This window comes from Megalops cyprinoides, chromosome 20, assembly GCF_013368585.1.
Source record: "Megalops cyprinoides isolate fMegCyp1 chromosome 20, fMegCyp1.pri, whole genome shotgun sequence".
Lineage (NCBI taxonomy): Eukaryota > Metazoa > Chordata > Actinopteri > Elopiformes > Megalopidae > Megalops > Megalops cyprinoides.
Genome location: NC_050602.1, coordinates 277,130 through 341,908, shown reverse-complemented (window position 1 = coordinate 341,908; position 64,779 = coordinate 277,130). Strand labels below are relative to the sequence as shown.

General features: G+C 42.0%; 1 protein-coding gene across 1 annotated transcript; it reads right to left on the bottom strand.

Annotated features, from left to right (window-relative positions):
* Nucleotides 1-27,790: 27,790 nt before the first annotated feature.
* On the bottom strand, nucleotides 27,791-55,624 carry LOC118796016 (microtubule-associated serine/threonine-protein kinase 2-like). Its single transcript, XM_036554850.1, has 26 exons — nucleotides 55,499-55,624; nucleotides 53,660-53,691; nucleotides 51,736-51,827; nucleotides 50,617-50,692; nucleotides 49,325-49,403; nucleotides 47,189-47,343; nucleotides 43,828-43,903; nucleotides 42,301-42,504; nucleotides 41,828-41,929; nucleotides 37,017-37,149; nucleotides 36,794-36,846; nucleotides 36,555-36,646; nucleotides 36,192-36,400; nucleotides 35,898-36,036; nucleotides 35,254-35,386; nucleotides 34,815-34,980; nucleotides 34,197-34,298; nucleotides 33,900-34,022; nucleotides 33,686-33,792; nucleotides 33,246-33,444; nucleotides 31,745-31,882; nucleotides 31,422-31,627; nucleotides 29,579-29,701; nucleotides 29,191-29,327; nucleotides 28,400-28,551; nucleotides 27,791-28,026 (listed from the first exon to the last, which is right to left on the bottom strand). Exons 1-26 carry the CDS (start codon nucleotides 55,622-55,624, stop codon nucleotides 27,791-27,793), a joined length of 3,390 nt encoding a protein of 1,129 aa, XP_036410743.1.
* Nucleotides 55,625-64,779: the final 9,155 nt, after the last annotated feature.

The following is a 64,779-nucleotide window of genomic DNA, read 5'->3' as shown; positions in this document are numbered from 1 at the left end:
ACAGTAAAGTGGTTGCAAAGCTTCATTTCATACCTGTGATACAAATGCACAGGTTTTAAAACAATGAAACAATTTAACCCGTACACTCTGGATCCACAACGTTATGTCGCTTATTATCAAAATCAGGCAGGAGGCCTGTTGCATGGCTATGCGGGTAGCCCTACAATGTATGGTGTGGGGATCGGCAGTATTTTTTGAGGGCTTTTTCGAATGGCCATGCCTCTGTTAAAAAAAGGGTTCAGCATCGCTAAACTGCATCTTAAGAGTGCCGCTAAAAACATTGTTAGCGAAGTAGTCAATAATGTCCTGACACGGGCAAACAATGCCAGCAACCAGGATGGTTCCGGCATGTTACTTAACCTATTTAGACTTAGCAAGAGGAGACTTAGGGGTGATCTAACAGAGGTTTTTACATTAAAGGACTCAATAATGTTAACTATGATAGATTTTTTAGGGTGAGTCCAGTCTGTAGAACAAGGGGACATAAATGGAAACTAGTGAAAAGTAAGTTCTGCACTGTTGTAAGGAAGTACTATTTTACACAAAGAGTTATCAATACATGACATAGGTCGCCAGGTCATGTACTATTTACACAAAGAGTTATCAACACCTGACATAAGTTGCCAGGTCATGTAGTTGACGCAGAGACCCTTGCTGTGTTCAAGTTCAGACTTGATGCAGTTTTGGAATCTCTTTAATTGTAATGGCGAGCTTAGTTGGGCCGAATGGCCTGTTCTCGTCATAATATGTTGTTACGTTCCTATGTTGTTGTTGCCCAGCAGATTTGTGAAAAGACCACCCAATATGAGGTGTGACCCATGCACAAAGAAAAACAAAGGGGAGCATAATAAGCGGCCAGAGTCAAAAAGAAAGTCACGGGGTAAACAGCATAATTGTGCATCGGCTGTTAGAGATTTTAACACCATCTTCTAATCATGTCACTGATACACGACATGTCAGAAGAGTGCGTTACGTCAGAGTTGGACTTGTTCACAGTCCCCTTGACACTGATAGAAAAAACGCATATGTAGAAGTGCCACCAATTTCAGCAATATCTGACATGGCACCTTTGGAGTTTTTCATAGCAGGGAATGGTGAAGACTACACTGATCTGAACAACACACTACTGTGCATACGACTCAAAATCACAAGACCTAATGGGACAGACATTGGCGACAGCGCGCCTGTCCGTTTGATAAACTACCCCGGTGCGACTATTTTTTCTCAGGTTGATGTGTTGTTGGGGGACAGGTTGATCTCACAGAGTTCAAACGCATATCCGTATCGCAGCATCATAGAATGTTTAATCAACTACAATCGACACATTGGATTGGAACATGTAAATAGCTAATGTCAGCTAATTAACGTTAGCTATGCTTCCCCTATCATTCAGCCGATTGCATGCAATAGACCAAACGTTAAGTAACGTTAACATAAGTAAATTGCTGGGTTGTTAGACAAAGCCATCTATCAGTAAATCTTCAGGTGTCGCCGCCATTGTTCTGTCCACTGTGTCTTCAACTCAAACTTGTTGTCAGGACTCAGTTGTTTACAGTGTTGCCAACTACTTTCAATGGAAAGTAGCTAAAGCCTGCTCGAAAAGTTGCTAGATGACGTCATGCGCTAATTAGCATATTGGTGACGTCACCGCGTCGTATTTGCATTCTGCCTAGTGTCAGATGGTGTCAGCCCTTTACATCTGGTTGCTTCTCTCCTACTCTCTGTGCTCACATATACTGTATTTTAATACAGCCGAATTCCCAATAAAGCTGTTCTCATTTACATATTTTTCAGACAACAGGAAGAGTATGAAATAGTGACTGAAACACAGCCCATTAAGACTACATGTTAACCAGCAGTCACTTCCAAGCCATTTCCAAGCTGCTTTATAACTGCGATGTTGCTTGACAAAATCACCATACATATAATTTAAAGACAACGGCTGTGTTGTGATTTCGGCTATATTGTAAAACACATGTAAAATGATCACTCACAGAGAAAGTTAGAAGCGACAGCCTCTCGCTTGCGGGGCAGTACTGGTGACTCTCTTCTATGGAAAGTTGCTAAGGTTTGTCCAAGAAGTTGCTAGATCTAGATAAATATATATATATACATATATATATATATATTTTTTTTTTTTTTTTTAAGTCGCTAAAGGGGTCTGAAAAGTCGCTAAACCTAGCAACAAAGTCGCTAAATTGGCAACAGTATATGAAATAACAAGCCTCTGGCCAAACTGTCTGCCTGTCGTTCAGTCAACCAAGGTTCAAGGAGGTCGTGTGGGTGTGATCGCGTTGAAGGTGACCAATCATAAGAGGGCCAGTGCCTCCCTTAGTTTCCACCCCCAAATTGTCAAAACTTACGTCGATTCGTGCCAGCAGAATTCAGCTTCTCGAGAACAGAGTTAACCCGCACAAGCGTGTATGCTCTCCAGCGCTCCCCAAGCAGGAACTCTCTCGCGCCTGGTTGGCTGCTTTGTGCGTGAGAATGTTTTCTGCACTCGCGACTTTTGACATCAGTCTGATGCCATAGATATAGGCTGCATCTGAAAACTCAGTATGCACTAACTTTGGTTAAGAACGTACTACCCGACCGTAGGGCTGTGCGATATGACAAATATATCGTGTGACGATAGAAAAACGTCTATCGTTTCATATTATGCTCTATCATTTATTTCGTTGTGTCGCAAATCACACATTTTACGGCAGTATTTTTCGTCATCTGGACGACGGTTCGCGTTCTTCTACACGGCACGGATGCAGGCAGGAAATTTGCATGAAGGCAACACAAATAAACATGGAGGAGAGTGAATATGACAGAACTATAGTTGAAAAGTGTTTTCTATTTACCTTTTTATATTTTATACATTAATATTTTATATTTTGTTACATGCTTAACCCTTACGCACGTAACTTATTTTTATGCTATGGTAGTGCTTGTGTTACATTACATGGTTCGTTATGTTTCATTAGCGTTATTAAGCTTCTCATAGTTTTCAGTTAGCATTTGCTATTTTTTTAACGTTAAATCGCTGTTTCCTCAAAGCTAAAATTAGCTAGAATTTTTCCAGTCTAGTGTTTTAATCGCACCGGTTTTAGCATACACACTAAACGGCAAATCACACTAGTGTGACCGTAAGCGCGAAAGGGTTAAACATTTTAGAGAAATTTAGCGTAAACTTCTCTAAACATTTGTGCACTGAGTCTGACTAGTTAAACCTTAGAAATGGTCAAACCTGCAGCGGGACTCTAGCATTGAAACCCCAAGCTTAACAAAAACATTTTGTTCTTTAGATTGTTTATTTAGCTAGTTCACCGCACATAGCATGTAAGCATGACAAAGCACCTGCTCCCTGCTCACTCCTCTTTGATGCTTCTGCCACTTCGCCACCGTCCTCATCATCACCTGCACACTGCTTAAATAAATCTGTTATCTTAAAACACTTTGCAGCGTCAGGCAGCAAAACCTTTTTTGGCGCACCTTCTCTGCACCGCCGGCTGCGGGTTTTCTCTTTCTATCCATGTTAGATAGCCTACTTTTAACGAGTGCTAGATACTTTCAGTTGTGATGGCAACTGCTATCTGCTATTACGGATTGCACCAGCCGTGTCGCTGCAGCTAATATGAGCTATATAATGTCTGTATATAGGCTATATAATGACGGGGTTGGGAAAAAAGACCAGCCCTCACAAGACCGTTCCACCAGGAAAATTCCTGAATTTCCCGATAATTCAGCCAGGTAAATATCCGCGCTGGAATTATGGAAGGGAGTTGCGGTCAAACTTGATATTATGATTAATGTGCGTTAAAACATTAAAGCATTAAAGTTTCCAGATTAATCACGTACAAGCGTTAACGCATTAACGTTGACAGCCCTAGTTTGTATGCATGTTGTCACATGACGAGTGACGACTCTCTGCCGACCATCAACAGATGGCAGTGGGTGTAGCTCCATCCTTTTCAAACCGTACCACCGTGCTTGGTACCCCAACAAAAGGGTACCAAAAACCAGTATGGTACGCTTATTTTGCAACTTTTGATGATGGAAACACAAATAATTGCGTACCATACTGTACCGAACTGTACTGTACTGCTTGGTGGAAATGCACCATTAGCTTCAATTGTATTTTTTTAACATTCCAGAACAGTGCTCAGGTGCGTTTATACATTCCTGTTGATTATCCAACCTTTAGACTTCTTCTGATGAGATGGTATTTGGAAGCCTACAGTGTGTCTTCTGTGTCATAAGCACAACCCTGATCTTCAAGGGCAACAGTCTGTTTGATCACAACCAACCAACCAACCAACCAATCAATCAATCAATCAGTAAAGAAAGAAAGAAATAAAGAAAAAACATATTTAACAGATATATTTAAAATGTAATTTTAATGTTGAATTTATTTAATAACTAATATTTATTTATTTATTTACTTACTTACTTACTTACTTTTATTCATTTATTGTAGGAATACATGTAAATTAGTTTCAGCAGTTTTGACATTTCTTACCCGATCTTCAGATTTTGTGATGTCATCACTCTGTGGTGTTGTTGTTGCACCCTTTGACTCTGCTTGTTCATCCTGATGTTCCTTGGAACTTTCGTCAGCATTATCTTTGTCTTGTTCCTGTGAAGCAGTATGTTGTATTGAGAGAGTGTTTTTTGGAGGGGAGGCATGAAGGAATGTCTTGATAACACTTACTTTTACAAGGACCAAGTGTCCGACCATCCAACCTTGTAACATTAGTCTTTTCACTTGCCAACTCCACCACCTGGTTTGAATGATTCCTTCATTCCGTTATAGAAATGCCATCCCTCATTGCCTACCCGATGGAAGCTTACAAAATGGGCAGACCTGTTCTGATAAGTTAAACCAACAGGTGTGTACCTGGGGAGGGGACGTGTTATGAATCGGGTTGTCGCCATAACAGATTTTTTTATCACAATTATATTTGAGAAATTGTCACAATAACTGCTTTTATCACAATAATTGGCGCTGCAATAATTTTTTTTTTATTTTATTTATCCTTTATTTAACCAGGAAGGTCCCATTGAGATGTAGTATCTCTTCTGCCAGGGAGTCCTGGTCAAGATGGGCAGCAAAATAAGAAAAAAAAAAAAGGTTTCATATAAAGATATAAACAGAGACAGATAAACCATAAAAACATATCAAAAATACAACAAGCATACACAAAACATACAGGGATCATGGGCTAAGAAAAATCATAAAAAATAATGGCACATTTTGAAAGCAATGACATTGTTCTGTAAAAACTGATTTTAAAATATTTTTAAACATGTCGAGAGAGGGTAATGATTCCAGGTTAAGTATGCCTTGCAGCTCATTCCAAGCTTGTGGCACATGAAAGGAAAAGGCAGATTTACCCAGCTCTGTTAGGGTGGTTGGGACCATGAGGAGAATTTTCTCTGATGATCTAGTGTTATAGCTACTGTGGCAATATATCAGCAAACTAGATATGTACTACGGTAATTTACCCAGTAGAGCTTTTGCAATAAAAATTAACATATGGATTCTTCTCCTTAGACACAGTCCATTGAACCATTTCATATAAGTTACAATGATGTGTACGGGCGCTTGCACCAGTTACAAACTGCAAAGCAGCATGATAGACTACATCCAGTTTTTTCAAAAGAGATGAAGATGCATGCATATAAATTACATCACCACAGTCTAATACTGACAAAAGGTACTTTGAACTAGTCTTTTTCTAACAGTAAAAGTGAAATGAAATGGAGATCAAAACTGGAGATAACTGTCTCAGAACTATTATCAAAGTTTATTATTTTTTCTGTATTTCATCATCTAATGGTAGCCAAATACCTGTTCATATGGTTTTAACATTGACATATCAAATGGTATGATCAGTTATACTGTATGTACATTGCAATATTGTGTGAGTGTCTGTCTGTCTGTGTGCAGACAACCCTAGTTATGAAATGCATTTTATTCCAAGCTGTTTGAAATGAACTTTCTTTGAATACAGAACACAAAACGCACCTTTCCCCTAGGATGTCATCATTTTCTGGTAGTGCAGTTGGCTAAATGTTCTGGTTCCTCCTGGTGTTTTCCACAAACAAAAACCTCAGAACTAGAATTGCTGGCACGCCAATGGAGAAATACCGAGGCACAGTGTGTCTCTTTCTTTGACATGGTAGTCCTTTGTTGCTGCAGAAGCATCATTCAGTATGGTTAGTAACAGTACGTGGTGAAGATGCTCAAAAAATTTTGGACACATGACTTTATGGGTCTGTACTGCCGTAGAGTAGGATAAGCCCAGTCATCTAGGTTTTTCTGTAATCCAGCAAAATCATTGCACCTGAAAGAATTACACAACTTTTTATTGCACATGAAACACATGCACATATTACTTTTGGAGTTATTAACAAATATACCTACACAACTTCGATCACTGTTTTGTTTTTAGGAATCCTGGGAAAGGCACAGCCCTGTTCAGGACATCTGGTAACCTCCCTGACCAACTGCAGGGTGGTCAGGCGAGAAACCACAAAATGATGTTCAGTTCCAAAACAATTCCAGGCAGTTGTATCTTGAAACTGTGGGAAATTCTTAAGACAGGCTATTTTCCCCTGGCTCCAGCTTCTTCCCAAGAACTCTTGGTGGACCTCAAGCAAGGACTGCAACCATTCATTGTGAACAGATTCACCTTCCACCTGCTTCAATACCAGTGGATGTCTTGACATCACTAGATGTAGGATGTACAACAGGTTGTCAATAGTGCATGTATTTGTCACAGTAATTCGTTCACCATTGAGTATTCCTTCACCCGACCAAGGTGGGCTGGTGTTTTTCTCTTCTTGGTTTCTAAGCATCTTTGGTGGATTGTAATATTTGCTTTTTTTGGTTTTTGATTCTCTTTTCTTCCACGTCTCCTGCTGGCTCAATGACAGGTCTGTTGGATCTTCTATTACATCCTCATCCCCCTCACACACCACTGCCTGACGAGCACTGTGAACATCCGCTCCTTTGAAGCGCCCCAAAACAAATTCCTCCATGATTTGGACAAATTTTCCCGGTGGAGTTTGTCTTTTAGCACCACTTTTTTTGTGGAGGTAAAAAATGGAGAAAAAAAATTCAATCCTGAGATGAAGAACCAAAACACATTGTTGCAAAAGATAAGTGAAAGTATATTCCAGACAGGAGTAGGCCTACATGAAGACCCATTGAAAAATGTAAATGAGGAATACTTATAATGCCAATTAGGCCTAATATATGCCAACAAGAAGTTTGACATTATTACATTGGCTGTTTTTGTGGCCTAACCATTATTGTTAATCTTGTTCATTGAGCCAAGGTTGTAAATGTGCAGTTCTGAAGATAGCATTGCTCTCTGAGTTTGTTCAAGAAACAATAAAAATACCACAAACATACCACCATCTCAGGAATTTGTTGTGTGTAAATCTAAATTGCAATATTTTAGGGAAGATGTGCCACATAACCAAGGTGCTTTAGTGAGGTATAAGCTATATGGGCAAGATAGATCTCTTGTATACTGAAACATGAGACATGGCCTAATTCTGTTAAAAAAAGAAAGAAAAGAAAGACTTGTTCAAACAAAACGCCAAAAATCATGCATGTTTCAGTGAGTCACACCTCAGCTCATTCATTCATTCATTCAACCTATACATTTATTGATAATGATGTTGTCATTTATTTATTTCATTTATTCATTCATTTATTTATTTCATTTTTTAATGTCATTTATTCATTTTCAATGATGTCGAAATTACAATCATAATAAAACAAAACAACAACAAAGACAACTAAATGGTACACAATAGTGATGTTGAAAGTGAAGTTTAGAAAGGAATAATAAAAACATTAAATTAAAACAGTTTCAAATTGACATAAGAAGGTTTGTGATTACAGATCTGACTTGACCATATGAAAGGAGGGAGTTTTTTATAGTGTATTCAAGATTATTCCAGGAAGCAGGTGTAACACAAGGTGTAATGTAACACAAGAAGTGACTAAACAAAACCGCATGTTTCAGTTGTTACAAAGTCAGGAATTTTCGCAGTAATATTGTGAAAATCTTGAATTTGAGGTGGATTTTCTCCAAAATTCTACAGTAGATATGGACATGTTGGATATCAATGCAAAGGTGGGGAGGTCTTGTTTATGAATCACGTGAGACATTTAACGGGAACTCAAATTTGGCCTGTAGGGGGCAGTGTAAATTCAGAAATGTTAGCACTGATATGGTGAAATCTTGTTTTTTGAGGTGGATTTTCTCCAAAATTCTACAGTAGATATAGACATGTGGGATATCAATGGAAAGGTGGGGAGTTCTAGTTTGTTAATCAGGTGAGATATTTAATGGGAAAAAATTGGCCTGTAGGGGGCAGTGCAAAATCAGGAATTTTAGCAGTAACATTGTAAAGATTTTGATTTTTGAAAAGGATTTTCTCCAGATTTTTACATTGAATATGGACATATGGGACATCATTGGAAAGGTGGGGAGTCATAGTTTGTGAAGCAGGTAAGAAATCCAACGGGAAACTACATTTGGCCTGTAGGAGACTGTGTAAAATCTCGAATTTGAAATATAATGTCAAAATAGTTATAAGCTGGATTTCCTCCGAAATTCTACAGTGGGCATATGGGATGTAACTGGAAAGGCGGTGAGTAGTAATTTGTGAATCAGGTGAGCCTTTTAATGGGAACCATATTTGGCCCATGGGGGGCAGTGCAAGGTCAGGAACTGTCATGATAATGATTGAAAATGTAGGGTGTCCTATAGGGTAACATTCAGGGATTGCCCAATTGTAATCAGTATAAAAAATCAACGTATAACCCATCTGATAGGCCGCAATGAAAGTAGCTATGTGATGGGATTACTAATTGTGGGAATGGGTGTCTGTAAGCAGAGGGTTCTAGAACCAGATGAGTTGATAGGACTGAGGCAGTAGACATCCCACAGTGGAGAGGAGTAAGTCTGGAGAGGGAGTGGAAAAGGTAGAACATTAGTGAAAAAAGCTAGTTGCTTTAATTATGTTTGGTCATATTATATTACATTAATATTACATTAATATTAAACGGACATCTAAGCTGTCTTGGACAAGTATATTCAAACAGTAGGCTATAGGCTAAAGGAACAAATACAAAATAAAATAAAATAAATCTTGTTTGCTTTGTTTGAAGACTAAAAGTGAAAGTGGCAATACTCATAATTTACATATGGGGTATACACTTTATCAAAAATTTTCCACCATAGTCCATAATTCAGTATAATATATGCAATATTCCCTCCAGTGTTCAACGCAAGGAAAAGGAGATGGGTGTATTGGAAAAATGTGGAAAATTTTTGATTGTGTATACCTATGTAAATTATGAGTATTGCCACTTTCACCCCACAACCCCAGAGAGAAGCGGAGCGTGACGTGGTACGATTAGGCTTGTTACATGGTGGAAATAAGTTATTGCCAGCAAACATCATAAACATTGCCACCAGATGTTAGTTTTTGATTTTAACCACAGTTATTGACATATTAACTGAAGTTGTTGATATGTCACATTACATCACACTGCTTACGTTGTCTTTGCTGTATATGTGGAGGTCTGGAAGGTATAAGGAAACCAGACAATTTAATATGTTAGCCTTAAATAATATGTATTTTATTATACTTTGTATAGTGGAAAATATTGTATGCATTAAGCACTACTACTGAAAAGTAATATGATGTGATTCTATACCTAAGTAATGCTAGGGGGTTACCCTAGGTCATAAACATTGCATGTAGGCCATTGTAAGAGGGGGGTAATCTTGGGGGCTATTACAGGACAGTGGGTAACGTTGGAGAAGGAACACTGCCTTCAGCATTGGCCCTCCCTGGAAGTCACCCCAGAACCTTCGTGCACTATGTTGCTGTTCCATAGTCATGCCAACTTCTCCTATTGGTTCATGGTCTACGCTTATTGTATCTTCTCTCCCTTCACTTCTCCTATTGGTTTGTAGTCTACGCTTATTGTATCTTTTCTCCCTTCACTTCTCCTATTGGTTCATGGTCTAAGCTTATTGTATCTTTTCTCCCTTCACTTCTCCTATTGGTTTACGGTCTACGCTTATTGTATCTTCTCTCCCTTCACGTCTCCTATTGGTTTATGGTCTACGCTTATTGTATCTTTTTTCTCTGGTTTCATAGTCATGCCACTTTCTCCTATTGTTTTACAGTCATGCTTATTGTATCTTCTTCCTTTGACTCATGGTCATGCCACCTACTCTTATTGTATCTTCTCCCCCTGACATGCCCCTGCAGCATGTCAGCCTGTTTTTGCCTCCTTTTAACATATGCATCCCATTTCAGTTTTATATTTTCTTTTAGCAGTCATTACAGTCTGCAGCACCGCGGTCTGGCTAACTGAGTTACTTAACCTTTTTTATTATTTAAACGTGGGCCTGGAAATAATGGTAATATTCCAGGCATATATGCTGTGTATTATTCAATTATGTTTAAAAATCATATAGGTGTGGAGTGGAAATAATGGGAAATTTCAGAAGTGTTATGTTTAAAAATAATATACAATGAATGACTATGGCATTTATGGGACTTTCCAGGTGGGGTAAATGTAACAGCTTAAAAATTAAATAATGGTGTATTAAATGGAAAATGGGATGATCTTGAAGGAGGAGCCAGGGAGGAGTTGGAAATTATGGTCTGGGATAGGAGGAGTGAGAAAAGGCATAAAGGATGGATGCAGGCTGAGGGGAGGGCAGAGTGATTGGGGAGTGTTTGTGAATGTATACAAACTGCATATACACCTGTTGCTCCGCGGACCAACCTGGTTTAGTGTATGTGATTGATCACCATATGCAATAAACCAAACAACCATGATTACATCAGACTCTGTGAGGACTGATTATTTTCCGGAATGCATCAAAGTGTGGAGGGAGCCTCCAGTCCGATTGGCCTGGACTGGGAGAGGTTTTCTACCACACGGGTCAAAACGTTACTCTCACTCATGTCGGTGTCATCATGGAATGAATGCAACGGTGAAGCAACCTCTATTTATATGTCAAATGAGCGGCAATATAATGGAGGGAAATCATAGCGGTAGAATGGGAAAGAGATGAAGTTTTCATATCAAAGTGATAAAGATGATCTGTATTTCTTAAGATTATTGGTATAAGCACAGTGTTTATGTTGATGCAAAAGGTTGCCTGATTACGCAAATTCTTTATTCAAAATATGTTTAATGAACTCTCACTTTTATTTAACTTCGATCACTAGTCAAGCAACTGAATTGAAGGAATCAGGCCGTTAGCTAATTCATTTTTCCAATGCCATTAACTTCCTGGCACACTGTGCATACGGTCTCTCCGAAATCAAAAGTTAATTTTTTTTCAATGCACTCGAAGGCAAATTCTGGACCTTAAAAAACGGAAGGAGGAGTTTCGCAAACACATCTGAGATCACGGAGGTTCCCATAGGAATGAATGGACTTCCGGTTGACTCACATACGTCCACAGAGCTATATGGAAACAAGGTGTAAACTGAAAATTTGCACAAAGGTTCTAAATAAAAGGAGAAAAACAATCAAATGTGAGTAAGTACATTTTATTTGTTGAGTATATAATTCAAAATGTAATAAGAAATAGGCCTTTCCATGTGGTCATTTTATATAAACTATTCATTGAATTTACAGAAAGGTTCAAGGTCCTTTATTTGTCATTCGACATGTTAAAAACACGAAGAACGAAAACCGTTTCCCAGGACCAGCATTTAAAATAGATAATAATAAATAAATAAATAATCCAAACCTAAAATCATATAACTAAAACACATTGTTAAAAAAACGAGCAGCATTGGGATGTAGTGCAGAGGGCAACTTATGGCACTGAGTTCATGAGCCTCACAGAACTGAGGGAAGAAGCTGCACCTCAGCCTTGTTGTCTGAGCTCTGAGGATGCGCAGCCTTCTGCCTGAGGGGAGGAGGGTGAACAGTTCATGGGCTGGGTGGGTGGGGTCCATCATGATGTTTGTTGCTCTGGTTCTGCATCTGCTGTTGTAAATGTCCTCCAAAGAAGGGAGGCTGCTGTTGGTAATTTTTTGAGCAGATTTAACCACTTTTTGCCGCACCTTCTTGTCAGCCACATAGCAGTTGCCGTACCAGACAGTTATAGATGAAAAAGTGCTAAATCGTGATATGTATCGTTATCGAGATATGATTTTGGTCATATCCCGCAACCCTACCCGACTGTTACTGTAGTAAGTTCTATGAGTATGCGAGCGAGCAGTAATACGCTGGTTGCACAATCACTTCCGCGTTCTACTTATTACTGCTCGGTTGTTTGCGGTCCAACTTGGCGCCATTCTACACCCACTGTGTACAAAGAGCTACCAAACTTGAACATCACCAATGTTCATCGGATTTGCAGGACGACTAAAGCCCCAACCAGCAAATTAGACAAAGGATTTAAATTATATGCTGCGTCATATAAATACAGCTACGACGATAAGAAAACAACTATTAACTAACACTAGCTAACGTCAAATGCTAGCTTTCGCTGTACAAGTTCGCTAACATTAACTATGTTAGCAGTGTACCTATTAAAGCAGAGAGACATAGGGACTGTATAGCTAATATGCACACTTCAGTATGTGTTTATTTATCGCAAGTCATATCGTCATCGCAATATTGAACAATGTTATCGCACATCGCAGATTACACCATTACACCACTTGACACAGCAATGCTCGGAGTATTTCTTCTCCTGTTTTTGAAAATGTTCCGTCTTGAACATTATTGTGGTGGAGAATGTGAGGCCTTATGTGAGGCCTAAAGCACTAGTATGCACTAAAGCACTGTTATTAATGAAAGGCATTATATTAAGTACTACAATAATAAGCATTACATGATACTGTTGATTTACTACATAAGCACTACAATTAATAAGCATTTAATGATAGTATTGCTTTAAATGTGGTGGAGAATGTGAGGCCTAAAGCACTAGTATGCACTAAAGCACTGTTATTAATGAAAGGCATTATATTAAGTACTACAATAATAAGCATTACATGATATTGTTGATTTACTACATAAGCACTACAATTAATAAGCATTTAATGATAGTATTGCTTTAAATGTGGTGGAGAATGTGAGGCCTAAAGCACTAGTATGCACTAAAGCACTGTTATTAATGAAAGGCATTATATTAAGTACTACAATAATAAGCATTACATGATACTGTTGATTTACTACATAAGCACTACAATTAATAAGCATTTAATGATAGTATTGGTTAAAGTGCCGCTATTGGAAAAGCATTACGTACTGTATGATTATGGGTTTGGGTAAGGCCAAGGGTTATTCTAGGTTATAAGTATTTGAAAGCTATTGCAGGACAGTTGATGCCAGGATATGCAACCTTGAACAAGGAACACTGCCTCCAGCATTGCCCCTCCTTGGACATCACCCCAGAACCTTTGTGCACTATGTTGTTGTTTCATAGTCATGCCATCCTCTCCTATTGGTTCATAGACTACGCTTATTGTATCTTCTCTCCCTTCACTTCTATTGGTTCCTAGTCTACGCTTATTGTATCTTCTCTCCCTTCACGTCTATTGGTTCATAGTGTACGCATAATGTATCTTCTCTCCCTTCACTTCTATTGGTTCCTAGTCTACGCTTATTGTATCTTCTCTCCCTTCTCTTCTCCTATTGGTTCATAGTCTACGCTTATTGTATCTTCTCTCCCTTTACGTCTATTGGTTCATAGTCTACGCTTATTGTATCTTCTCTCCCTTCTCTTCTCCTATTGGTTTACGGTCTACGCTTATTGTATCTTTTTCCTCTGACTCATAGTCATGCCACCTTCGCTTATTGTATCTCCTCCCCTTGACATGCCCCTACAGCATGTCAGCCTGTTTTTGCCCCTTTTAACATATGCATCCCATTTTAATTTTATATTTTCTTTTATGAGTTATACAGCTAGAAAATAACAGCTGATTGCCTGCATTGGCCTAGCTGACATCTACTGACAAATGCTTGCAAACTGTGTGGATTTACTGCAATTTGTCATAGTTGCCCATCATAGTAGTGCTGAGCTAATGGCCCCCCTTTGCAGGGTTTAGTTCTTCGGGCCCATCTCCTGGGCCGTGTCCAGACAGGGCCTAGTTCTTACATTAACCCTTTGTTTTAAGGCCTAACCTCGTACCTTATGGCACATAGAAATCTGTGTGCCTTCTTACAGTCTGCAGCACCGCTGTCTGGCTAACTGAGTTATTTAACCCTTTTTATTATTTAAATGTGGGCCTGGAAATAATGGTGATATTCCAGGTATATATGCTTAAAAATAAAATGAACTCTGTATTATTTAATTATGTTTAAAAATCATATAGGTGTGGAGTGGAATTAATGGGAAATTTCAGACGTGTTATGCTTAAGAATAATATACAATTGATGACTATGGTGTTTATGGGATTTTCTAGGCAGGGTAAATGTAACAGTTTAAGAATTAAATAATGGTGTATCAAATGGAGGATGGGGTGATCTTGAAGGAGGAGCCTGGGAGGAGTTGGAAGTTGGGGTCTGAGATAGGAGGAGTGAGAAAAGGCATAAAGGATGGATGCAGGATGAGGGGAGGGCAAAATGCTTGGGGATATGCTTGCGAATGCTTTGTAACCTGTTGCTCCGCGGACCAACCCAGTTTGCTGTATATGACTGATCACCATATGCAATAAACCAAAAGCTTACATCAGACTCTGTAAGAACTCTTATTTCCAGAAGGCACCGAAGTGTGGAGGAAGGCCCTTGGTCCCTCTGGCCCAAACCCGGAGGATAGGCACCACATTATCTGTCGTACTTTCATTGTGAAATAGCCTAAACATTAACGCTATCAAGAGCTCTCTAGCTAGCTAGCTCCAAGTAAAAATATAGACCGGAAATAACCGAGCAGTATTATTTTGAATCGGAAGTACGTCACAAAGCCAAGCGCATGTAGCCCATTCGGACTTACTCTGCCGCCATCTTGCCTGTCCTTTGACCTCTGATGTTTACGTGTTTTAAAAATCAGTCTTTACTTAGCTGACAGTCAACCCGAGGTAAAACGAAAAGCTAACGTTACGTAACAAGCCAATTGATTTCTTTGCTTAACCAATTTGACCAGACCGCCATCTTCTTTCTCTTTTTCCCGAGGAATTCTTCTTCTTTGGTTATTTGGGCTCCAGTTGACTTATTGGATAGCGCAGTGTAGCACGTTTGCATACTTCGGATGTAGTAAGTCATCCGGGTACCGTTCGACTACTATTAAATGGCTGCTGAGTGTTCAGACACCCTACGGATTGTGACATACTGCTTTTTGCGTACTATATAGTATGGCAGTATGAGTATTCGGATGCAGCCAAAGAGAGCTGCATTTACAAACGCCAGTAAGGTGTTGGAGTTGCTGACACCAGTCCACAGCGATATATTCTTTCAAGAAAATTGATGTTAAATGGCGTTGATATTAAAATACGATTGACCCGATCAAAGAACGAATTCAGTCTGATGTGCAATGATGCCATAGCATACAAAATAAACATTCTTACAGCATCCTTATCTGTTAAAAAAAGTTTCTGTATCCCTCGCTGTAAGTTAGGTCACGCTCAGGCATTACTGACTGCGACGCCGAAATATCGATAGAGTGCATCTAAAAAAATTCCCCATACCGGCTAGTACGCTGTTTCTAACCAAGAAAATGTATTTTTAGGAACGCTGCCCAAATCTGTAGTGATAGGTATGGTTGACAATTATGCATTTACGGGTGCTTACAATAAGAACCCATTTGCCTTCAAACATGATTTAGAATTTCTAGCCGTCTACGTAGATGGTCAGCAATTTCCCGCTAAACCCATTCAACCCGACGATCAGACTGGGGCAGCTGTGCGTGAGTTTTACCAGCTAGCTCTTGCCTCTGGGAGACATCTAAAAAGTGCTTTAGCAATCGACAGAGAAGATTTTTTGACGGTTACACACTCTACGCATTGAACCTCACACCCGACGAAGAATGCAACCAGCATTTATCCCTAATTAAGTCTGGAAATTTAAGGTTGGAAACTCGTTTCAGACAACCATTGCCGCATACTATCAATTTGATAGTCTACGCCATATTTGATAGCATAATTGAAGTGTCCAACTAAGGTTATGGACAAAATCTCCGCAAATACGCATTTTCTTTGTGTGTTAGAGTGTGATCAGCTACCTGAAAGATCTGTACAAAAATTACCTTCATCAGTAATAATCAACACGCACAGTGCGGATCTTCCCGGCGAACTAGCTAGCAGCCTACATAAGTGAGGATAATGTCGGATGTTTTTTGAGTTTTGGAAACAAACCAGACCACAAACTGTTTCCGCCATTCATCTATACGTTTTTAAGAATTACGTGTACAAGACTGCAATTCTCAAAAAAAAAAAAAAAAACAGGTTTTCTGTTGACCACGTGTGGTGAACAGTTTTTTCCTCTATCACATGTCAAGAGGATTGGACTATGAAGATGTGATATCTACATATTGATAATTTGGTTGAAAATGATAACACGGTTTCGCTATTTGTGAAAACATTACAACCCAGGGTGTGCATTTCTAATATGTTTAACTGCGTTCAACATGTACAAATGGGGAAAATGTTCACAAACAAAAATTTAATGTACTAAGATGGTGGAAAATAAAACAAGACAAACAAATTATACGAGACAAAGTTTTTATTTATTAACATTTGTCAAAATATACAAAACGGCTATGTAGAGAACACATTTTTACAACATGGGTACATTTAAAAGTCGAACCATGCGGCAGTGTCCAAATGAGGTGATCTAAATATGGGTGTTTCAGGACTTTTTGTAGGTGTTGCGTAACCACATGATCCCGTGTTTTTAAATGAATTGATTTCATCTTTAACACGGCGGTTTGGAATTGTGGAAAGGGGTATGTTTAGAGTCGCAATAGCTCTCAGGAATTCGCGCCAACCTCGCGGTCTGCGTTTGACATTCACTGTTTGTGGCGCTGTAACACTTTTTTTCTAAATCAAATATGTGAGAGCCGGGGATGACGGAGCCGTTTAAAATAAATTCGCCTGATTCACTCCACGAAGCCACGTCTTTCGATTTAAACATGTTATCTAAAATGTATCGAGCATTATGTCTGTTTCTCGATGGCACGTTTTTCAACACTTCTTTAACCACATTATCTTGCTCGTCATCAACGACAGTATGAGTTCCTGGCGAAGCCTGAGCGCCATCCTTGTTTAAAGGTTCTGGCGGTAAGGATAGTGTTAAAGTATTGGTTTCAACATCCCCCTGCTTAACCAAGGAAACATATCTTTGCAATAAAACCGTGTACAGCTTAGCTTTCTCAGGTGGATCCAAATCATTTCTACTCGAAACACTCTTAGAGGCGTCCAAAAAGTTTGCCAGATCGTTTCAGTGTTTTCTGCCTGTCTCGTTTCCCGCCTGTTTTCCTGTTTGGATTTTGCTGGTTTTTGCCTTGCCTGTTCCTTGACTACGTTTTTGCCTGCCCTCCTGTCCTGATTGCCTGATCTGCCTGCCTTCAAGGTTTGACCCTGCCTGTTTCTGGTTTTGATCCTTGTTTTTCCCCTTGGACTGCCTACCTGGTATTTTGACCCTGCCTGTTTTTGGACTGCCGGCTTGTTTGACGATTCTGCTTATAAACGCCTGGAATTGGAGCACTTGTGGTCCGCGTCTGAGTCCGTGCCTGAGTCCTGACAGATCAATCTACAAATTCAAGGCCTATCCCACAGCTGAAGACTTTGCTTCTGTCGCTGCAGCACTGGTCAATAAGCATCCCCAACAGGTTGGTTGGGATGGAAAAATAGTCTCAAATTTAAAATGGGTAATTATAGAACTAAATTGAGAAAAGCTGGGTGTGTGGATGTGGTCAAGAATGGAGGGAAGTGGTTTCCCGAGGGACAAACAGCTGCAAAGAATATTAAAAACATTAAACACCAAGAAGATGTGAGGCAAATTATATTCCTAATATTCCATTGAGCATGGATGAGGACAGGCGGGAACTTATGAGAGAAGTACTAGTGGACAAAATGGGGAAAAAACATCTCAAGCAGAATGGACCAGACATTTCCCATATGCAGACAGGAAATTGCGCAGACAGAACCTGCTGTGCAGACAATGAGGGAGCGATGGCCAGCCCTTTTTACAGAGCATGAGGTAAGTATGATTGAAGCAATCCACATCACTTTTTTGTCTCAAGTGTATTTTTTTCACATTGTATTTTTGCTGTCTTTACGTGGTCACAGAGTTTAACAGAGTTGCCTGTAAACACCTGACAAGAGATTTCTTTGAAGCATTGGATCGTAATACCCCGCATCTATTGCAGATCTTCTCATCTCTACGTGCTCCTAAATACATTTCACAGTTCACACACATCTATTTTTAGTTGCAAATGCAAGTGAAACACTCGCACTGTCGAGCCCTAGTCCAGTGGAGAAGCATTACAACTCTATGAAGCTTGAATTCCTGGGTTTCAAGTGGGCAATGACAGACAAGTTTCGTGAGTGCCTTCCTTCATCTTTACTTCGCATGCCAGACTAGGAAGACTTTGGATGTCTCCATCTTCTAATCTACAGTCTGCTCTGATTTTTTTGGCCATCCATTGTTCAGGGCATGACACACTTCTTCAGATATCATAAAGCAAGATGGCAGACTCCACTGATGTGAAAATTTTCAGGAAGTCATATTTCCTGAAATATGTAAATTTGAAGAAAACAGTAGGGACGTCAATATACTTGACTTGTTTTAAACAAACAGATGACATTAAAAGAGCACTGGTGTTGCATGGCGCAACAAACAGCACATTGGTCTCATACATAGTGATGTGGTGAAGCTGTTTAAAGGATGTGGGTTGGAATCCCACCAGAGTGGTGATCTTGTCTGTCAGTGAGTTTAAAAAGTGCAAATATTTGCAGAAGGTTAAAATGTTTTCTTTCAACGTAGTAAAAAGTTAGATTGTAGAGATATTGCCAGCTATAAAGGTAATTTTCTTTGTTAGATGTTAATATTTCATCACCACCCCCCCTCTTCGGAGGACAACTTTATTTTTAATAAGGCAATACATTCGTAATAATATACTTATGGATAACCATAAAAGGGGGAGATTGTGTATAGCAAAACATACAGAATGTGAAATAAAGAAAACGCAAGAAAAATAAAGTGACGAGTAAGATGGGACGAGTAGGATGGGACAATAGCAAAGGACTGGGAAGACAGGACTAGATAAGACAGTTGACGAACATGAAGAGGCAAGTTATTAGAGATTGACTAAAGTAAGCTATGATTCACATCCGGTGGTCACGGTTTAGGGATGCTGAAAGAGGTTGTCAGATATATTCTGCAAGAGTGTAAGTGACATGTGTCTATGTGTATGTGTAATTGTGGTAACTGATAGGCAAAATAAGTAAATAAATTAAAGAAAGAAAAAGGGGGGGTGAACCGAGAATAGGAATGTTAGGGGGCAGGGGGTGAGGTGGGGTGGGGGGAGGGGGCGCCAGAAAAAGGGGAGCAGGGGGGTATGTGTCTGGAAATATACACGGCTTGTAGTTATGTTTGGATTGAATTTAGAAAAGTTAGAAATGGATACCAAATGTCTTCATATGTCTGATATTTGGTTCTTTTTGTGAGCATTACTTTTTTCCATTGAAATGTATTCTGAAATTAGATTAGTCCAGTGAGCGATGTGACAGGATTTCCTTGATTTCCAGTTTTGGAGGACTACTTTCTTAGCGACAGTTACAGAGAAATGAGCAACGGATTCCTGAGTTTTGATGGGATGTGAACTTTGGAGATATCACCAAGGAGACAGAGTGTTGAGGATGGTTGGATTCTGTTGCTCAGGATGGTGGAGAGTCTCAGAAACCGTGATCCAGAAAGACTGAACTGGTTGACAGAGCCAGATGGCGTGAAGATAGTTGTCTGTGCTACCTGAAGTGCACTGTGAACAGATATCTGTGTTGGCTACTCCCATTTTTAAATTTTTACTTTGAGTGATGTGAGTTCTGTGAATGACTTTATATTGTATGAGCTGCAGGTTTGTGTTAGTGGTCATGGAGAAGGTATTCTTACAGATTTGTTCCCAGAAATCAGGGTTGGGAGAGAGGGCTAGGTCAGCTTCCCACTTGGTTGTTGGTATTGTTATTAGATTATTATTATATGCCCTTGCATATGACTGTGTATGCTTTGAAACCTCTGAAAGCCAAAGAATTTCCACCAACTTCACAGGGAATATTGCTTGATGTTCGTAAGAAAAAATCCAAGCTGATGCACAACAATGCATGTCTGTGGTGCAATTATTTAGCACTTTCAGCTGTTAACCAAAATTTTGGTGGTGCGAGCTCATCTGTGGATGGTCCACTTTCACTTGGAGTTTGATGACTTAGTCACACTTCATTATCACCAGAGACACACCATTAAACAATGTACTTGTTCAGAACAACCAAATTCAGGCTTGAAAAAAGCTTCATCTGACTCTGTGCTTTACTGGAAGAAATTACACAGTCTATTTCTCAATTTTTGTGTGACGCAAGCTGTAATGGAACACTTTCAGATGGTGATGCATAGGAGGTCTACTTCACATTAAATGGAAAACTAACACATCAAAATCAATCTTACCTCCTGCGAGCTCACAATCAAATGTGAAAATCATCTTGGGACACTTTTCTTATCTTTGAAAAACTGAACATCAAGTTGACATAATGGCAGAAAGGCTGCTGTTTCTGAAACCATCTTGATTTCACATCGAAGTTCAACGGGTACTCATGACATACATTCCTTCTCTCTAACTATCTGTGATATTTTGGGTTCTTGATCTGATTTTTTAGAATAATCTTCATTCACCTGTCCCCTGCCGATCGACAGAAGAGGATCAGCGCCGGAGGCTGCCTGTACTGCGGGCAGCCAGGGTATTTCATGGCGACCTGCCCGGGTAAAAGCCAGCGCTCACCCGTAGCAAGGGGAGTACAGGTGAGCGTGACCCCTTTAAACCAGTCCCCTGAAATCCGCCCTCTTTTTTCGGCCACTCTGCTTATCAGGGGTCATCCCCACGCTGTCTCAGTATTAATCGATTCGGGGGCCGACGGGAGTTTCATTGATGCCGGCTTGGCAGCCCGATTGCAGCTGCCCCGTATCCCGCTGCACTCGCCGCTAGAAGCCCACGCCATCACCGGGGCCCCGCTTGTCTGCATCACCCCCCCCCCCGTGAGCTTCCTCATCTCCGGCAACCATCGCAAAGAGATCGTTTTGCATGTATTAGACACCCCACAAGCTTCCGTGGTCCTGGGTCATCCCTGGCTAGCTCGGCACAACCCCCACATTGACTGGCAGGGCAACAAGATTCTGGGCTGCAGCCGTTCTGCCATTCCCACTGTCTTCTCGATGCTCTGACTCCTGTGTCGCCAGACGCCCCTGCACCCGAGGAATTCCCAGGTCTGTCGGCAGTGCCACCGGAGTACCTGGACTTTAAGCCAGTCTTCAGTAAGTCCCATGCCACCTCGCTTCCTCCGCATTGCCCCTACGACTGTGTGATTGATCTCCTGCCCGGCTCCTCACCCCCGAGGGAGTGCCTGTACTCCCTGTCTCCACCGGAGAGGAAGGCCATGTATCGGTACATCCGGGAGTCCCTAGCTGCCGGGATCATCCGCCCGTCCTCCTCGCCTGCCGGGGCCGGTTTTTTCTTCGTCCGTAAGAAGGATGGCTCTCTCTGTCCCTGCATTGATTATCGGGGTCTCAACGCCATCACCGTCAAGAATTGCTACCCCCTACCGCTCCTGTCCACTGCTTTCAGGTCGCTGCAAGCGGCCACCGTCTTCACCAAATTCGACCTCCGCAGCGCCTACCACCTGGTCCGTATCCGTGAGGGAGACAAGGGAACAACACTCCATCTCCAAGGCCTTCAACACTCCATCCGGGCATGCCGTTCGGGTTAACGAATGCCCCAGCTGTGCTTCAGTCACTGGTAAACGATGTCCTCCGGGACATGCTGAACCGGTTTGTGTTCATTTACCTGGACGACATACTCGTCTTCTCCCACTCCCTGCCTGAACACGTTCAGCATGTCCGTTGGGTTCTCCAGCGCCTGCTGGAGAATCACCTGTATGTCAAAGCGGAGAAATGCGAATTCCATCGGAACACCATCTCTTTCCTGGGTTTCGTGATCACAGCAGGAAACATCCAAATAGAAAGTGCGAGCAGTAGAGGAGTGGCCTCGCCCCACTTCCCGTTGAGAGCTGCAGCGCTTCCTCAGCTTTGCCAATTTCTACCGCCGCTTCATTCGGAATTACAGCACGGTAGCGGCTCCCCTCACTGCTTTGACATCTGTCAACAGGGCATTTACCTGGTCCCCGGGAGCCGAGGAGCCATTCTGCAACCTGAAGGGCTGCTTCACCTCAGCGCCCATTCTGACCCAGCCCGATCCTGCCCAGCAGTTTGTCGTGGAGGTGGACGTCGGACATGGGAGTGGGGGCTGTCCTGTCACAACGCTCTGCTTCTGACAACAAGCTCCGTCCATGTGCGTACTTCTCTCACTGCCTCTCACCCACTGACCGTAATTATGACATCGGTGACCGGGAGCTACTAGCAGTTAAACTGGTGCTGGAGGAGTGGAGGCATTGGCTGGAGGGGGCGAAGACGCCGTTCCTGGTGTGGACTGATCATAAGAACTTGGAATACATCAGGTCGGCTAAGCGTCTGAACCCCAACAGGCCCGCTGGTCCCTGCTTTTTTCCCAGTTCGACTTCACTCTGTCCTACCGACCGGGAACCAAGAATGGGAAACCCGACGCCTTGTCTCTGCAGTTCGCGCCAGCAGACGAGATCCAGAATGTGTGGTCACAGCGGTGCAATGGGACGTCAAAACCATCGTCCACGCCGCTCTCCGGACCAAACCGGGCCCTAGCTCCTGTCCCCCTAATCGCCTCTTTGTTCCTCGTTCTGTCCGTTCCCAGGTCCTGCAATGGGGGCACTCGTCCAGACTCGCCTGCCATCCCAGCGCCCGACGTACGGCGGCGTTCATCAGTCGGCGGTTCTGGTGGCCCACCATTAAAGAGGACGTCTGCAGCTTCATTTCTGCCTGCTCGGTCTGCGCCCGGAACAAGACATCTAACCAGCCGCCCGCTGGCCTGCTGCAACCCCTGCCGGTTCTCCAACGACCCTGGTCCCACATTGCACTGGATTTCGTCACCGGTCTGCCCCCATCTGACGGTAACACCACCATCCTCACCATCATTGATCGGTTTTCCAAGTCCGTCCACTTCGTTCCACTCTCCACTTCCCTCTGCTAGAGAAACCACCCAACTGCTTATACACCAGGGGCCCCAGTTCACCTCTCACTTCTGGAGGGCTTTTTGCAGGCTGCTGGGCACCACGGTCAGTTTGTCGTCCGGGTTCCACCCCCAGTCCAGCGGCCAGGCTGAGCGGGCGAACCAGCAACTGGAGACTGTGCTGCGGTGTCTCACCTCGCAGGAGCCGTCGGCATGGAGCCAGCAACTGCCCTGGGTAGAATATGCCATCAACTCCCTGCCCTCATCGTCATCGGGACTGTCCCTTTTCCAGTGCTGTCTAGGTTACCAGCCCCCCCTGTTCCCAGCCCAGGAGGAGGAGGTCGGCGACCCCTCGGCAGCTGCTTTCATCCGGCGATGTCGCCGCACCTGGAGACGTGCACGGCTCGCCCTGCTTCGCTCCTCAGCTCAGGTAAAGCGGCTTGCCGATCGCCGCCGTTCCAAAGCCCCCCGCTATCGCCTGGGTCAGCGGGGATCTTCCCCTCAGGACGGATTCCCGCAAGCTCACTCCTCGCTTCATCGGGCCGCTCCTATTGCCAAAGTGATCGGTCCCGCGGCGGTCCGCTTTAAGCTACCACTCTCGCTCCACCGTATCCACCCCACCTTCCACTTCTCCAGGGTCAAGCCTGTTGTCCATAGCCCCCTCTGCCTGGCTCCGCGGGCTCCTCCACCTCCTCCGCTTCCTCGCCTGATCGACGGGACCCAGGCGTACACTGTCAGCCGTCTGCTGGGAGTTCGGCACCAGGGGTGGGGTTTCCAGTACCTGGTGGACTGAGAGGGCTACGGCCCCGAGGAGAGGTGTTGGGTCCCTGCCAGGGACATCCTGGATCCTGCCCTTATCAGGGACTTCCACCACTGGCATCCTGGCGCACCCGCAATGACGCCTGGGGGCGTCCGTAGAGGGGGGGGGTACTGTCAGTGCTCCACCTCCTTAGCTGTTGTGTTTTTGTTTTCCTTGTGTTCTAGCCCTGCCCCGCTCCCCGCCCGGTCTCCGCCCACCTGATTGCCTGCACACCTGCTTCCCATCCCCTCGTCAGCCCTGCCCTATATCTTCCCTGCTTGTCCCTGTCCTGTTGCTAGTTCATTACAGCGTGTTTTTCCTGTTTCGTCCCCGCTGTTTCTCCTGCCTGCTCGTTTTTTCTGGTTACCGATCCTGTCTACGCCCGACCTGGTTTTCTGCCTGCTGCTTTTGCCCTGTTTGCCTGATCGCCTGCTTGACTGGTTCCTGACTGCCTGACTCCATGATCGCCTTCCCCGGAATTGCCCTCGGACTGCCTGCCTGGTTTAGACCCTGCCTGTTATCGTTTTCGCTATGCTGTCGTCTTCCTTTAATAAAATCGCACGGAACCTGAAACTGGAGTCAATCTTAAAAATTATTTCATTGAAATCCAACAATGTAACACATCTCCTGTATCAGGGGAACTTAAACAATATTAATCATTCTGATAAATGTATTTTATCCTTATATGCAACATAAAGAACAATACAAAGAACAATAATATTTCATTTAATTATAGAACGATAATAAGAACAATAATATTTCATTTAATTATATTTCATTTTTAATGTAAAACTCCTAATCATTAACTAATCATTAACTTCTACTACCTATGTCCCTATGTCAGTCAGTAACTCTCACATTCAGATTCACAATTCTGACAAATATACACTAGCTGTCCAGGTGTGCAGTCCTTGTGTGCCCACTGCTTGCACAGGATGCATTGCAGCCATGTACCCTTGGGGCGGCTATTTCAGAGGGGCTCCACATGTAACAACCAACCCCAAAGAGAATGTGACAAGCAACCCCCAGTGGAGTTTTTGGCTAACAGCAAAGCTAACAACCACATTTTGTAGCGTAGCTAAGAAAAAAATATCTGCATTGTAGCTCTGCCTTCACACTTTTTAATGGTAATAACTGTTTTATTATAAACCCGATGTTTAAGAAATTAGAAGACATATACTGAAGACCTAGATATTTACATTTTGATATGAAAGACACTAAAAGTCCTCTCACCTCAATGTCAAATGTCTTGCTGCTTAGATGTCTTAGTAGGTGACCTTTGACCCAAATTCTGAACATTTTAATTTCAAAATTTTTTAACAGCGTCCTGTACAGATCGAGATCTAATGATTGTGACAACCAACCCATGTGACAACCAACCCCATTCTCCCTAATTAATTCCAATTAAATGAAATCAGACTCATACAGTACCTCTGGAGATTTTATGAGAAATTACAAATAGTAATTTACTGTGACAGTACAGTAAAGTATTCTGAAAATATCAAAGCTGTCTGTTGAATGATTAAGCAGCTAAGTCATTTGAAATGAGTGCTTTATTAAGTTATTATCATAGTTTTCACACTTATTATATCCTTGGAGTGTGTGTAGCTGATATACATTTGTGTGCTTATGTATTCATTCCAGTATTTAATTTCTTGTATTTATAAGGTTATGCAATGTTTATTACATCCACATCTAAAATCTGGGCTGATTTGTGTGTATTGTGTATGCATGTGAGTTGTGTGTGCAATTTTTTAATGGATTGAAGGTATGACAACTGCAGTAGTATGTGAAAAATAATAACAAAGTTATGGATTTGTAATTAATATATGATCACACAAACTGCAACATGCTTAGTTTTTGTCATTACATTTTTTGCAAATCATCTACCTATCCACTAACAGCATCTTTGTTTAGCATTCATGAAAAAGATTAATAATCTCACGGCACTGATCAGTTGGTCACTTAGATATTTACAGTACCACTGTTCTATAGCATAAATATTATATATAAATCTGTTTTGATACTTTATTTGACAAGATTTGTTCTACATCTGTTTGACTTAGTATTTACTGTGTCATTCCCAACAGAGTTTTTTTTTCATTTATCTGTATATATGCTATTTCAAATATACCACAACACAGAAAGGTGAGGAATCAACCTTCTGTTGTTTCATTGGTTGACTCATCACTCAGGTATGGATACTCAATTAATCACTCACAGCAATGTAGTCCTGCAATCAGGACATCAAGCCAAGAGAACCTGCATGTAAAATTAAGATTGGTGTTCTCTATATAACAGGAAACAGCTTTACACACTGTTCACAGCTTGAAAGGCTTCACCTCTCTTAGCAAGTGCTGCTCCATCATTCCTCACCACCTTCAGCAACTTCTGCTCCATTGTTTTTCACTTCCTTCAGCAAACGCTGCTCCATCATTCTTCATCTCTGGCTGACATCAATAGATCTTGCTGTTCCATCATTTTCACCTCTCCCTCACACCGATAGATTTTGTGAGCATTTGCAACATCCCCTAAGCAACTTCCAGTTCAGCTTTACACCATGCTACAGCAGGTTTGGCTAGGAAAACATTTTTACACTCACCAGGCAAGCACAAATTAAGCAGGAACTTCTGAATAAATGCATTCTTTCCAGTGTCCACAGAACCATTGAGTGCACTCAGTAGCAGCTGTGTATTTATAATTGGAATTTATTACAGACCGAAAGCTTTCCCAGCTGCTTCCACATATTTGTGTGATATGTAACATCTGAACCCTGAACAGAAGTAGCATGAATTCAAAACTGAACAAATAAAAAAAAAAACTAAGTGACTTTCCCCTCTGAATTATGTGAATACAAGGGGCCCACTTGCTAGCTTGTTTAATATTGTACCCTAAAATAAAACCTTTGACTTGTATGCATTTAATATATCTAAATTTAATATATTTCAAACTGAATTCTGAACATAATAGAATTATGTTCCTGCTCTCACACAAACAACTCTTGTGTACAACTCAATTGTGCAACACAAAAACAAAAATTGAGAAAGATAGATTATGGTTAACACTTAAACTAGGGCATAGTACTTTGCAGAATCAAATATGCTCTCTGCTACTTTGCAACAATTCTTATTCTAACACAGTCTCGCAAACTTTTACTCAACAACTTAAGACCTGACTGCTCCTCACCATATACTCAATCAAACTTTTTTCCTCACAACATTGAACAAATGTTACAGCTGTGTCAGGTTGCCAGTGTAATTTAAATGGATCATTGTCAGATGATGATGGAGGCCAGGGTCTAACAGGCAACATCTTGGGCTTGAGGGCTGAGCAGCCTCTCCTCCGAACTCTGGTTCATTTCTTAGAGGCTTTCGCTTTGTAACTGGCATCATGTATTTTCAAGGATTTCTGTTTTTATGTCAGGCAGGTTGTCCTTCAGCATATTCTTCCCAGACTGCTTCTCGTAGGCCTGGGGTGATGCCAACTGGGGAGGGGAGGAGTGTTACTATAGACTGTGCAAGTGGGAGGCAGGAGGCAGTTTTCTGACTGCTGGAGATGAAAAGGAGGAGTACCAATGATCATCTTCTCATGTGCTTTGTTGCAGTGGGGAATGGAGCAGTTTTGCAACCTTGGCGCAAGAAGTCTAGTGTGCCAGTTGTGGAAAAGGGTGCAGCTTCACAGGTACAGAACCTTACAAGGCATGGCTGGATGTGAGGGAGGGTGAATGAGGAGGAGAGGTGTTCTGGGGTGTGGGTGAGGAGGTACGGACCAGTGGGGACAGGGGTATGTTTTTCACAAGTTTCTGCCAGGGCGAATGGTACTGGCTCAGAAGGCCATGCTGGGAGCTGGGTGGAGTATGGCCAGAGGTAACTGGGGAGGTTGGTGCACTGGAACTGGGAGAGCTGCCCTGGGACACATTCCTGCCAACTAGGTGAAAACCAAACAGAAAACAGACAGTAGATAATTAAAGCTCATATGAGACCATTACACGACTCTCCCCAGACCCAGCCATATACCAATACACACTCTTTTTGAAACAATAATACCCATGTTAAACAAGCTGCTGGGGTGTACCAGGTGTACCGTGGGCGGCAGTATAGCATAGTGGATAAGGAGCAGGACTCGTAACTGAAAGGTTGCCGGTTCAATCCCCGCTGGGACCCTTGGGCAAGGTACTTAACCCACAGTTGCCTCAGTAAAAATATCCAGCTGTATAAATGGATAACATTGTAAAACAACTGTAACCTATGTAAGTCGCTTTGGATAAAAGCGTCTGCCAAATGACTAAATGTAAATGTACCAGAGTGGGTGGAATCTGGGCCAGGGCTGTGCCCCTGTGTGTGTGTGGGGGGTGTGAGAACACTCTTGCCAGGTGACGGAGAGCGGGCGAGCGAGGACAAGCAGCGTCTGCTTTGCTTGCTGATTCTGTGGAACAGGGAGCTTCTCTTTTTACTGCAAACAAACAGTGACACACGCAACACTGAAGTATCAGGATGAACTGTAACAGGTGAGCAGAAGGAATCCACTTGCAGAGAACAAACCAGATAGATTAAAGAAACACAGCACCTTTACTTGAGGCTCAAAAAACACCAAGCTTTGTGTACAGGGGCATACACAAGGCAACGTAATTCAAGACTGAGCAGAGAACGAAGGCAACAGGCAGGGTTTATATATAGGGCACGAAAACACATAATCAAACTAACAAGTCACAGGTGGGACTGATTAACTAGATTGGGTAAGACACAAACAGTACGATGGGACCCCTGGAGGAATCTCGGAGAAGCAGCAGGCAAAAGGGACAGACAGGCTGTCACGAGGACACCTGCTGGTTGTTTCTGGTAGCAGTCTCTGAAACCCTGACTTAAACACACTGAACACCACAACAACAGTTTGAAAGTGGACACAAATAAATGAATAACAAATACAACAGACAGAGACAGACATAGAAAAGTTACCCATTTCCCTCAACTTACATTGCTTTCTTGTATATTAAACATTACATCAATGCAGAGCATAAGTCATATGAGCAAGTCTTCAGAATGAATTCTATAATGCAACCTAGGCAGAATCACTTGCTGTCTGATGTCTCACCTCTCCTGGCACTCTTTGGCTTTGGTCCTCCTACTACGGCAAGCCATCCTGGACTTCCAGACAGACCTACGGGGGGGGCCCACCTGGATAGAGGTGTTTTCCAAGGGTGTGGCCAAGAGAGAGACTCTGCTGCCACTCTGATAGCATTGTGGAGAAGGGAAGGACAGAGGTTTAACACAGGCCACAAAGAGTGTGTGTGTGTGTGTTAGCAAGTGTGTGTTAGTGTGTGTGTGTGTGTGTGTGTGTGTGTGTTAGGAAGTATGTGAGAGTGTGTTAACATGTGCTAGTGTTAGTGTGTGCATGTGTTTGTGTGTGTACGTGTGTTAGTCTGTATGTGAGAGTGTGCTAGCATGGTGCGTGCTAGCATGTTTTAGTGTGTGTATGCTACCTTGAGAATGAGCTCCAGCACCTCAGTGTGCAGCAGTCCATGCACGGGCTCATTGTTGATGTGGGTCAGAAGGTCTCCTTCTCTCAGCCCTGCTCTATGCGCTGGGCCCCCCTCCTCCACATGCTGACCGAGAAGAAAGACCACATTCTTCAAGCATACTAGCAAACATACAAGGGGGGCAGGTTTGCACCACGATGATCTTCCTCATGATCTTCATCATCAATTAAAACCATGGGTAGGCTCAATATGAAAAAAAATAATATAAGTAAAAACTACAGGGGCAACATAGGTCAACAGTTTTAGTTTGAGAAGGATGTGTGAGCATGTAGCATATTATATGATATATATGATATATATTCTGTTTATATATATTATGTTCATATATATTATATGAACATAAGAACATATTATGATGAGAACAGGCCATTCGGCCCAACTAAGCTCGCCATTACAATTAAAGAGAATCCAAAATTGCATCAAGTCTTGACTAGAACACAGCAAGGGTCTCTGCATCAACTACATGACCTGGCAACCTATTCCATGTATTGATAACTCTTTGTGCAAAATAGTACTTCCTTATATAGTATACTAGTTTTATTACTTTTACTGTTTATTACTGTTTTAACTATCATTTATGTCCCCTTGTTCTACAGACTGAACTCACCATAAAAAATGTATTGTGGTTAACCTTATTGAGTCCTTTTATAAATTTAAAAACCTCAATTAAATCACCCCTAAGCCTCCTCTCGCTAAGTCTAAATAGATTAAGTAACTTGAGTCTTTCCTCATAGCTTTTATATTTCATGCCAGGAACTAATTTAGTTGCCCTTCTTTGAACTTTTTCAAGAGCCTCAATATATTTGCCCAGAACTGCACACAATATTCCAAGTGAGGTCTGACTAAAGCATTGTATAATTTCAATATAACCTCTTTAGATTTATAATGAATACTTTTGGCTATATATCCCAACATCCTGTTGGCCTTTTTACTGCTACTGCACACTGCCTAGATCCTCTTAAGCCTGGGTCAACTATTACTCCCAAGTCTTTTTCAAATTGAGCACATTCTAGTTTTTTTCCCCCCATGAAGTAGTCTTGTCTAAGGTTCTTATTTCTCACATGCAAGACTTTAAATTTTCTAAATTGAATGTCATCTGCCAGGTATCTTCCCACTTCTGGATGCTGTATTACCTTAGTTGATTCTATACTGTTGGTTAGACCCCCTAGTTTTGTATCATCTGCAAATTTTACTATTTTGCTACTAACCTCTGCATCAAGATCATTTATGTATACCCATCTCTCTCGCCCTATCTGGTCTGTATCTCTCCCCTACCCGGCTACGGTGAGCACACTATCTCCCTATAGGGCGTACTAATCAGTTCTTGGAACTCTAACAATTCAGGATTACTGTGGAGTCCAGCTAGTTGGCAGATGATGATGGCAGATGAACTCATCCTGGAGGTCTCCCTCCAGAAATCCGATCATCCGGCAACTCTCACACAGTTTTGGCCACATTTTTCTCCCCTAACTGAACACACTTTCCCTAAATAAAGATTTACTGCCGAGACAGGATTACCATCTAAAAGAAGTGCTAAAAGCACTGAGGTGGCTCAGAACAGTCAAAGGCAGAAATTAAACACAAGAAATGCCACTTAGTCTAGATACAATAAACTACGCCTACAGTTCAGCAAAGGCAAATGCCAGAATCAGAATATCCTAAAAGCAAAAGCAGAAAGACGGTAAAAACAAGGTAGCATATTATGTAGCATATTAATGTAGCATGTTGCATATTAAACATACTGTACGTTGGTTAGGGTATGAATATAGCATCAGATAAAGCTCACCCAAACCATGTGGTGCAAGCTGTAGACATCAGTGTTCCCCATGAAGACCCGGATGCCGCGCAGCGTGAAGCCATACTTCATGCCTGTGCGCTGGACGACAATGGCTGGGGCCGGTTCCCTCTTTGGGGAGGAGTCCCGCAACAAGGGGTCAAACGAAAAGGAGTGGGGTGACATGGGGCTGTCCAGAGGGGAGCTGGCATAGGATACTGAAACAGAACAAGTGTGAGGCCTGAGTCAGGGAAAAGTGTTACAGAGAGGACAGGGCTCAGATCAGAGACCCAGCGGCAATGTCAATGCATACAGGTGCATGCCTTTACCTGAACCTGCAGGGAGCAAGAGCGAGTAGGTGGAGGCAGGCTTAACAATCCTGCTAAGTGGTCGGGAGGTGCGTTTGCGGCGGGCTGCAAGGGCGCTGGTGGTTTTGGGGGCAGAGCTTTCAGCCCCCTCTGCACTGCTGCAAGCTGTTGGGTCAGAGAGGATGACATCAGTAAACAGCACATCCCAATACAACCAAGGAGTCAGTCCACACCCACCTTTACCACCTGCAGCCTCTACACCTGCACAATACCAGGCAGGCAATGTAAATATCTGTGCCACCTGCGCTAATTCTTCTGCTAAACTTCAATGGTAGCTCCCTTGTGCAGTTTTCTAAATGTATTTCAAAAGTTGAAATGTAAACTGGATAAGTTGTTAATAAAAATAATATTTATTCAGTTTGACTTTCAGTGCAAAATTTTAGCTAGTGTGGAATGGCAGCATTGTAGACCAAAAGTGCCACTTATTTTTATTTGGGTGCTCAGAACAAATAACTTTTTTGGTTTTATGGAAGTGTGTGTAATTTAAAAAAAATATGCTTGAAAGGTGTAAGGTGAGGTGCCTTAATATCAGGACTGCTTTATATTCAGACCAACACAGTTGGTGAAGTTTTTACTTCACTCATGCAGCAGTAGCAAAGTCCTTAATTTGCCACTAAAATGTCTAATCACAAAATCAGATGACAAAAAATAATAAACCAAGCAAAAAACAAATGATAATCGTAGCAATCATCTGTATATGAAATGGCATTATTAGATAGTTAGAAATTGCATATTTGCACACCACATTTTGAAAAAAAATTTGTCAGATATGAGTGGATCAGTTTACATTTCTACTCTTTCTTGGACATTAATAAATAGATTAATATTTCTGCAATATGCAGGACATTAGGGAATCAATTTATTTTTCAGCAATATCTGACATTTACCATACAGAACAAATGCTGAAAACATATAAAAAAAATGTATTTTATGAGAATTGATGTTGATGTTGAAATTATATGACTGATATATGACTTATATGAATGATAATGATATTGAAAGGCATGGTCATGGATGAGGTCAGGGTTGTGGCTGAGGCAGAGGTCATGGTCAAGGAGGCACACCATTGTATGGAATGAAATTAAAGCTACAGTGATTGACCATGTCATAAATCAAAACCTAACAATGCAAGAAGCTGGAAGGATTATACAGCCAAACTTAAGAAGGTAAACTGTGCCCTCTATAATAAGAGTTTGTCAGATTGTCCACTGGTAAATCAATCATTTATCGTTAGATGTGATATTGTAATTACAGTAAGTGAAATATTGATGATAGATGCTGACTTAAATTACAGGAATGTAGTATAGGTGTGAATTACCCTTTTTGTCAATCATATTTGTACTGTGCTTCAGAACTGACTGGAAACAAGCAAGTGGAGGGCATGGCCATCCTCTGTATGCAGAGACAGACAACTTGTATGTAAAGGAGGCTGCATGTCCAACACTGGAGGGAAGTAAGTGGGACTCACAGGCTTTGCTCAGTGGGCTGTTCATGGAGCCCTGCGGGCCGGGGATAGTACCCTCTGCCATGGGCCCCTTCTTTGGGCTGCTGCTGTCCTCTCTTTCAATAACATGTGAGTGGGGCAGTTCCTCGTTCAGACTGTGTGTCAGTGAAGGTAGCATGCTTTTTTCATCATGGAGGGACAGACGTTCCATGCTGCTGCATACCTTCACAGGGCATCAGAACAGGGTGTTCTGAAGAAGAGTATGATGGATTTGGACTGGAAAACCATTATAAAATACGCACATTGAAATAGTATAACAACAACAAAATTGGTGAGCATATACCCACATTTTACATGCAGTAAGCGGACAGTGACAAAACATGTCCCTAAGATACAAATGAAAAGCAGACTTATTAGTCTGCAGAACTTTGTATGGGAGCAGTGGGAAAGTGTGTTTCTCTCACCTTGCTGAATCGGGGCGAGCAGGAGGAGAACTGACGCACCTCAACGCAGTCATCATCGTATGCATGCTCCCCATCTGATTCAATGTGCTGATATCTGTCTAACCGAGCTGGACACAGAGGAGAGAACAGTCTGTGCATGGGGGCTCGAAGCTGCAGATTCACTCAGCTCACAGTAGGATGGTAATCAGTGTGGAGGCAGGTAGAGGGGACTCACTGTCAAAGTAGCTGGTGTCGTCCTCAGACTCCAGCTGTGGAATGAATTCTGCCTTCTGCCGAAGCAGGCTGGTCCAGTCTAAGTCTTTGAAGAAGTGGTGTTGCTTTACCTCAATGGCACTGCCTGCATGCATGTGAACACACAACCACCCACACACCATGACACATACACACACACACACACACATACACACAAGCACAAGCAAAACACACCCACACAATTAGAGCAATTAGAAACACAGCCACTCTAAATTATGAGTAAACTGAACACAGCCTACAGGTGGACTTTGGGCAGGACCTGTTCCTAACCGGTCCATGGGGCTCTGTTGGAGCAGCTTGGAGATGAGGTCCTGGGCATCTGCGGGCAGGGCTTCTTTGTCCTCTGGCCAGGTCACTGTTTCTATGGATCACAGAGAAGAAAGGTGTAGAGATGCTATAAAACACACTGAAATGTGCCTCATATCTATGGTACTAACTGCTGATGACAGCCCGTTATCTATAGTATTAACCACTGATAACAGCCAGCCAAATACCTATGGTACTAACTGCTCATGACAGCGTGATATCACTGGCACTAATTGCTGATGAGACCGTGATATCTATGATACTAACTGCCAATGACAGCCAGCTTAATATCTCTGGCTCTAACTGCTGATGACAGCCTAATATTTGTGACATTATCTGCTGATAACAGCGTGATATCACTGGAACAACCGTTGATGACAGCCTGATATCTTTGGCTCTAACCGCTGATGAGACCCTGACATCTATGGTACTAACTGTCAATGACAGCCAGCTTGATATCTATGGCTCTAACTGCTGATGACAGCCTGATATCACTGGCACTAAATGCTGATGACAGCTTGATATCTATGGGTCTAACCATCGATAACTGACTGATATCTATGAAACTAACCACTGATGACTTGGCCAAACAGCTCTTCTGGTGTATCTCCAAAGAATGGCACGCAGCCCACCAGAAACTCGTACAGGATGACACCCATGGCCCACCAGTCCACCGGCTTGCCATAGCCCTGCCTCAGGATCACTTCTGGGGCAATGTATTCAGGTGTGCCGTACACCTGGGAACATACAGTGGATAGAGGTGACAGCCCTGGAGTGACACAGTCAGGGAGGTCACAGTGGTGGAGTGTCACAGTGGACAGAGGTGACAGTGCTGGAGTGACACAGAGCAGGAATGTGACAGCACTGGAGTGACACAGTGCAAGGAGGTGACAGCACTGGAGTGATACAGTGCAAGGAGGAGACAGTGTGGGAGTGATACAGTTCACACAGAGGTTGGCTCACAGAGTGACACAAAGCAAATTGGGAGTACTGGTAATGGGGAGTGGCACCTGTTTGTCCAAAAACTCGCGCCTGTTCTCTTCTATGTGTCCCTCATACAGGTTGGTGGTGAGGCTCATTAGGCCAATCTTGGAAAGCCCAAAATCTGTCAGTTTGATGTGACCCATGGAGGTGATAAGCAGACTGCAGACAGAAGGGGAAACATGGTCACCAATAGCCAGAGAGGCTAACATCTTCATTTAGAACAATATTTAAACAAATATGGGGTGGAATAATCAAACAGACTCCTTCAGATTAACAAAATGGCTTAGATGAAAAGGTATTTGTTCCCCATGCTGCAACAGTTACGCAAATTGTATAGAATTGCTTTTTATTTTATTTATGTATTTATATTTGTTTGTCATTACTGTCTACTAAATTACTACAGCATTACCCCCTTGGAAAGGAGTTAATTTCCTTTTTATTGTGTTTTCATTTTTACAAATAAAATATTATTAGTCAAAAATAAAATTCATATAAACAATCAATTAAAAAATTAAAGTCTTAAACATGTTTAATTATATTACATCCCATATTATAAAGTATGCAAGGATATATCTTTTGATTTATGGGTAATGGCCACTTAATTTTTTCAGAGGACTAACAGGTGTTCCTAGGTTTCTTCCTCTCACACACATTGCTCAGGGGACATTACTTGTCAGGTTTGAGGTCTCTGTGCACAATGCCGTAGTTGTGCAGATACTCCAGCGCCAGGATGGTTTCAGCGAAGTACATTCGTGCTATGTCCACTGGCAGAGCCCCCATGTTCTTCAGCAGGGTGGCACAATCCCCTCCTCAAAAAGGAAAACAAAACAGCCTTAGCATGACTGCTCATGCGTGTTCTGCTCTGAGACACAGATCAGAGCACTACTTAAGCACGTCTGCAGTTCTTTGCTTCTGTGAAATGCCAGGTTAGCCTGTAGGCTATCGGATGCACACTGTGCAGTACCTTCGACATACTCCATGACCATGCAGAGGTGCCGGGGTGTGTCGAATGAGCAGAACATGCCGACCACGAAGGGGTTCTCAGCGAAGGTGAGGATGTCACGCTCCACAAAGGCCTGCTGGATCTGGTTCCTTAGGAACAGGTTCTGCTTGTTGATTTTCTTCATGGCGAAGCGCTGTCGGGTCTCCCGATGCCGCACCAGGTGCACTGCACTTCAGGCACAGAGAGACGGACACAGTGCTCCATTACAGACCCAAATGACCATTGACACACATATCTACAAGGTCTGTTGTCTAATGTTTCTCCATTTCTAGTCAGGTGTGTGTGCTGGGCTTTGCTGTGGGGCAGTCTTCCAGGCTGTCTCACCCATAGGCCCCATTGCTGATCAATTTGATGTTCTCAAAGTCCTCCTCACATGGGGTCTTGGTCCTGGTCTCTCGCACTGTGGCACAGGGACTCTGAGAGGCAGCAGAGAGAAAGGGTGAGACAGAATGCCTCTCCATAACCATACTGGCATCATAGCTGTCCTTCTGTCTTTCTGTACCCACACCAGCCTCACAGTTGTGCTTCTGCCTGTCTGTACCCCACCCCCAACTGTAGCTCACCTCCACACTGCTGTCCATCTCTTGGCTGTCAAGGCCGCTCAGCTGGGCCATTTCTGCAGAAGGGAAAACAGTCAAGGTCTGGATGCTCTTTGGGATATTTGTCAGAGCAAAGGTAGACATGGAGCAATTAAATTTGTGGATCAAAGCACCCTAATCATTGTTTGCTGCACTGAACAAATAATATACAAATCAGCTCCATTGCAAAGGTGCTGTTAACCCCCACCCTTCAGGGGATCCCTGGTGAGGCCCAGCTGGTTGATGATGTAGTGAGGGATGTCCGATTTGATGCCCTGGCCCTCTCTAGCGCGGCCCTCTGCGGCCTCCAGAAGGCAGTAGAACTCCTCAGGGTCAAACTCCTAAGAGAACATGGAGAGAGGAGCCTACAGGAAGATCGAGATGACCATACAGTCGACGTCTGAATCCCACCCAATCAACAGAGGGCATTCAGCCTCTGAATTATCAGGAACCTCATGTCCTAACCCTTGACTTAAACAGGTCTGCAGACATTCTGAGAGATTTGTGATAACAAATTACTATATTAAATCCATAAATTGTGGATGGATGGTAATGTGTGGGTGTGCCTACCTGGGGAGGCAAGTTGTTTGAGGGGAAGGGTGAGCCATAAATGTCACCAACCACTACAGTGTTCAGAAACTTAAAAGTAGAAGGTACACTATTAGCAAGCTGTCTTCAACAAAGCAGGTGTTTCCATTTTATATTATTTATATATAATATACAAAGCTAGAGTTTTACGCAAAGCTAGAGTTTTGCGTAAAACTCTAGCTTTGCGTAAAACTCTAGATGCCGTTGCTCCCTTTGCGTAAAACTCTAGATGCCGTTGCTCCCCTCAAAAGGAAGGAAATCACAGACAAGAAGCTAGCACCTTGGTATAACGACCATACTCGTGCTCTCAAACAAGCCACACGAAAATTCGAAAGAAAATGGCGCTCCACCAAATTACAGGTTTTTCTCCTGGCGTGGAAGGAAAGTCTCCTAAATTACAAGCATGCCCTCACAGCTACCAGATCCAAATATTTCTCTACTCTTATTGAGAGAAACAAGGACAATCCTAGGTACCTGTTTAGCACTATCGACAGATTAACCAAGAGTCCTGCATCAGTTAACCCTACCATACCAGCAATTTGTAGTAGCAGTGACTACTTCATGAACTTCTTTGATAGCAAAATCTTAAAGATAAGAGACACAATACAGAAATTCTCATCAACTTCTGGTTCCTGCCTGGCCAGTCCCATTCCAGATTATGTAGGCATGTCTATTAGGCCCGCCTCGCGCTTTGACTCTTTTATACCCATTGAATTTGGCGACTTTTCTTCTCTTCTCAATTCATCTAATAACTCTACCAGCCAACTTGACCCCATACCAACTGGCTTCCTAAAACAGCTATTGCCTGCAATTGGCACACCACTATTAAATCTTATCAATGCCTCTCTTATGTCTGGACACGTACCTCAACCCTTCAAAGTAGCAGTTATCAAGCCTATTCTGAAAAAGCCTAATCTTGATCCCAATGACCTGTCGAACTATAGGCCCATCTTGAACCTTCAATTCCTCTCGAAAATTCTGGAAAAAGCAGTATCAAAGCAACTCTGTGCCTTTTTACACTCTAACAACATTTTGGAAGTTTTCCAGTCCGGATTTAGACCTCACCACAGTACGGAAACCGCTCTCCTGAAAGTGCTCAATGACCTTCTACTCTCCTGTGACAATGGCTGTATCTCTCTTCTTGTGCTACTAGACCTAAGTGCAGCCTTTGATACCATCGATCATTGTATCCTCCTTGACCGCCTCGAAAACCTGGTTGGCATAAGTGGACAGGCCCTATCTTGGTTTAGGTCTTATCTATCAGAACGATATCAGTTTGTCTCCATCAACAACGAATCCTCCGCTCGTTCCAGAGTAAAATATGGTATACCTCAAGGATCTGTGCTTGGACCTCTGCTCTTCTCGTTATACATGTTGCCTCTTGGCGATATCATCCGTAAACATGACATTAATTTCCACTGTTACGTGGATGACACTCAGTTATACATATCAGTCAAACCCGACATGGAGGCCTGCCTAACAGATGTAAAGAATTGGATGTCCCAAAACTTTCTCCTCCTCAACCCGGACAAAACCGAAATATTGGTCATAGGCCAAAATTCAATCAGGAGCAAACTCACTCATTTTACACTGGACCTTGATGGTGTCTCCCTTGCCCCGAGTGCAGCCATCAAAGACCTTGGTGTTGTTATTGATCCCGAGCTCTCCTTTGAAACTCACATAACTAACACCTCTAGGACTGCCTTCTTCCATCTGAGAAATATTGCTAAAATCAGGAAAATCGTATCAATAACGACACTGAAAAACTAATCCATGCCTTTGTAACATCCAGATTAGACTACTGTAATGCCCTCTTGTCAGGATATGCAAACGTCTCATTAAAACCCCTTCAGCTGGTGCAAAATGCAGCTGCTCGAATCTTAACTAAAACTAAACGCTTTGAGCACATCACCCCAGTTCTGGCCTCTCTCCATTGGCTACCTATTAAATACCGGATCATTTTTAAAATACTCTTACTCACATTTAAGGCTTTAAATGGGCTTGCCCCCCCTATCTTAAGGACCTTCTTCATCCATATCTTCCGCAGAGAGCCCTTCGTTCCCAAAATGCTGGGCTTCTCACCATTCCAAGAGTGGGCAAAACTACTGTAGGCGGTAGAGCCTTTTCCTATCAAGCCCCTCTCCTGTGGAACAGCTTACCTTCTGAGATTCGGGGAACAGACTCTCTCTCCACCTAAGTCTAGGCTCAAAACATATCTATATAGTAAATCTTTCAGCTGAGGGACATGGTCTGGTGCTGGCGTGGATCATAGAGTCTCTGGTGGACTAAGTGGTCATTGCTTTCATGGACCCTGTGCCGTGATCTGGTGTTGACTGTCTTAGGGTCGCCCTCATGACTATGCCGGTCCCTTGCCTCCCGTCCCCTAGGTATGCTGCCATAATGTTAGCCTGCCGGGGTCTTTCCTTGTTGCACACCTTTTTCTCTGCCCCTCCTCTCCTGCCTCTCTGTTCTACATCCCTGCCATTCTTATCATCCACTAACCACTGTTTTCTGTTTGCTTCCTATTCCCTGCTCCGGGCTCCTGTCCGGAGCTGTAGCCCAAGCATCTCATCCCGTTTTCCAGTCCTGCTACCTCGCTGCCCTGCCCATCAAAGCCAACTGCATTCCAAGACCCGGACATCCTAGGAGACATTCTTATAATTACTCTACTGTTAAATACTATTGTTCTATCTGCCCAGTGCCAGCCAGAAGCAGATGGGCCCCCCCATGAGCCCGGTTCTGCTCAAGGTTTCTTCCTGATAGGGAGTTTTTCCTTGCCACTGTTGCCTTAGGCTTGCTCTCAGGGGGTCTCAGGCCTGGGAACAATGTAAAGCTGCTTTGTGACAACTTGTGTTGTAAAAAGCGCTATACAAATAAAAATGAATTGAATTGAATTGAATATATATATATATATATATATATATATATATATATATATATTAAATATTCATATTATTTAAATAATTAAAATAATGTGTATTTTGTTTTACAACTAGCATGTATAGAGTTAGTGTCAACTAAATAACAGTTTGTTTATAGATCCCACTTAAATATGCTAAGTATCATTGTTTTTCCAATCTTTTTTTGTCTTGCAGCATATCAATAGTTTAGCTGGCTGTCTTACCAATATCATTTGAGTAAAGTGCTGAGTACCCAACAGAAGCGTTACTTTATTATTGCGGGTTCTCAATCCCCTTATCTTGGAGGGCAGGACTGAATTGCAAGAATGCAGAAAAAATCCTAATTTGCCTGATTTAAAAATAGTCTTTATAAGATTACTTATTCTCTGGACATATTTTGTATGCTCTAATTATTCCCATGGATGCACTGCCACTTTCACTGTGGTACTCTTTCACCCAGAAGAGGTCTGGGTGGGATTTAAGATACATTGCAATAACAACAGTGCACTATAGTGTAATACAATCATAATAGGCAATAATAGGTTGCTTCAACTTTGCAACATCAAGTACAAACAGCCTCTTAAATATGATATTTTAATACAGAAAAATGAAAATAGTGTGCTGTTGATATTGTCTAGATTTTTGTGTTTTTATACACCACTCATATTTTAAAGTAGGCATAGACCCTATTATTATTTTAGCTGGGTGGGGTGGTGTTGCCATGGTCTTTTAAGGGAGGTACACTATGTTAAACCTTGTAAACAGCTGCTCTAAACTATACAGGCACACTGATGAGCTCAGCTGGGCCAAACAGGCTGCTGTCATCATTAAACATACTTATTGATATGCAAGAGAAGAACCAATTTATGGTTGAGAGCAATCTCACTGAAATAAAGCATTAACTGAACAACTGGATGACCTGAGCATAGGAATAATAAAGTATTTCTTGTAAAATTAATAAATACTTTTTCCCCTTAATGTAGCCTTATTTTGGAATCACAAGTTGGGTATGTTATGTTCACCTCACCATGACAACCATTGTACTCATGCAGGAGTGCTGGGCTGTGCCTGAGCGCAGCTACACAAGCAACCCCTGCCAAAATACTCACTAATACCCCCACATAACGAGCCAAATATGGTCCACTGCTGTGGGCTCCCAGTCATTGTCAGTTGATTACATGGCTGGGATTCAACAAGGGCCATGGAGCTCAGCATGTGCTCAAAGTGAACTGAGCTGCTTGGGAGCCCAGTGCATCGCTCATGATCCCCTGAATAATTTACATTTACATTTACATTTACATTTACATTTACATTTACATTTATTCATTTGGCAGACGCTTTTATCCACAGTGACTTACAAGTGGCTGGCATTCATAGCATAAACAGAATTACATTATATCCTTATGCTGAAAGTCTTGGCAGTTTTTATATTTCCTTATCCTTTGTTTTCTTATTAGGGATGAGTTGTGAGTTGGATACTCCCCGATCATGTCTCCCTCTACTCCTATCCCAAACTCCATCCCCCTCTTACCAGGCACTCCAGCAAGCGTGCAGGTCGAGCGATAATGATCATCAGCTTCCTGACCAGCTGGGTGATGACATTGATGTCCACTCCCTCTGACCTTTTATGAGCCTGTCCAGAAGACAACATGCTATTACAGACAGCATGTAAAAATGCTGTGATACTCTATCTGCCCAATGAGATCACCTTTTATCATCTTTAAGGCAAACGTCCGTCACATGTCCATCACATGTATAGTTAGAGAGATATTATCCACTCTTCTCATAACATCTCCTTCTGTAGCAGTTACCTATAAATGATTCCTGTAGCAGTAACCTTGTAAAAGGTTTCTGCCTCAATTTATGAATATCTTAACTCAATTGACCAATTACCTTCTTCTGGCCAGTGAAACATCATCTCAGCATTACTATATTTTTATGCTTTGCTGACTATATCCTGTAGACACACAAGGATTACTCAGCATATGGGTACAGCACACTGACATCCTGCAGCAGTTTCTCCAGGTTCCCCTGCAGGTCATAGAAATAGCAGGAAGTAATGAGGCCCTTGCGAGATTTATCCAGGCAGTCTCTGGACAGCTCCATCAGCTGGTGGTGGATGAAGTTCATGACCCCACTGGCCATGGCCTTCTCAGGGGCTGATGAGGATAGGAAGTCTGTCAGACATTCTTCCATCTGAGCTGTGGCCTGCGGGAAGCACCAAATACCTCAGAATGAGGGACTCTGGGACACTATGGATGTTGGCTGTACATCCCGCTAAAATTCACCAAAGGTAATTTGCCACCTCCCAGGAGCACTATCCTTTAAAGGCTGCATCTTGGTCATCTGTGTAAGTTCAACCTTTTGATTGTTATGTTACAGCAACCATTTTGGATGGTGTTGGATTACGTGGATTGCTTACCTTTGAAAAATATGAAAATTTTCAACTGTATGTCATTATGGCAGATAAAACTACTCCCACAGTTAACTTTGATTCCTCTTGAAAAAATGGATACTCCCAAATTCTGTGCATTTTTAAACAGACATGTAGTAAATGGTGGGGCAAATCCATCAGCCAATCACTTTCGACAGAATTATCACCTGCAGACAGCCAATTTGCAGACACCAGTATGTTTCATGTATTTTATTACATTCTGCAGGGGAAATCCATCACTCACAGCTTGAAAGTCATCCTTTGCATTGTACTTGTCAGGGCTCCGCCCCCTTAGCTGTGGTGTTTTGTTTTTCCCTGTCCATGTGCTTTTTGTTTTCCTTGTGTTCCAGCCCCGCCCCGCACCCCCCCCTGGTCTCCGCCCGCCTGATTGCCTCATCACCTTCACCTGCCTGCCTGCCCACCTGCATCCCATCTCCTTGTCACCCCAGCCCTATATCTTCCCTCCGTGTCTCTGTCTTGTTGCTAGTTCGTTTCAGTGTTTCTACCTGTCTCGTCCCTGCCGTAGTTTGTCCTGTTGATTGCCGTTTCGCTGATCCTGCCTGCATCTCGACCACAATTCTGCCTGCTGCCTGGACTCGATCGCCTGATTACTTGCCTGCCTGGTTCCTGACCCTGTCTGCTCCGATTCCCGACCTTGGATTTGCCCCGGACTGCTTTTCTGTTTTTCGAACCCTGCCTGTCTCTGGTCTTACGAACTGCCTGCCAAGTACAATAAAAGCCTGGAACCTGAAAATCTCGTGGTCCGCGTTTGTGTCCCGGTCACCCCCATGACAGTACTTGGTTGCTGGCAAACAATTCCTCAGTTACAGACAGCATCAAAAAATGCTGACAAGATTTTGAGGTCAGTTTTAATAATCTGACTAAATTTGTCTCCAACAATGCAACTTGTATGGTAAAGGCAAATAATGACATCCTCTGAGGCTTGTTGCCAACATATAACTGTACAACATTTCACACAGGACTTCACTGTCTGTGGTTCTAAGTAATTACACTGAAATCACATGTGATTTGTGCTTAATTGGCGATAAATAATTTAGATGATTGGGGAATAGGACAGTTTTACACACTAGACTTACTTTGGGGAACCGCTCATTGTACAAATGGTTCATCATGATGATTTCATGGTCGTAGGAGGTTGCTGACCAGCCAGGACTGTAACACAAACACAAGATTCACAAGAAACATCTTGACAAGACTGGTTCTGAGTGCATGAGTGTGAGTGAGTGAGTGAGTGAGAGTGTGTGTGTGTGTGTGTGTTTGTGTGTGTGTGTGTGTGTGTGTGCATGTGTGTGTGTGTGCAGTGCAGCAGGCTGCATGAGGGAGTGTGTGGGTGTGGTGCACAGCCTCTCCCTTCATGCAGCCAGGACCCCTGCCTAATTTCATGCTGTCTTTTGCGCTTTACTTGTTTCTAAACACCTCGATCTCTCCATCATTTTACAGTGAACAGCCCCATTTCTCTGAGTGTAGTTCTATATTTTCTAAATTTGTGAGGACCTCACCAAACACATGTGAGGGCCTTATCTAAGTAAGGACCAACAACCTGGTCCTAAAAAGATTTGGCTTTTAATGGCCTGATAGAGTTATGTATAGTCCTCTAGTGATACTTTAGTCCAGTCCTATACGGGTGTTAATGTGCCAAAAGTGTATGAATTCTATTACTCTAGGGTGCCCTTGGAAGACACACACATGAACTGCCATAAGATTATGTACACTTTCTCTGATGTTTTCTGTGATGTTTCTCTGATGGGGCAAGTGGGACATTACCATGCATTGATTGTACTATCATTATGACCTAACATTTCAGCTTTTAAAACAGTGCTGTTGGATTTCACATAGAAATTGAGAGACGGAGATGAGAGAAAAATTAATAGGTGCTGCTCACGTAGTGACTGGGAGCAGAGTTTGTCATGTTATTTATTTGTTACTCAGGCATATTATCAATCAATGAATTAATCCAATTGTATTTGTTAGTGCGCATCTTTTCCAATTGAGATTGTAGCAAAGCACTGTACATGTTGTATAGTGCATTTTCCAGAGGGATTCAAAAACCAGAAATCCCAGACCAATTGGGGAAAATGGAAAATAATTTCTTGGCCCCAGGAAAAGACCTGGAAAATATAATATTGTAATAAACAGAACCATCAACTCTCAGTGCTCTGCCTTTTTAGCTGTTGTGTTTTTGTTTTCCTTGTGTTCTAGCCCTGCCCCGCTCCCCGCCCGGTCTCCGCCCGCCTGATTGCCTGCACACCTGCTTCCCATCCCCTCGTCAGCCCTGCCCTATATCTTCCCTGCTTGTCCCTGTCCTGTTGCTAGTTCGTTACAGCGTGTTTTTCCTGTTTCGTCCCCACCGTTGTCTGCGCCCGCCTGGTTCTCTGCCTGCTGTTTTTGCCCTGTTTGCCTGATTGCCTGCTTGCCTGGTTCCTGACTCTGCCTGACTCCACGATCGCCTTCCCCTGAATTGCCCTCAGACTGCCTGCCTGGTTTAGACCCTGCCTGTTATTGTTTTCGCTACGCTGTCATCTTCCTCAAATAAAGTCGCACAGAACCTGAAACTTGCGTGGTCCGCTCCTGAGTCCTTGCCTGAGCCGTGACATCAACTTATTCAAAGACACTTTCTCCGATGCAGATGGACTGGCTGATGTTGTCAGTAGTTACACTGTGAAGACTCAGTGTTCCTTGAAGCTACTTACAAAATGTACCCCAACAAAAAATAATGAATTATAAAGTCCTTTCAAAATAAGAAAAAGCTAGCCTACTCAGGGCCATGTTATGAAGAGGAAGAAGGGCATTATGGAAGAGTAAAGCTTGGTTTATGCTTCTGCGTCGTACCCCCGGCGTCACTTCAATGCCGTCTTGAACCTTTCAAAGTTCTGCGTTGGGGTTGAATACGTTGCTCTGCGTCCCTGTGCAATTCGCCGCCATAACGCTGTGTGGTTTTTGAAGGGTCAATCGTGAAACTCGTTGATTGTTGTACGCTCCTCAACTTGATCCATGGTTATCGCGCAGAAAACAACTCTGATACGAGCAATTTAAAAATGGCGGTATAGCGGGAGGGAGAAACCGGAAAAGCTAAATGCCGGAAATGATGTACTGAGCGGACCAATCACAGCCCTTGTAGTCTGTGTCGCCTCGACGCGATGTTACAGTTTTTTGGAGGTGCACGTCAGGCGACAGTGGAGGGGTACATGGCGACGCAGAGGGCTCTGTGGGGTACGCCGTTGATTTGACGCAGAAGCATAAATCAGGCTTGACATGAAATTAAAAAGGCTAAGTTTAATTATAAAAAGTCTGTGGAGGAAAACTTTATAACTGGTAGTATGAGGTCTGCTTTGAAGGGCTTTAAACTATGGCAGACCTGCTGAGTAAAGCAAGTAACTCTTGCAGCTCTCTATCCAGTGATATTGCAAGTAGAAAATGAACTAAATGAGTTTTGTTCAATATTTATGTCTATGATTTCAAGAAGGAGAGTGATCAAATTAGTTCAGTTGTTGCTACTGATGACAATATTGCCATACACTTAATATATTATAGTTATATTATTGTTAATTATGTTAATATTATTAATAACATTCATCCAGACAGATAAGTCAATACTGCTAAGAAAACACTGTAGCCCAGACAGGGTCAGGAGAGAGTTTTAAAGTCATGTGCATATCAGCTATGTGATGTTCCTCACTTGTGATGTTCCTTTCAAGGTTAACTCAGCTCCCAAAAGGTTAACCTAAAGTATGAAAAATCACATTTAAGCCTTTAAAGTGAACAAAACTGCATGAATGTTAGACCCATTATAGTTTCCATATAGGAGTAACAGTTGGGTTGAAGATTCAATTCTAACACCGCACACCTTCATTTACAAACATCTGGGTGAGGTTTAGACTCAAGCAAGCTGTTTGCGCTGCTTAACTGATGCTTAACTGGGTGTGTCAAACCTTCCTCCAGTTGGACTGATACAACAGATATTTTTGGTCCAGGGCATGTCTCTGACCAAATCCAACTGAATCTTGGTTCTAAAGCCCCCAATGTGAAATCTATTTCAAGAAATCTTGGTTTGATTTTTTTTGATTGAGCTTTACCAGTTGAATATTTGCAAATCAGGTCATTTTATTGTTTGAGGACTCAGAAAAAAATAATAAATGCATGTACCTCATCTCCAACTATATCCCTATATACTTGTTTGAGTCATTGAACTCTGGCCTACCTTTAGCTAGAATAATATTCAGCAGCTGCTCATGAGTACACATAGGAGAGCACAATTTTAGATTCTTTGCGCTGGCTGTCAGCTGAGTAGAGTTGAAATTTTTATTAATTGCTTGCACACTGTCATAGACGTCACAAATACAGAAATATGTGTGTATATCTTGGAGTGAGAGAGAGAGAGAGATTGTGTGTGTGTGTGTGTATGTGTGTGTGTGCGTGTGTGTGTGTGTGTGTGCAGACCTAAAACTGTGGGAGCGGGGGCGCATGACAGATGAGCTGTGTCCCTCCTCATTCGGGATGGTCTCAGAGCTGAAGTGCTTTGTAAGGAAGTTCAGCTCATCAACTGTAGGCTGGTAGGGCAGCTGGTGCAGCTTCTCCTGAGATGAACTTGATGACTGTGACATACAGAGTTAAAAAAAGAGAGGACAGGACACTCAGTATCAACTCTAATGTGACCTACACCAACACTTTCACCACAATATTCTACGCTGGCAACTTTTACACCATGATATTCTATTTTAAGGTGGGAACAGGATGGCACGCAAAACCAGAGACCATTGTTCAAATAAACATCCTCGGGCCATCCTGACAGCTAGGCCTGCCAACATATGGACTGCGGCACAGTAAAGTAAACATTCTCAAGCCAAAAGCAGGCCATTCTCACCCGGCTGAGGAATATATGCCCGCTCCTCCACACAAAGGAACCCCATGACAGGATGAGGCACCACTGATAAGGAGACTCAGAGAGCATGGAATCTTTATGACCCCAAATCCTTCAGGGACCCTCCCTCCTGACCAGTGGTGAAATCCCAATCCTCAGTTATAAACTGATATTCTGTTAACTGATACTGGCATATTCTGTTCGGTTCAAGGTATACATGTCTTGTTCGATCTCATTTTGATCCATACCATGCGAGCAGCAAAGGGGTGATAGTTCTATAACAGTAGGGGGTCTCCAAACCATTGTTCTGGGAATTGGCTCAGAAAACTAAAATGATGCACACCATTGCTCATGCCCCAGATAACGGGACACGAATAAACACCAGCACTAATCAATCACCAGGGAATGACAAAACCTATCAGGGCCCTTTCCAGGACCTCAAGTGCTGATCAACTCTTTAATGTTTGAGTATATAGAAGGAAAGATTTTGCACTTCGGGGAGCTCCGTCAGCACAGACTCCTGCGCACCAAGCATATAGCCATGTGACTCCATATAGGGAGCACCGTCAGCACGGACTCCTGCGCACCAAGCATATAGCCACGTGACTCCGTATAGGTACTGTATGTCTATTTATCATTGTTTGCACTATACCATACTGTCTTCTGTAATCTTGAAACTTTAACTGATTGGGAGAATTTTGATTAATAAAAGTATTAGTCTTAATCTCTGTTTGTGATTTCTCATTTGACCATTTTTATTGACACGCGTTGCAGGATTTGAGGTTTTTCTCTGCCGCTCAAAACCCATTGATACTTACGCTCAGTCAGTCTTAAGTATTGCACTATTCTGACGAGTCTGCAGTCCCTAGATGGGCTGCCTAATATATATTCTATGATTTAGAATATAAAACGGCAGCAGGTTATATTAAATGCACTGGTACGGTATCCTATGTCGTGGACTATGTAGCTTGATCACCTACAAGCCAAAGCGAACTGAGAATTCCTGGGTTGCTAATTAGAATTGGGAATTGGGGCACTGAAACATAGGCTAGCATAAAATGGAGTCAGATTTTAGTTGTTAGATAGGCAGATTTTTACACCAGTACGTCCAAAGACACAAACGCACACATCTGCCTTCAACAGCCACCACTTCCCTCATTGGTTGTGACTGGCTGTCCTAAACTATGCTGCCACCTTTTACCCACAACCACCATATACACCTACATCTTTAACGCCATGACATTCTACACTGACACCTTTTAAAACACAACATTGTGCACTGATACCTTTAACACCACAACATTCCACATCACCTATTTCAACATGCCATTCTACAACACCTTGTCCTCAAAGGACAACACACATGAAGTGGAATCTCCTTGGGCTCTGGTACAATTACTGCAGTTTAGAAATCTAAAGAGCAAGTGATCTTCATTTCCATTTCTCATGCTATTGAAGAAGCAGCTGAGGCTGAAAGAAATGAAGATACCCATTTAGTCTCGTGATATTCTTTGAGTTCAAAAGAAACATTTACATTACAGTAAAGCAGTAAAGATCCATGGGTTCTTCAGTGTTCATGCACCGCAGGGTGTAATAAATTTGCAAGGAAGGAAGTGAAAATGGAAAACCAAAGAGATGGACAAGGAAATGAGTCCTGCAAGTGGTCCTGTAACAGTGGGCAGTAGTGTTTACCCATGGTGTGAGAGCTCACTCACTGAGACTGTGGAACTGGGTGTGTTGGTACCATACCCTGAGGAGGGCAGGGAGGACAGAGACCAGCGGCGTCCTTCTGTCCTGCAACAGGGAGGCAGAGAGGATGGGTTAAACAGCAACTTTCCCAGAGGGACAGAGAGCAATGTTGACACTCGTAGAAAGACAGACAGTGACTTTTCCAAAAAGACAGAGAGCAACTCTCCCAGATGGTCAGAGTGACACTCCCAGAAGGACAGAGAGTGACTTGCACCTTTTTCAGACAGATGGAGGGTGACTACCCCAGAAGGACAGAGAGTGAACAAATGGAAGGAAAATATTTTCCTGCTTTGTGGACTTTAAAAAGGGACTTGATTCAATTTGGCATGAAGGTCTATTTCTAAAAATTCTGTAAAAGAGGTAAAAGTATATGACATCATAAAATCAATGTGCTGAAAAGTGGTGTAGAGGGTAAAGTATATCATATCGTAAAATCAATGCACATAGAAAATATAACGCACTATAAAAAATGGAAATAAACAGAAGAAATCTATAAACAAGGGTACAGACTGACACCTAGAGCATACCTTCAGCTACACATACCTAGGATTTGATTATCAGTGCCTCAGGAGAGTTTGAACTAGCAGTGAATGCATTAAAGGAGAAAGCATACAGGGCATTTTATGCTATAAAGAGGAGGCGCTACAATTTAATCCCACCAATCACAATCTGGCTAAAAAATTTACAATGTGCCATTCAACCAATTGCTCTTCATGGCAGTGAGATTGGGGCTCCTTTACAAAACAGGATCACACAAATTGGGATAACCACTCTACTCTAGAAAAGGCCAACCATCTCATTTCTTTGTTCTGAAAAATACAATCAACCTCAAAATTTCAGTGCAGGTGCACTTATGCCCTCCCAAAAGCCAAATGCAAATTTTTTGTTTCAGCATATGCTTTCATATCTTTTATACTGAACAGGTGACGAATTATGTACCTTCTTTTACACAATGACACAATGAGTAATTTTGCTGCAATAACTCTCTTGTCTGAACCTTTTATATCTTGTTAATCTCTCAATTCAGCCAACATGGGCCACATTTCACACATTTTTTTTTCAATGGCCAGGGTTCATAATTTGTGAGTTCTTGTCTGGACTGCAAGACTAAATTTCCACTATATTTTACAGGAAATTAGACAAGAATAGGACTGATTTTGACAGACAATTTAAATGACGACATTGTGTTTACTCTGGAGGGACTGTGTATTATCTGACACAATGCAGGTGGAACAAGGTGACTCAATCTCCTTCTCACCTTCGTAGCTGAATGAAAGAAAAGTGAGTTGCAGTTTTAGGAGAAAAACTGCGGGGGCTGTCCAAAGGGCTGTTCACTGTAAAATGATGGAGAAATGGAGGTGTTTAGAAACAAGTAAATCGCAAAAGACAGCATGAAATTAGGCAGGGGTCCTGGCTGCATGAGGGGAGAGGCTGTGCACCACACCCACACACTCCCTCATGCAGCCTGCTGCACTGCACACACATGCGCGCACACACACACACACACACACACACACACACACACACACGCACACACACACACACACACACACACACACACACACACACACACACACACACACACACACACACACACACAGAGGGGTCCCCCACTGCCTCATTTGCAAGCTGTTTTTTGTCTGTTCAGCTGTGTTTATTCAAGGTCACATACAAAGAGTTATAAAATATAGGACCAGTTTTATGTTAACATTACTCATATTTTATGTTTTAAGTTACTATTACTCACACTCAACAGAGCCAGCATGTTTTTAACCTCAACATAAAGCAATTCTTGCTTTCGTGAAGCAGCAAAGCGTTACTTTCTGAGTTACCTATCTGTATAATTACCCAATGTTTACCAGTTTTGGGATTCTTGGATACACATGGAATGAGCAACTAAGTACCTGAGAACTACAAACAACTAGTTGCATTACAATATATTGACCCTATTAGAGGATATACCAACTGATATAGGCATGTTGACATGTTAAATGTGAATGTCTCCAGCTAACAATACAGGTATGTAATATGGATGTAGCTGTTTTATATTATACTTACTGTGGTCAAGGAATAGGAGAACCTCAGAATTTATCAGAATTTCAGCTTAGAACATGATGTCCCAAAATATTGTGCATAGTCCTTTCTCTTTCTTTTCTAAACAGATTTTGTTTGGCACAGTGCTCCAATAGTGTAGCTCTTAGCACATGGTGTCTTGTCTAGTCATGACATGGTCAAATGCATATAAATGAAACATTTCTTTCTTTGATCAATTTTATCTAACAATGTCTCTCCCATTGTGAGAGGACGTATCAGTAGACATGTAGACAGGTATCTGTGCAGCACATTTTCAATGGAAGTTCAGGTGGCAGGGACACACCTGTGTATCCATGAAATGGGGAGAGAGGCCTCGGCAGAGTGGGCGAAGAGCCACAGGTCATAATCAGACTCTTCCTATTGCTGGTCCGACCACTGGAAGGGAGATGACACAGCTCATTAGTGACAGCAGGAAACAGACTCCACAGGATCTTTCTCTCTTTACAAAGGAATGGCATGTCTTTTCTGATTGGAAAATCTGACATTTCTAATTCTAAGAAGAAAGGGGGTTATGAATAATGTCATTAAAATGTTAACATATTTGTGTTGTCTTGTTTACCAAAACTATCGCACATATTTTTACAACCATGGTTGCAATTTGTTGCTTGTCATGGAAGCCTTCTGGATAAACTTTTTGGCTACATGGATCAACCCCAAGACTCTTTTGCCATCAACAAAGACGTTGAGAAGTACCTCTGCACATCTCTACATGGAAGACAAATGCTGGGTGGTATCTAACATTCAGCACAATTGCTGCTTAATCCATGCATGTCCCAGCATTGTCCGCTGCTGTAAAGCACCGGTTATGAGTAAGCAACCATATCTTTAAGCCAGACTACTGTTCACTGTGATGATGAACTGTAGATGAACTATTTAAAGCACTCATGCTTTTATGCAACGAGGCAACTTTTCAACTTCAGTGATGAATTGATATAAATGACTGTCTGAATATTCTTATTAAAGCATGACAAGTTTGCTGCAAGAAAAATATTATAGACATGAAGTAAAAAAAAATAAAAAGGAAAAAGGAATTTACCAGTGCAGGTCAAGCACTGCAGTGGACGAGACTGTTAAGCACAGTGATGTGTAAGGTTAATGAGGGCGTTATGTAAGTGAGTACTAGGTTTATTTTTGTCCACAGAATAGACTGAACACCAACCCTAGTAAGTACATGAAAGATTCATATTGTTGGTATTGAATGGTTCATTATAAGAGCAGAAGAGCAAGGCACTCACTGGGCTAAACCAAGCACAACTGAATTGTGCTGGCCTGGTAACTCATCCACCATTGATGAAGGACACATACTGCAAATGAGATGTGAGGAGAGATCATCTGGGCTAGTGTAGTAGTGATGCAGGTGCACCACACAGTAAGGACATCAGATGGGCCAGTGAAGTAGGATACAGGTCAACCACATAGTGGGGTAAGGACAATATGAGTAACTTGATCACATATTAAATAACAATGAAAATTTTTTACAAAAAAATCACAATGAAAGCCAGTTTAAGTGGATTCAGGACCTTTTCCTTGATGATGTGTGCATACCATCTTCATTCTTGCATGCTACATAATTCTTGGCTGTTCTGTGACAAGTGGTGAGTATTGTGAGATAAATTTGATGTTGATCCATGCACAAGTTTATGCTTGCAATAACCTTGGCTTCATTGCAACATCCCTTAGTAGAGTCCTCCCTCTCTGAGTTACCCCTTAGTAAGAAACAGAGGTCTCTTAGCGGTACTAAAGAAATATTCAGTGTTTTAATTTTAAAATGTTTTAATTGTGATGCTGGGTTTATGTTGTGTGATCTACAAATGATGTTGAGTTTTTAAATACAATATTGTGGTTACTAAGGCAGCCAAGTAGGGCAGAGCAGTTGTGAGATTCAATACGCTGTAGAAGTGGGCCAATGACAGGCCAGAAGAGAGTACAAACTGCACAGAAAAACACCTCTTATTTCTTATCAAATTAGAACAAAACTTTAAAAAATTAAAACACTTGAAACAACAATGAAAACCTACTTCACAATCAAATTATGTCAATATTACTTAACAGTTTTACCTTGACACTGTCATACAGTGACATTTCAACACTACAACTATATTGCCAGTTTAGAAAGATGGGGCCAAATTGGACCCCAGTAATTACTGAAGCATCTTTTTAAAATTTACAATTTTTGACGATTATTGAGAGAGGACAATGATACTTACAAACTGTTCCTTCTTGGAAGACTTCGCTCCTTCTGAAAGAAAAAGGAGAAACATTACAATGTGTATCACTATCATAACACAATAATACATTTTCCCAGCACATATAAAGATGCATCAGGCTGTTCTGAGAAATGTGTGTGTGAGCAATGTCTGTGCAGCATCTTTGAAATTGGTTTCATTTCCAAAAAAAGTTGTCTTGTAAACCAGCCATATCCAGCCATTTGTATTTGGTCACATTGAACAGTAAAACTACTGTTTGTGCTCATGCTGCTCAAACAGTGTGGATAATCTGCTATGATCTCTTTATTCCCTCACACAGTTTAATCCTGGGGTAGCCATATTCAGAACATTCATGTACAAACAACTGGTTATGTATGTGTAACAACTGATGAAGTATTTTTCCCTCCAACTGTTAAGTATAGTTGTGTTTATTCATTGATATGCATTGATATCAAGTGTAACATTGGTTATTAATTGATGAGCACTGAAAGGTACACAGATTAATTAATTCATCTAAGAGCCCTTTCTGATGGCTGACTTGATCTTGAAGCAACACAATGAATTCATAATTTTACATTGGTTCAGTGCCATCTGTTTTCTGCCCTAAAGACATGGGGCAAAGTTCCTGTCTTGATTTACTATGACAAATACAAATCTTGTAATTCCTAACTGACAAGCATTTTTATGGTGGCAGTCTGTACACAGTTCAGTTATTTTTTGTAAAAACCCCCAAAACAGAAGAACCAACCAAGGTCACATTGTACACCCACTGCTCCGTTTATTTGGTTCAGTACAGTACTTGTAGATCAAGCTACATCCTCACACACCCCATGCTGCTGTAAATGCTGGTGACTGTAATATAGCAGTGAGCAATGCACATTTCTGTCTAGCTCTGCTCTGATCTCTCATATCTTAATTGGAGCCAACAGGGGCAATTTCCCTCTATAGATATTTCAACAGCAGGTGACCCAATGTCTGTATTAAATGTTTAAGTTGGTACAGAATTGGTAGGCAGAACACAGCTTAGTAGTTTCCCATGATATGAGAGCAAACACAATAATCCAGTTCCTTGATCTCTGGCCACCAAATTGGATCACTAACAACTTGTTCATATTGGCAGGGAAAAGCTTCCAACTGTGTGCAGTCAAACATTTATCACTTTATCCACAACCCTCCGGATACTTCCTCCATTGGCGAGCATCACAAGAAAGGGGGAAAAAGAGAGAAATTATGTTGGTCATTCTCTTACTGGGGTGATGTGATTTCTCTGCAGGTGATTTCTCTGCTTTTTAATCATGATGATGGGCACTCCTATGTGGAGCAGAGGATGCTCTGGAAATATATCAGTAGTGTCATGGTCGACAGCAAATATGTTCTACTATAACCAGATATTCAGCTCCTATGTTTTTTCTGTCCATCTCCTAGGTGCTTCCAGTTGGTAATAGAAGGTTCTAGTGCTGTCTGTGCTGCTGTGCTGACCATGAATGGTCTGTTTAAGACCACACCCCTTCAGGAATGTTCATGAGCCAGCAAATCAGAACAGTTTTAGTTTCAAGAATTTTCAATATGGAATTTTATGAGCTGCTAATCTAGTCAATATACCAAGAATCTGGCTCCATAGGAAGAGCATTACGTCAAACATACATGGACCCTTCTATGATAAAACCCTGACAAATTCGAAATCCTTCTGAACAACTGCAATATTTCTCCTGGAAATTACATTTAAAACCTCCCATACAGGTATTACATCAAACACTGAAGTTCCCACATCAACCAAGAATTTCTCAAGTTCATTAAGCTTGTCTGCTGTTTAAATGGTCAAAAACAAAATTCCCTTACCTGCCCTGTCTCATAACCCATCTCAACAGACTCCCTCAGTAGGCACAGCTTCACTCCATACCAGCTTGCTGAGCGCTTAAAGACAGGAGCCCTTCCAGCCTGCTCTCCATCAGCGGACCCAGCCATCCTGACAATGTGGAGCAGGGCACATGCGAGGGATTATAGTGGACACAAAAGTGCAGACCAGGCTCAACTATGACCTGGTCCGAATGAACTATAATCCTTCAAATACAAAAGGAGATTACTTTTGAACACATTTCTCCACAAATACTCCACTGGTTACATTGCCACTAACTGGGTGCCAGAAGACATGATTAAAGAGGATTCTGGGAAGGCCAAAAGATGAGAGGCAAAGCATACGTTTTATTCACTGCACATGTCAAAGTGCATTTTTCAAGCAGTCATACGCACAAGATTGTCTGTATTTACCATGTGACATTGAGATGTGCTTCTTCTTGCAAGTGATCTTGATTGCATGCACACACACACACACACACACACAACAAACACAAAAGCACACAAACACATACACACAAATACACACACACAAAGGAATTTACCCTGCCATTCTGTATTTCAGGCATCTAAGCTACTAAATGAAATTGGGATTCATATTCAGATATTTGTGATTCAGTGTGCATTGCATCTGGTCAACAGCAGTATTGAACACTAGAATCAGTAAAGTCACTCTCGAGTGTAGTGTGTTTAACATATTGCAATAAATAGTGATGGGAAAACAAAACTGTTCATCACAATAAACCATTTGAATCAATCAATTCAATCAAGCTTTACGTTATAGTTTCTTCTTCCAAAAAATAAATTGGCACAAAGCACCAAATATGGAATACAGTGAAAATATATATAAATTTGGGTGTAGTCAGTTATGGGGCAGTGTGACACTAGGTAGTCTCATACATTGGACAGAATATAAACGGAGGCAATCAGAAAGATCAATGTCCTGCATAGTTCAAAGCAGAACCCAGCTAAAAGCCAGGGTGATGCCCACTGGAAATGAGGCAGCAGGAAGGACAGTAAAATTCTATAGTGGCCACTAGCCACTCTCCTCAGCGCCCAATTACATATTGAGGCTTACTATAAAGCAGTGGCAGCTGATGAGCTGGAAACAGGGGAGGCTGAAACATTACCTTTAAATCTATCATTACTTTCAACCTGTTAGCCTTTATTTACATTTATTCATTTAGCAGACGCTTTTATCCAAAGCGACTTACATAGGTTACAGTTCTTTACAATGTTATCCATTTATACAGCTGGATATTTACTGAGGCAATTGTGGGTTAAGTACCTTGCCCAAGGGTACAGCAGCAGTGTCCCAGCGGGGATTGAACCGGCAACCTTTCGGTTACGAGTCCTGCTCCTTAACCACTATGCTACACTGCCACCTCTTTATTCTCCTTGATCAACAATAAAACAAATAATTCACAGAATAATTGACACCAATGCGTAAATAAAGTAAATGATTGTGCTTGCAAAACAGCGCAGATTGTCTGTAGTTTGTGCGCTATTGCGAAAGCTACAGCATGTGGTTGTTAAATTATTCTATGAATGAAATTGGTGGGTGTGGCCTCTATTGATATAACGAGTTATAACTCCTGAATGCAATGTCCGAGCACGCAGTGCTGGAACCCTATTGTGTTTGTTCTGATTTTTACTATTAGGGGTCCAAGCACGTAGTGCTGGAACCCTATTGTGTTTGTTTTGATTTTTAGGGGTCCAAGCATGTAGTGCTGGAACCCTAATGAGTTTGTTCTGATTTTTACTATTAGGGGTCCAAGCACGTAGTGCTGGAACCCTATTGTGTTTGTTTAGATTTTTAGGGGTCCAAGCATGTAGTGCTGGAACCCTACTGAGTTTGTTCCGATTTTTATTAGGGGTCCAAGCACGCAGTGCTGGAACCCTATTGTGTTTGTTCTGATTTTTATTAAAGGTGCTAGGCAGCTATTGTAATCGTTAGAATTGTTCATTATTATTAGGGGCCAAGCACCGAAGGTGCAAGGCACCTATTGTAATTGTTAGAATTTTTCACTATTATTATACGTTCTCCTCTGGGAGTCTATGGCAGCCCATAGAACCCCTTGGTGGACTTTTATGAAATTTGGCACATTGATAGAGTACCAAAATTGGTATACTGTATTGGCACATTTCTGTTTACTTAAATGTTAATGACATTTTGTTCCAATCGACATCACAAGGCACAGACCACACAAAGAAAAGCAGATATTGCAACCAATTCCTTGTAGATCATTACATCATTACATGTCAGGTCCTAACTGGGAAATGAACACATAGTTCAATGTCCAAATGGCATGGCTGCTAAGATACAATCGATTTTTTACACTTAAAGTAGGCACATCTCTTGCACCTTTTGACCTACTGCCACAACTAATACACTAAATAGTGTTGAAGAAACACTTGGACTTTCCATATTGGCCTGAATGAAAGACAGGGATTTTTTATTCTACTTCAAGGAATGAGAAGTGGAGTTGTCTTGCATGGGATGACTAGACTTTTTAATGTCATTATACATTAACAACACCAGATGGCGCCATTTATCTGAGATTGTTCAGTGGAATTAGAGATCCCAGCAGTTTATTTTAATTTTTATTTAAATAACTTATTCATTTGAAAATGTGATTACATTTTATCTTCATTTAAATGTCACAATTTCATTTAAAAGATCAGCATATCTTTTTTATTCTGTGTGTTTTATTAAATTCATGTCAAATGAAAGTATTGTATGTAAGAAAATGAATAAGTAATATGGTATGTTCAATGCCATTTTTCCCACGATTTTGGATTTTTTCAAATACCCAAAAATGGCACTCCTCCAACACTTCCTATTGCAATGTCCCAAGAAGGCACACTGCATTTTACGACACTGCTCATGTTAAGCTTGACATATACGTAGTGGGGGGCAGTACGGTGGTGCAAATGGGTAGCACTACTGCCTAACAGTATGGAAGTTTCAAGTTCAGGGTGCATCTGCGTTCAGTTTGTTTCTTGTACCTGTGTTCATGTGGGTTTCCTCTGAGTATTCTGGTTCTCTACAATAGTCCAAACACATTCAGGTAATGCCAATTGGACATGCTATAAGGCCCATAGGTGTGAGTGTAGGAGTGGGTGACAATGTCAAATGTCAAATCAAATTTCAGGAGCCCTTAAACTGACCGCCATCAGCCAATCAAATTTCAGCAGCATTTAAACTGATTTAATTGTGACCTATCATCATGAAACTTTGCAGGATTGTTTTGGATGTGTCAAATAGCAATCTGTATGAACAACATGGCAAACTCTCTTTCCACCACTCCCCCATTCAAAAACTGCACTTTGCTACATTCCAGACAGCTACACCCAGATCAACATTCATTGACCCAGACACCTAGACTCACTGACAACTGTTATCTATAGGACAATAGGCTTAAGGTGATCAAGTTTGGTTTAATACATGAATGGGTGGCACTATAGCAAAGAAATGGCCATATCTACTAAATCAATTCCCTAATAAAGTTAGAATTTTGTATAATGCATCTTGGTCAAGGGTCCTGATAAAGTCTTCAAGGACATGTTGATGACTCAGAGGCAATGGCAGCCATCACCAATTCATTGTTTCGCTGATATGCTTGGACCTCGTAATCGCCGCTTGCGGCTATATTTATTAGGGGTCCAAGCACGTAGTGCTGGAACCCTATTGTGTTTGTTACGATTTTTAGGGGTCCAAGCATGTATTGCTGGAACCATATTGTGTTTGTTCCGATTTTTTTTTTTTTAGGGGTCCAAGCACGTAGTGCTGGAACCCTGTTGTGTTTGTTCCGATTTTTATTATTTTTATTATTTTTTCTGCCCTAAAAGTGTTTGCACAGCAAAAACTATAGATGCTAGGGCTACCAAACTTGGTAGATAGGTTCCTATGGTCACCCACTACTCAGGTAAAAAAATTACCCCGATTGGCCATGGCCCGATGGTGGCGCTATAGGAAGCCACAACGCGTTTTGGGCTATAACTCTTGAACCGCTTGGGGTAGAATCAAAATTCTTTTTTTCTGCTGATTCCCTGCCTCCAGTTGAAAAAAAACCTCCTGGACCAAAATGATGCGCCACATTGGATTTTCTGCCATTTTGAATTTTTTGTAAAACCTTTAAAATCTATCTCCTCCTATAGGGTGCAGCCAATTTGCACAAAATTTGGTACACAGCATCTTCAGACTGAGATCTTTAATCCCAGTATAAAGAAAGTTGCTACGTTAAAAGATGTGGACAGAGTGAACCAATGAGGTATGTGGGCATGGCCTCTATTTATATAATGAGTAATAACTCCTGAATGCAATGGCCAATCATCACCAAACTTGAGATCCCTCATCTACAGTGCGGGACTTCTCTCATTGTTCCAAGAGTGGGTAAAAGTACTATAGGCGGTAGAGCCTTTTCGTACCGAGCCCCTCTTTTATGGAACAGTCTACCCACCAAGGTTCGAGGAGCAGACTCTCTCCGCCTTTAAGTCTAGGCTAAAAACATATCTTTATTTCAAATCTTTTAGTTGAGGGACATGGCACAGTGCTGACATTGGTCATAAGTCTCTGGTGGACTAAGTGGCCATTGCTGTCACTATATGACGGCCTGGGTACTCTGTGTTCAGCTGATCCGGCTGTGGTCTGTTGACTGCCTTAGGGTCACCCTCATGATTGTGCTGGCCCCTTGCCTCTCGTCCCCTAGGTATGCTGCCATAATCCTTATCTGCCGGGACTTTTCCCTATTACGCACATGCATTCCTCTTCCCCCTTCTGTTCCCCCCTTTGCCTTTATGCCTTTTTGTTTCCATTCCCACACTTAACATCCACTAATCACTGTTCTCTGTTTGTTTCCTACCCCTGCTCCGGGCTCCTGCCCGGAGCTGTAGCTCAAGCGTCACACCCCAACTTCCAGTCCTGCTACCTCACTACCCTGCCCGTCAAGCCAACTGCGCGCTAAGAACCGATCAGTCCTGCTACCTCACTGCCCTGCCCATCAAGCCAACTGCGTGCCAAGAAACTGACATTATAGGATAGAGTTCATAATTACTATGTCGTTAATTACTGCTGTCTATCTAACCCAAATGTCTTAAAGTACATTGTACAACGTTAAGACTCTCTCTAATTCTATCTGCCCAGTGCCGGCCAGAAGCAGATGGGCTCCCCCTCTGAGCCTGGTTCTGCTCAAAGTTTCTTCCTGATAGGGAGTTTTTCCTTGCCACTGTTGCCTTAGGCTTGCCCTCGGGGGGTCTCAGGCCTGGGAACAATGTAAAGCTGCTTTGTGACAACTAGTGTTGTAAAAAGCACTATACAAATAAAAATTAATTGAATTGAATTGAATGACTGAGGATCATAACGATTCCCTGAAAAATACTTGTGTGTGCTCCCCAGTGGTGGAACGAACTCCCGGTCTCGCTACGGACAGCTTCTTCACCCCAGTCCTTCAGACGGGGCCTGAAGACACACCTCTTCAGACTCTACCTGGACTGACCCAGCACACAATTGCTGCCCCCCCGCCCATCAGTGCTGTCGTAAATTGCTGTGCTTTTTAAATTGTGCTTTTAAATTGTCTCTTGTTGCCGCCTTTACCCTGACGCTCATTGCGCCGTTTGAAGTTGTCGAAGTCCGCCGTTTGAAAGTGTATCGTATTAGTTGCCCTATAGGCTGTAATTGTACAAATCTAATAGTACTGTGTCCTCAAACAGACGCTGCTCTCAGCTGAGAACTGTCTCATTGTGGAACTGTACACATCCTGTCCCCGTACTGTCGCTATACTTGCTGTATGCACTTTTGTAAGTCGCTTTGGATAAAAGCGTCTGCTAAATAAATAAATGTAAATGTAAATGTTGTCAATGTAAATGTGAGGTGAAGAAAAGCTGAACATAATGAAAATGGAGCATGTGACAACAAACACAACAGCCACAGTAACCAACTCTACAATGAAATGATGCAGAGAAAACAAAGATGATAAGAGCTGTCTGAATAATAATGCAATTGCTGAAGCTAAGAGAAGAGGCCACTTAAACAGCGGTAATATGTGCATTAAAGGTTCAAATCCTGTGAATGAGAGCATTTGTTTAACAGTGTCTAACCATAATGCAGATGAGGTAATATTGGTGAAAGAATCTGAGAGCACATATTTTCTGTTCACTCCTTTGACAGTTCAGCAGCAGAAAAGACTTTGTTCAAAGCTGAATATTGTCCACTATGAAAATAATTATGTTAACGTCATTGAAGAAATGCCAAAGGATGATCCTTGTGAAACAAATGCTATTGTGGGTGATGGTAACTGCTTTTTCAGAGCTATATCATTTGAAATCAGTGGACGAGAAAATGCTCACAGAAAAATCAGACTTGCTGTGGTTAAGCATATGGAGAAGAATACATCCAAGTACATACATAATCTCAGATGTGGGTATTCTTCTGTTGATGAGTATGAACACATCACAAATAAAATATGTTGGAAGCTGGGCAACTAAGGTGGAAATACAGGCAGCTGCAGATCTACTTGGTGTACATATTTTTACATACAGTTGTAACAAGTGGTTGAAATATCCTACATCTAATTTTGTTGCACCAAATAGAGAGCAATGAGAAAAGAGCGATTTACCTGAAGCACTGCAATGAGTGTCATTATGAAGTTGTGACGTGTCAAAAGGAGTGATGATGACCTTTGTCATGTGCTATTCTGTGCAGTAAATCACAGCAACATGCAATACCTTACCATGCTGTATCTAGTAAACTTGAAAGAGACAAAAGAGACAATATGAAACAAGTACAGACTTTCGAAATGAAAAAGTCCAGAAGGGAGTTAAAAGATACCATGAAGACAAACATTACAAAGAATCTGTGAAAAAGCATAGCATTTTAAAATATGCTACTAATGACCAACACAGAGCAAATGTAATTAAGGAAAATATTATGAAATATGCTACTAATGAACAGTACAGAGCAAATGTCAAAAACACAGCATTGTGAAATATGCCACTGATGACCAACACAGAGCAAAGGTCAGAGAGCACAGTGTTGTGAAATACACCACTGATGACCAACACAGAGCAAAGGTCAGAGAGTAGTGTTGTGAAATATGCCACTGACAACCAACACAGAGCAACTGTGAGACAATATAATATTGATAAGCACAGAACTGATGCTTCTTATGCTAACAAAGTTAAAGTGAGGAATATGGAGCGAAGAACTGAATCAATTCATAAAAGGCAAGAAATTAGAGTGTGTTATTCAACAGTTCAGAGACAAAATAAGCAGTGGTCCAGAATATGTCTGTTCAGTATGTCATCGACAACTGTTCAAACATCAAGTAACAACATGCAGGAAAGACAAATATTTAAAAAGAGGGAATGCGGTTGCTTCAATAGCAAAAAAATGCATAACTGAAACATACCTTCAGAAATGCAAAGTATATATGTATGTATAAGTATGTATATCTGAGTGCAATTTCAAAAAAGGCCCGTCTAGTGTACTATGGATTTGTTGCACCTGTCATAGAAAGCTTCTTCATGGCAGAATGCCTGGGGAAAGTGTTGCAGACAATCTTGCTTTGGACCCTATCCCACCGCAGCTGAACAGTTTAAACTCAATTGAGCAACATTTAATCGCAAAACACATTCCATTTATGAAAATGCTTGCCTTACCAAAGGAGGAAAAAATGGCATACATGGACCTGTCACATGTGTTCCATCAAACATTACAGAAGTAGCAGATGTACTTCCAAGATCTGAAAGTCATGATTTTATGATCTGTGTCAAACTGAAGAGAAAGTTGCCCAAATTCATTAAGATAAATAGTTGTTGATACTCTATTATAATGCATCTTATCATGTTTTCATTGCTAAAGGGGGTATACATTTGGACATATGATTAGATTTTATAGTAGATTATAATTACACAGTATATGTTTATTTAAAGTAAAAAATCTATTTAATGTAGAAAGGGACAGCAGCAGACAAAGGAGTCCAGAGTGAGTGCAACTGCGTCAGTGAGAGCATCTGCGTAAGGACAAATATAGGTCAGAGAGGCAATAGGGAGTCCTACAACTGTTAACATAGTATATTTGCAATTACCCCCCCCCCCCCCCAAGTGTCCCGGTTTTTCACAAATCAAAGGTGACAACCCTAGTGTTCAATGAGGTTGAGGTCAGGGCTCTGTGCAGGCCACTGGAGTTCCTCCACACCAAACTCGTCAAACCATGTCTTTATGGACCTTGCTTTGTGCATGGGGGCACAGTCATGCTGGAACAGGAAAGGACCTTCCCCAAACTGTTGCCACAAAGTTGGAAGCATACAATTGTCTAAAATGTCTTTGTATGCTGTAGCATTAATGTTATCCATCACTGGAACTAAGGGGCCTAGCCCAAACCCTGAAAAACAGCCCCAGACCATTATCCCTCCTCCACCAAACTTCACAGTAGGCACTGTGCATTCCGGTAGGTAGCGCTCTTCTGGCATCCGCCAAACCTAGATTCGTCCATCAGACTGCCAGATAGTGAAGCGTGATTCATCACTCCAGAGAACTCGTTTCCACTGCTCCAGAGTCCAGTGGCGGCGTGCTTTGCACCACTCCAGCCGTCGCTTGGCATTGCACATAGTGATGTTGGGCTTGTGTGCAGCTGCTCAGCCATGGAAACCCATTCCATGAAACTCCCGATGCACAGTTCTTGTGCTGATATTGTAGCCAGGGACAGTTTGAAACTCTGTAGCAAATAATTCAACAGAGGATAGGTGGTTTTTTACGTGCTGCACGCTTCAGTACTTGGCGGCCCCAAGTGGTCTACCGCTTCGTGGCTCAGCTGTTGTTGCTCCTAGATGCTTCTACTTGACAATAATAGCACTTACAGTTGACCGGGGCAGATCTAGCAGGGCAGAAATTTTGCAAACTGACTTGGGGCAAAGATGGCATCCTATGACAGTGCCACGTTTAAAGTCACTGAGCTCTCCAGTATGACCCATTCTACTTCCAAGGTTTGTCTATGGAGATTGCATGGCTATGTGCTTGATTTTATGCACCTGTTAACAATCAGTGTGGCTGAAACACCTGAACTCAATAATTAGGAGGGGTGTCCACATACTTTTGGCCAAAATATGTACCTATTATATGTAAATATGTACCTAAATACCTAATACCTAAACCCGGTATTGTGTATGTGCACACTGTTCTTTGTAGCGAATGTGGGTATGCTTTGTGGTACTCAGAAATATAGATACATAAATGTGAACTGTCTTATTTAAAAATTTAATATTATA

What these genes read in the sequence shown, in the direction of transcription:
- LOC118796016 (XM_036554850.1), bottom strand. Translation starts at nt 55,624, where the DNA reads ATGGCTGGGTCCGCTGATGGAGAGCAGGCTGGAAGGGCTCCTGTCTTT. An exon ending in TGGGTTATGAGACAGGGCAG is followed by an intron (nt 53,692 to 55,498) that starts GTAAGGGAATTT and finishes TTTTTCTTTCAG; the next exon opens with AAGGAGCGAAGTCTTCCAAG. An exon ending in CAGCCCACTGAGCAAAGCCT is followed by an intron (nt 31,883 to 33,245) that starts GTGAGTCCCACT and finishes CTGACCCAACAG; the next exon opens with CTTGCAGCAGTGCAGAGGGG.